The 72,089-nt window shown below is 43.0% G+C and overlaps 2 protein-coding genes across 4 annotated transcripts; both read right to left on the bottom strand.

Moving 5' to 3' along the window:
• Positions 1–26,231: 26,231 nt before the first annotated feature.
• LOC123416014 (protein IQ-domain 26-like) lies at positions 26,232–29,353 on the bottom strand. 3 transcript variants are annotated; one of them, XM_045106772.1, is made up of 4 exons: positions 28,907–29,353; positions 27,874–28,151; positions 27,204–27,377; positions 26,232–27,082 (listed from the first exon to the last, which is right to left on the bottom strand). In XM_045106772.1, the coding sequence occupies exons 2-4, from the start codon at positions 28,129–28,131 to the stop codon at positions 26,486–26,488; spliced, it is 1,029 nt and encodes a 342-aa protein (XP_044962707.1). In that variant the 5' UTR covers positions 28,132–28,151; positions 28,907–29,353; the 3' UTR covers positions 26,232–26,485. The 3 variants fall into 3 exon arrangements, with proteins under 3 accessions (XP_044962707.1, XP_044962706.1, XP_044962709.1); XM_045106771.1 differs by lacking the exon at positions 28,907–29,353 and adding an exon at positions 28,252–28,900; XM_045106774.1 differs by lacking the exon at positions 28,907–29,353 and adding an exon at positions 28,513–28,566.
• A 3,420-nt stretch (positions 29,354–32,773) lies between these two features.
• LOC123415998 lies at positions 32,774–33,645 on the bottom strand. The gene is made up of 2 exons (XM_045106770.1): positions 33,132–33,645; positions 32,774–33,045 (listed from the first exon to the last, which is right to left on the bottom strand). The coding sequence occupies exons 1-2, from the start codon at positions 33,643–33,645 to the stop codon at positions 32,831–32,833; spliced, it is 729 nt and encodes a 242-aa protein (XP_044962705.1). The 3' UTR covers positions 32,774–32,830.
• Between the last annotated feature and the right edge of the window lie 38,444 nt (positions 33,646–72,089).

Below are 72,089 nucleotides of genomic sequence, written 5' to 3'. Positions count from 1 at the left end.
GGCCATAGTGTTCCCTAATGGCATCTCTCATGGAAGCAACATATGGTGGGTAAACAAATGACTGTTGGACAATTAATAGAAAAGCGGATAGTTATGATATGTTCATGACAATGATCATGTGTATATAGGCATCACGTCCACAAGAGAATAGGCTGACTCCTACCTGCACCTACTACTATTACTCCACTTCAAGATTGCTTCTATGCTTGCCTCTCTACGTATTAAGTTCATGACAAACAAAGTAATGCTTGGAGAACGATGACATGATGAGAAAAAATAAACTTAATCGATATGAATAAACCCCATAATTTTATCGTAAGTAGCTGATGACGAGATGATGTATATACTTCTCGCACCCCGTTGGTTACCCCAAGTGGAAGGTTGAGATGTAGTCAGCAACAAGTTTTCCCTCACACGGGAACTGTAAGGTTTACCGAACCACGAGGACTCCTAGGATCAACAAGTAGGTGTCTTCCACCCTGGCGCTAGGAGAAGACGTGTACCTGCACACACAACCAATAACTTTGCTCACAACGAGTACAGAGAGGTTGTCAATCTCTCCAGCCTTGTAGTTTGCAAAGGATCAAAATACAAGCGGGAAAGTAATAGTGATTGCAACGGATAAGTAAATGAAAACGGTAAATGATGGAGGTGTAAGCAATGATGGTGATATGGACCGGAGTCACATGATGTTCACTAGTGATGTCTCTCTCCCAAAAGACGATAAACAACTATGCTTGGGTAAACAAATCACAGTTAGGAAATTGGCAGAATTATGAACGCACCGTAATGCTAATTATGCTACTTGATAGTTAGAGGTTCAATAGTAATGGGCAGTACGCCAAGACAAGTAGACCGTTTATTCATCAGCATCTACTTACTAATCATCCACCTTGAGATATCTATCCAGAACATATCTCCGGTATTAAGTTGTGAGCCCCATCCAAAGTGTAAACTCAAAGCAACAAACAACTGCATTAACGAACTATGCGTACGGTAAACAATCCTTGCAACTGTGGTCACAAGCACCGTTGTTTTCTCCCTGGTGGCAGCAGCACATTGATGTCTACTACGCAACCTTCTCCTTGTAGACGTTGTTGGGCCTCCAAGTGCAGAGGTTTGTAGGACAGTAGCAATTTTCCCTCAAGTGGGTGACCTAAGGTTTATCAATCCGTGGGAGGCGTAGGATGAAGATGGTCTCTCTCAAGCAACCCTGCAACCAAATAACAAAGAGTCTCTTGTGTCCCCAACACATCCAATACAATGGTAAATTGTATAGGTGCACTAGTTCGGCGAAGAGATGGTGATACAAGTGCAATATGGATGGTAGATATAGGTTTTTGTAATCTGAAATTACAAAAACAGCAAGGTAACTAGTAACAAAAGTGAGCACGAACGGTATTGCAATGCGTGGAAACAAGGCCTAGGGTTCAAACATTCACTAGTGAAGTTCTCTCAACAATGATAACATAATTGGATCATATAACTAGCCCTGAACATGCAACAAAGAGTCACTCCAAAGTCACTAATAGCGGAGAACAAACGAAGAGATTATTGTCGGGTACGAAACCACCACAAAGTTATTCTTTCTGATCGATCTATTCAAGAGTCCGTAGTAAAATAGCACGAAGCTATTCTTTCCGCTCAATCTTTCATAGAGTTCGTACTAGAATAACACCTTAAGATACTTATCAACCAAGACCCTAATGTCACCTAGATACTCCATTGTCACCTCAAGTATCCGTGGGTATGATTATACGATATGCATCACACAATCTCAGAATCATCTATTCAACCAACACATAGAACTTCAAAGAGTGCCCCAAAGTTTCTACGAGAGAGTCAAACGTGTGCCAACCCGTGTGCATAGGTTCCCAATGTCACGAACCCGCAAGTTGATCACCAAAACTTACATCGAGTACGCACATGAATCCACGTGTGCCAACCCATATGCATAGGTTCCCAATTGTCACAAACCCGCAAGTTGATCACAACAGATAGACACGTGCAAGACATACATCAAGTGTTCTCAAAGACTCAATCCGATAAGATAACTTCAAAGGGGAAACTCAATTCATTACAAGAAGGGAGAGGGGGAAGAACATCATAAGATCCAACTATAGTAGCAAAGCCCACGGTACATCGAGATCAAGACATCTCAAGAACACGAGAGAGAGAGATCAAACACATAGCTACTGGTATATACCCTCAGCCCCGAGGGAGAACTACTCCCTCCTCGTCATAGAGATCGTCGGGATGATGAAGATGGCCACCGGAAATGGATTCCCCCTCCGTCAGGGTGCCGGAACGGGCTCCAGATTGGTTTTTGGTGGCTACAGAGGCTTGCGGCAGCGGAACTCCCGATCTAGGTTTCTTTCTGCGGGTTTCTGAATTTATAGGAATTTATGGCGGTGGAATTGCGTCAGTTGGGCCAACGAGGAGGTCACAAGCCTGCACGGTGCGGCCTGGGGGGTGGCCGCGGCGTCAGGGCTTGTTACTCCCTCGTGGCTCTTCTGGCCTTCTTCCAAAGCTTCGGGGGTCTCTTTTGGTCCAAAAAAAATCATCGTAAAGTTTCATTCCATTTGGACTCCGTCTGAAAAAGGGTCAAAAACACGAAAAAAACAGAAACTGGCACTTGGCACTGAGTTAATAGGTTAGTCCCAAAAAACATATAAAATAGCATATTCATGCATATAAAACATCCAAAGTTGACAAGATAATATCATGGAACTATCAAAAATTATAGATACGTTGGAAACGTATCAAGCATCCCCAAGCTTAACTCCTGCTCGTCCTCGTGTAGGGAAGTGATAAAGAATGAATTTTTGATGTTGCATGCTACCTAGCATAATTGTACTTTGTAACTTCTCTCACGTGACATGAATGTTCAGATCCGTTAGATTCAAAACAATAGTTTTCTATTGATGTGGAGACAATAATACTTCAATCAAACTAGCAAGGTAATCATGAACTTTCAAAATAACAAGGCCAAAAGAAAGTTATCCCTACAAAATCATATAGTCTGGCTATGCTCTATCATCCTTGCACAACAAATTTAAATCATGCACAACCTCGGTATTGGCCAAGTAATTGTTTTCACACCTTTACTTTCTCAAACTTTTTCAACTCTCACGCAATACATGAGCGTGAGCCATGGTTATAGCACTATAGGTGGAATGGAGTGGTGGAGGTTGTGAGACAAGAAAAAGGAGAAGATGGTCACATTGACTAGGCATATCCATGAGCTATGGAGATGCTTATCAATAGATATCAATGTGAATGAGTAGGGATTGCCATGCAAGAGATGCACTAGAGCTATGAGTATGTGAAAGCTCTTAAGGAAAACTAGTGGGTGTGCATCCAACTTGCTTGCTCATGAAGACCTAGGTCAATTTTGAGGAAGCCCATCATAGGAATATACAAGCCAAGTTATATAATGAAGATTTACCACTAGCTATATGGTGGTGACAAAACGAGAGACTCTCAATCATGAAGATCATGGTGCTTAATATGAAGCACAAGTGTGGAAAGGAGATAGTAGCATTGTCCCTTCTCTCTTTTTCTCTCATTTTTTTGGTGGGCTCTTTGACCTCCTTTTTTTTGGTGGGCATCTTTGGCCTTTTTTTCACATGGGACAATGCTCCATCAATGATGATCATCACACTTACAACTCAAAACTTAGAGAAATGATGACTATATGAAATGCCTTCGGTAGTGTACCGTGACAATGATCTAGCATGGCGTAGACATGAATGGAAACATCATGCTAGCTATCTTATGATCATGCAATGGCAATGTAGAAGTGGTGGCACATGTCATGGTGGTAGTTGCATGGCAATATATCTCGGAATGGCTTTGAAAATGCCATAGTAGGTAGGTATGGTGGTTGTTTTGAGGGAGGCTATATGGTAGGTTTATGCACCGACGAAAGTTGCACGGTACTAAAGAAGATAGTGATGGTGGAAGGTGAAAGTGCATCTAAACCATGGACTCAACATTAGTCAAGAAGAACTCATATACTTGTTGCAAAAGTTTTATTAGTAATCAAAACAAAGCATTCAACGCATACTCCTAGGGGAAGGGTTGGTAGGGATAAACCATCGCGCGATCCCGACCGCTACACAAAGGATGACAATCAATAAACTAATCATGCTCAAACTTCATCACATAGCGGTTCACCATACGTGCATGCTACGGATATCACTAACTTCAACACAAGTATCTCTAGATTCACAACACCATACTAACATAACTTAAATATTACCACAACCACATCTCAAAACTAATTGAGAGGAATCAAGCTTCTCTTTCTACTCAATGCACATGAAGATGGAAGTTTTCGTAACCCTTTGGATAACTACCACTTTTGGGACTACTTTCATAGCATAAGCCAACTACCAAGCCACGCACCACTGTGATCTAAAAGATATAAGTGAAGCACATAGAGCAAAATCAACTAGCTCTAAAGATATAAGTGAAGCACAAGAGCAAAAGTATCTAGCTCAAAAGATATAAGTGAAGCACAATGAGCATTCTAGCAAAATCACGATGAGTGCATGTCTCTCTCTCTCAAAAAGGTGTGCAGCAAGGATTATCGTGACACAACAAAAATAAAAGACTCCTACGATACAATACGCTCCAAGCAAAACACATATCATGTGGTGAATAAAAATATAGCTCCAAGTAACATTACCAATGGATTGAAGACGAAAGAGGGGATGCCTTCCCGGGGCATCCCCAAGCTTAGGCTTTTTCGGCATCCTTGAATCAACTTGGCGTGCCTTGGGAATCCCCAAGCTTGAGCTCTTTCCACTCTTTATCTCTTTGTCCATAAGAACTTCACCCAGAACTTGAAAACTTCACAACACAAAACTCAAACAGAAACTCGTGATATCATTAGTATAAGAAAGGAAATCACCACTTCCTTAGGTACTGTAGCAAACTTAAATTCTACTTATGTTGGTGTTGGGTTGCTGTATTTTCACTTTTCCATGGCTAGTACCCTCCAATACTATCCATAGTTTCATCAAAATAAACAACCAACTCAACAAAAACAGAATCTGTTAACAGCAGACCAGTGTGTAGCAATCTGTATACTTCGCATACTTCTGGTACTTAAACAAATCTGAATAATTACGACAGTCTGAAGAAATTTCATAGAAATCATTATAAAAAAGAATCAACTCAAAAGCTCTTACAGAATAAAAATGAAAATTCATTTCGTGAGCAGAAAGTTTCTGTCTTTTTCCAGCATGATCAAAGAATCATCACCAAGACTAATCATAACGGTTTTGCTTGGCACAAACACAAAAAGAAACACAAAAGACACAATCATAACAGAATTATGATGGTGTGAGGAAAACAAAACAGGAAGCAAAAAACAAAGAAAAATTTATTCATTGGGTTGCCTCCCAACAAGCGCTATCGTTTAACGCCCTTAGCCAGGCATTGATTTCAATGATGCTCACATAAAAGGTAAGGATTGAAACACAACGAGAGCATCATGGAGCAAATGGCTAGCACATTTAAGTCTAACCCACTTCCTATGCATAGGGATTTTGTGATCAAACAATTTATTGGAGCAAGAGTCAACTAGCATAGGAAGGCAAAACAAGCATAGCTTCAAAAATTTCAACATATGGAGAGGAAGCTTGATACTATTGCAATAAGTAGAAGCATATGATCCTCTCTCATAGTAATTTTCAGTAGGATCATGAATGAATTCAACAATATAACCAGCACCTAAGGCTTTCTTTTCATGATCTACAAGCATAGGAATTTTACTACTCTCCACATAAGGAAATATATTCTCAAGAATAGTAGTGGGAGTATCGTAAAAGACTTGAGCACTACAGATTGTGTCCACAATGAAAAAGCAAGGTTTAGCAAAGGGGTTCTCGAGAGTATGACAATTTTTATCATCCCTCTTCTTTAAAGCATAAGTATCCTCACAATAATCATCATAGATAGGGGGCATGCTTTCATCAAAATAATTTTGATCATTCAAAGTGGAAGAACTAAAAAGATCATTCACTAGTATAGGTGCACTAGTTCGGCGAAGAGATGGTGATACAAGTGCAATATGGATGGTAGATATAGGTTTTTGTAATCTGAAATTACAAAAACAGCAAGGTAACTAGTAACAAAAGTGAGCACGAACGGTATTGCAATGCGTGGAAACAAGGCCTAGGGTTCAAACATTCACTAGTGAAGTTCTCTCAACAATGATAACATAATTGGATCATATAACTAGCCCTGAACATGCAACAAAGAGTCACTCCAAAGTCACTAATAGCGGAGAACAAACGAAGAGATTATTGTCGGGTACGAAACCACCACAAAGTTATTCTTTCTGATCGATCTATTCAAGAGTCCGTAGTAAAATAAAACGAAGCTATTCTTTCCGTTCAATCTTTCATAGAGTTGGTACTAGAATAACACCTTAAGATACTTATCAACCAAGACCCTAATGTCACCTAGATACTCCATTGTCACCTCAAGTATCCGTGGGTATGATTATATGATATGCATCACACAATCTCAGAATCGTCTATTCAACCAACACATAGAACTTCAAAGAGTGCCCCAAAGATTCTACCAGAGAGTCAAAACGTGTGCCAACCCCTATGCATAGGTTCCCAATGTCACGAACCCGCAAGTTGATCACCAAAACATACATCGAGTACTCACATGAATCCACGTGTGCCAACCCATATGCATAGGTTCCCAATTGTCACAAACCCGCAAGTTGATCACAGCAGATAGACACTTGCAAGACATACATCAAGTGTTCTCAAAGACTCAATCCGATAAGATAACTTCAAAGGGGAAACTCAATTCATTACAAGAAGGGAGAGTGGGAAGAACATCATAAGATCCAACTATAGCAGCAAAGCCCACGGTACATCGAGATCAAGACATCTCAAGAACACGAGAGAGAGAGATCAAACACATAGCTACTGGTACATACCCTCAGCCCCGAGGGAGAACTACTCCCTCCTCGTCATGGAGACCGCCGGGATGATGAAGATGGCCACCGGAGATGGATTGCCCCTCCGGCAGGGTGCCGGTACGGGCTCCAGATTGGTTTTTGGTGGCTACAGAGGCTTGCGGCGGCGGAACTCCCGATCTAGGTTTCTTTCTGGGGGTTTCTGAATTTATAAGAATTTATGGCGGTGGAATTGCATCGGTTGGGCCAACGAGGAGGTCACAAGCCTGCACGGTGCGGCCCGGGGGGGGGGGGGGGTGGCCGCGGCGTCAGGGCTTGTGACTCCCTCGTGGCTCTTCTGGCCTTCTTCCAAAGCTTCGGGGGTCTCTTTTGGTCCAAAAAAATCATCGTGAAGTTTCATTCCATTTGGACTCCGTCTGAAAAACACGAAAAAAACAGAAACTGGCACTTGGCACTGAGTTAATAGGTTAGTCCCAAAAAAGATATAAAATAGCATATTCATGCATATAAAACATCCAAAGTTGACAAGATAATAGCATGGAACCATCAAAAACTATAGATACGTTGGATACGTATCACACATCCCCTAGTCTCATGTTTCTGTCACTCAAGCTAGACATCGAGGGGCATGAACCCACAATCTTGCATAACGCTCCCTCTTGGAGTTACAATCTACTACTCAGCCAAAGCAATAAATAGCAACGGAGAACATGCATGAATCACTAAGGAACATAATATAAAAGGATAATCAAATATATAACTCCTAAAAATCTGAACATAATCTCATAATCCATCGGATCCCAACAAACCAAGCATAGCAATAGCAAGAGAATTACATAGATGCCTTGATCATGTAAGGCAGCTCACAAGGACTAACTATTGAAGTACAAGATTGGAGAGAAGACATCACATAGCTACTGGTCATGGACTCATGGTCGAAGGAGGACTACTCACGGCACGTCCGGGAAGCGTCCATGGCGGTGGAGAAGCTCCCGAAGGTCAATACTCCCTCCAGCAGGGTGCCGGGAAGAGGTCTCTTGACGCTCCCGATCTCGGAAGCGCTGCGGCGGCAGAACAATGGAGAAATTCACGATTCTGGAAGTTGTCGAAGGGTTTCCTCTCGGGACTCTAAATATAGGCCAAATGAGGGCACCACAGGAGGTGAGACCCACCCACGCGGCCTCCTGGCGCGACCTATGGCCTGGCCGTGCCAGCAGGTCGCCTGGGCAGCCCCTGGCCCCCCTCTGGCCCATCTTCGGTGATCTGGAAGCTTTTGTTTTGCTGATTTTTTTTATGTATTTTTCCTGGAATTTTTCGGGCTTCGGAAAATTGGGTAAAAGCCCCTGCAAAATAGACATCAGCAGACAGAAACTGGCACTGGGTGCATTGAGTTAGTAGGTTAGTCCAAATATGTGTAAAATGATATAAAAGTGTAGCAAAACATATAACAATGTCACCCAAAAGATCATGGAACAAGCAGAAATTATAGATACGTTTGGGTCGTATCAGTAGCAACAACACAAAGGCGTGTCTTGTCCCCTTCTAGAACTGGGATATAGAAACCCGTCTGGTTGAACCCACAACAACACACCCCTCTCACTGAATAACTATCAATCTACTTGGCCAAAGCAATTCAATGGAAAAAAGAGATTTACGAACCTATGATGATCATGCAATTAAGAATCATAATAATCAGAGGTGACTCAAATACTTTTCATTAATAATCTTAACATAAACCCACAATTCATCGGATTCCAACAAACGCATCATACAAAAGTATTACATCAGATGGATCAAAGAGAAGATGCGACGATCATTGTATTGAAGATCATAAGAGAGAGAGAGAGATAGCCATCTAGGTACTAACTACGAACCCGCATGTCTATGGTGAACTACTCGCACATCATCTCTAGGGTAGCAAGGTTTATGAAGAGGCCCTCTATGATCGATACCCCTTGAGCAGGGTGCCAGAACGGAGCTCCAGATGAGATCTCCGCGGAACCCACACTTGCTGGGGAAAGTGTTTTACTATATGATTTAGGGTTTTTGGAATATATGTGAATTTATAGGCCGGAGAATGGAGGTAGGAGGGCCACCAGGGAGGGACAAGTTATCAGGGCACGCCGACCCCGCATGGTTGCACTAGTTGGCTTGTGCCTCCCGCGTGTGGCCTCCGGTCTTCTCCCGAGGTTTCGAGGTTTTCTTTTGGTCCAGAAAAAATCATGAAAAAGTTTCACGGCTATTGGACTTCGTTTGGTACTGTAAACCTGAAAAGTAAAAAACACACGGAAAACAACAACTGACACTAGGCAGGAGTCAATAGGATAGTGCTCAGAAATAATATAAATTGGTAAATTATTACTCAAAAAGGATCCTAGAATGGTAATATAATAGCATGGAACAAGAAAAAGTCATAGATACGTTGGAGACGTATCAAGCATCCCCAAGCTTAATTCCTACTCACCCTCGGTTAAGTAAATGATAAAAATAGAATTTTGATGTGCCATGCTACCCAATATGCTCTCTTTTGCATGTATGTTCATTGAGAAATTATGAATTAACAAACGTCAACATTGTAATATTTATGAGCACAAGCAACAAAATCATCAACATTTCAAAGTATACGATCCTAAAAGAATGTTTACCCCATTCATCTTATCACATTACCAAGGCATCGCTTCATCCTCACCACATTAATACAAATGCTAAGCACCACGGTGTCCAAGTCACGCAATTGGATCGTACTTTTTCAATGTGCATCAGCTTTTTATTCTTCACGCAATACATGAGCGTGAACCATGGACATAACATAAAGGTGGAATAGAATATGGTGGTAGATATAAAAGGGGTAAAAAGTGGAGAAGATAGCCTCACATCAACTAGGCATACTGACGGGCCATCGAGATACCCATCAGTATATGTCAATGCAAGGAGTAGGGATTACCATGCAAATGATGCACTAGAGCTATAAGTCTATGAAAGCTCAACTCAGGCTAAGTGGGGTGTGCATCCAACTTGCTTGCTCATGAAGATCTCGGGCATTTGAGGAAGCCCGTCATCGGATATACAAGTCAAGTTTGTAATAATGAAAAACTGATTCCCACTAGCATATGAAAATGACATAACATGAGACTTTGAGGCTCAAGTGTAGTAAAGGATAGTAGCAAAGTCCCTTCTCTCTTTTTCTCTCATTTTTTTTATTATTATGGTGGGCTCATTTGTCCTCCCCTATTTTTATTTTCTCACTAGGACAATGCCCTAATAATGATGATCATCAAACTTTTATTTACATACAATTCAATGAAAACTCGATATGAAGAACTATGATGCAATATGACTCAATATGAATGCCTCTGGTAGTGTACCAGGATGTGTACTGATCTAGCGTGACATGTATCAGCAATATGATGGCTTTGCCACAAATGCTATGTCAGCTCTATATGATCATGCAAAGCAATATGATGATGAATGAACTAGTCATATGATGTAATGGTGGAATTTGCATGGCAATATATCTCAGAATGGCTATGGAAATGCCATAATAGATAGGTATGGTGGTTTTTTTGAGGAAAATATAGGACGGGTTATGTGTGACAGAGCGTATCATGCCACGAGGTTTGGATGCACCGGCGAAAGTTGCACCGATCCTCAAGGTGGGAATGGGCAATGCACGACACCAAAGAGGCTAGGAAAATATGAGGAGGTGAGATTGCGTATGTCCATGGTTTCCATTAGTCATGAAGAACGTGCGCCTCCGACCCAAAACAACACTAGGATTTTAACGAGGAATAGAAAAGCTCACACATCCCCACCTTGCCTTTTTAACATTCATAAAAACAAGAAATTAACACCACTTAATACCGATACTTCTAATAATCAACAATGATGCACTCACACCTTTCTCATATTACCACATCAATATCATTAACCCACAATTTCTCTTTGTGTGGTACATGATGGTTTTGACTACTAAGCACAAAATATATAAGTGAAGCACATAGAGTTTTCTAGAAAGTCATGATGAAAGTGCCTTTCTCTAAAATAGTTGTGTCCAAAAAATGATGATTGTGGGAAACTAAAAATAGAAAAGCAAGCTAAAGCAAATGACGCCCCAAACAAAACTCGTATCATGTGACGGATAAAAATGTAGCTCCAAGTGACATACCGATGGATTGAGACGAAAGAGGGGATTCCTTTCGGGGCATCCCCAAGCTTAGACACTTGAGTCTTCATAGAATATTACCTTCGAGTGCCTTGGGCATCCCAATCTTAGGCTCTTGCCGCTCCTTATTCCTTTGTCCATCGTGATAACACCCAAAACTTGAAAACTTCAATCACAAAAAAAACTCAACAAAACTTCGTGAGATCTGTTAGTATAAGCAACATATCAAATACTTTAGGTACTATTATAAATTGATTCATATTTCATTATTTCATAATAGGTTTTTATTCTAACTTCTCCATGGCTTATACCCCCCATACAATTCGTAGCATCATCAATACTAGCAAATTATGCAAGCAAAAACAGAATCTGTGTATAACAGAACATTGTGTAATAATCTGTAAAGAAACTATACTTTTGTAACTCCAAAAGTTTTGAAAAATTAGGAAGACCTGAGTAATTTGTACAACAATACTATGTAAAAGTTCATATTAAAAAGACGTTCCAGTAAAATCACAGAAATTCTGCACTGGACGTCAAAGTTTCTGTTTTTGCACCGTATCAATTCTACTTATCATACAAGTCATCCCAAAGGCTTTACTTGGCACAAACACAAATTTAAACATAAAAGCACAATCATTAGAGAGGCAATAATCATGTTATCACACCAAAACATAAGGTAAAAAGAAAAAAAATAAGATAACTATTAGGTTGCCTCCCAACAAGCGCTATTGTTTTATGCCTTAGCTAGGCATAATGCATATGATCAAGTGTTGTCATCTTTGACATCAAGCTCCTCAATAACAATCGGAGACTAGAAAATAGGATCCTTTATAAAGTTCACAAAGTTAGGATGCACACTAATCATTTTGGGATATTCGTTCCTTTTGGTAGGAGAGGTACTAATGCTCGTAGGAATATATATGAATTTAGGACTTTTACTTCGAGGGGTGGTAGCATTAGTTTTGGAGGGTGTGAAAGCGAAACCTACTTTATCAATGACTTCCTCCATTTTATCTAGCCTATTCATGCTTTGTTCTACCCTCATCTATAACATTATCCTTCTCCTTCAAATTTTTCAAAGCCATCCTACCCGTGTCCCAAATTGAGTAATATGATTATGAACTTTTTATCTAACTCCTCAATTTGTTCAATTGTAGTAATTTTATTTTCAATAGCATCAAGCCTACGCATGACATGTTCCAATGTCAAAATGGTTCCATTAACAATGGTGGGAGGTGATCCCAAAAGATTTTCAATAGCGTTATAGGCATCCAAAGTGTGACAGATTATGAAATTACCACCAGTGATGGTGTCAAGGACAAACCTATACCAAGTTGTCACGCTTGCGTAGAAATTGCGAAGCAAGGAAGTAGTGGATTGCTTATAAGTTGATTTATTTCGAATATTACAAATCCTATATCAAGCATCTTTCAAATTTTCTCCTCTCCTTCGTTTAAAATTGAACACTTCATTCTCTCAAGTAAGCAAAATAGAGGAGGAACTAGCCATAGTAACAAGCAAAGATGAATATTTTTGTATTTTTGATTTTTATGAAGCAAACTAAATATGCGTGCAAATGAAAAGAAGAATAGGTGAATTATAATTTGTGTGAAGTTACTTGATAGCCAATAGGAATATCAATCCTCAACCGTCTTCAGCGACCGCACACAAAAGAGCAAACAACTTACACCCAACGCGGGCAAGAGGATTGTCAATCCCCTTGATCTTGTTATTTGCAAGCGAGTGAGGTGTGTAGATAATTGTAAATAGAAAAATTAAATAAAAGATAAATAAAAGCATAAAGGTAAAGATAAGTTTTGTAAATATATAAGTGAATAGACCCGGGGGCACAGTGTTCCCTAATGACATCTCTCGTGAAAGCAACATACAGTGGGTAAACAAATTACTATTGGGCAATTGACAAAAAAGTTGATAGTTATGCGATGTTCACGAGAATGATCATGTGTATATAGGCATCATGTCCATAAGAAAATAGGCCGACTTTTTCCTGCACCTACTATTATTACTCCACTTCAAGAGAGCTTCTATGCTTGCCTCTGTACGTATTAAGTTCATCACAAACATAGTAATGTGACATGATGTAGACAAAGTAAACTTGACCAATATGAATAAATACCATCGTTTTATCCTTAGTAGCAACAACACAAAGACGTACCTTGTCCCCTTCAAGCACTGGGATATAGAAACCCGTCTGGTTGAACCCACTACAACACACCCCTCTCACTGAATAACTATCAATCTACTTGGCCAAAGCAATTCAATAGAAAAAAGAGATTTATGAAGCTATCATGATCATGCAATTAAGAATCATAATAATAAGAGGTAACTCAAGTACTTTTCACAAATAATATGAACATAAACCAATGATTCATCGGATCCAAACAAACGCACCATACAAAAGTATTACATCAGATGGATCAAAGTGAAGATGTGATGATCATTGTATTGAAGATCATAAGAGAGAGAGAGAGAGAGAGAGAGAGAGAGAGATCCATCTAGGTACTAACTACAGACCCGTAGGTTTGTGGTGAACTACTCACACATAGTCCTGAGTGCATAAAGGTTGATGGAGAGGCCCTCCATGATCGATCCCCTCCAACAGGGTGCCGAAACGGAGCTCCACATGAGATCACCTCGGAACACACACTTGCAGTGGCGGAAAAAGTGTTTCATGACACTCTTTAGGATTTTTGGAATATTTGTGAATTTATAGGCCAGAGAAGGGAGGTAGGTGTAGGATTGAAAGTATGTCTAGAGGGGGTGGATTAGACTACTTTACAAGATAGAACTTTTCCTTTTCCCAATTTTACTTGAGAAGCAACTACGACAGTTATAACATGTCAAGTACACGCTACACATGCAGTTCTAATATTATTGCAGCGGAAAGTAAAACATGCAAGTGTAAAGTAGAGAAGTAAGGAAGGGAGATCAAACACATAAGGTTGACACGGTGATTTTTGGCATGGTTCCGATAGGTGGGCTATCGTACGTCCATGTTAGTGGAGACTTCAACCCACGAAGGGTAGCGGCTGCGAGAGTCCATGGAGGGCTCCACCCACGGAGGGACCACAAAGAAGCGGCCTTGTCTATCCCACCACGGCTTCCGTCCATGGAGGACTAGCCTTAATCATGGTAGATCTTCACGAAGTAGGCAATCTCCTTGCCCTTACAAACATCTTGGTTCAACTCCACAACACGAAGTAGGAAGCTCCTAAGCGACACCTAACGAATCTAGGAGGCACCACCCTCCAAAAGGTAATAGATGGGGTAGATCAATGAACTCCTTGCTCGTGTGCTTCTAAAGATAGTCTCCTCGACACAAATCTCTCTCACACAGAATATGCATGGGTAGGAGAGGTTGATTTGGTGGAAAGCAGTTTGAGGAGGCTAGAGATCAAGATTCAAATGATTGAATTTGAATATCTTGGTCTCAACACATGAGTAGGTGGTTCTCTCTCAGAAAACGGATCTGGAAATGAAGTGTGTGTTCTGAGTGCTTCTCCCACGAATTAGAGGTGGGTGAAGGGGTATATAGGGAGCAGCCAAAATCCAACCGTTACACACAAAAGAGCAAACTCGGTGACACCGAAGTAGACAACTCTGTGGTACCGATTAGCACTAAAGTGGTGAACTTTTGAATCTCGGTGAGACCGATATATAGAACTCGGTGGCACCGAAAAGGTGACTAACGTCAGATGGCCAAACTCGATGGCACCGATACTCAAACTCAGAAATTCCGATTTTGTGTATCTTGGCAACAGAATGTTGGTCACACTGAACTCGATAGCACCGATGCAGTTTTGGTTGCACCAATTTGGTGGGAATGGCTAGGGTTTTGTCTTATGTTCAAACTCGGTGGGTCCGATGTGGCAATGTTGGTGACACCGATTTTGTGTATGTGGAATTTGACACAATGGATATGTGGGGAAAAATGACTGAGTGTTTTGGTGGCTAACTTTGAGCATTTGAGCAATCAGTTCATTTTACTACCTCACCCCCTTTTAATAGTATTGGCTTTCCTATGGACTCAAAAGTGATTTATCATAAGTATAAAATGAAGAGTCTTCTAGCTTGAAGCTTGAGCCAATAGTATTCCTTTCTTGCATCCAGGGGCATCTCCACATAAACCTTAAGCCATAACATCTTTTGAACTTTTCTGAAATATACTTGGAAAACACACTAGTTCAATGATGCATATGTTGTGATCAATTATCAAACCACCCTAGGGAGCAATTGTGCTTTCAGTAGGAGGGCCACCAGGGAGGGACAAGCCATTAGGGCGCTCTGACTCCCCATGGACGCGTCCTGTTGGCTTGTGGCTCCCTCGTGTGGCCTCCGGTTTTCTCCCGAGGCTTCTAGGTTTTTTTGGTCGAGACAAAAATCATAAAATAGTTTCGGGGCAATTGGACTTCGCTTGGTACTGTAAACCTGAAAAGTAAAAAACACAGAGAAAACAACAACTCGTACTAGGCATCGGGTCAATAGGTTAGTGCTTGAACAGAATATAAAATGGTAAATTATTACTCAAAAAGTATCCTAGAATGATAATATAATAACATGGAACAATAAAAAATTATAGATACATTGGACGTGTATCAATGTTTGGCGTATGATTTAAAATGATGAAAATAAATAAATTCATAAGCAATCCCCCAACATCTTGCTTCGTAATTTCTATGTGGCTATTACTACTTGGTATAGATTTATACTTAACACTATTACCGGTGGTAATTTCTTAATGAGTCACACTTTGGATTCTTTTAAAGTCATGATGATTTAGTTGGATCACCACCTATTATCATTAATGAAACTATTTTGACCTTGGAGCTTGTTATGCAAAGGCTTGATGTTATTGAAAATAAAATGGCTGCCAATGAACAAATTAAGGAGTTGGATAAAAAGCTTCATAATCATATCACACAATTTTGGTTGAAGGTAGGAATTACTTTGAAAGCATTAAAGGAGAAAGGTACAACTATTAATGAGCGAGTAGAGCAAGGTTTGAATACAATTGATAAAATGGAGGAAGTAATTGATAAAGTGGGTTCCACTTTCACTCCCTCCAAAAATAATGTTAGTACCTCTCAAAAGAAAAATCCCAAGGTTATATATGTCCCCAAGAACACTAGTATCACTCCTACCAAAAGAATCGAGGATCTTAAAATGATTAGTGTGCATCCCAATTTTCTAAATTTGATAAGATACCCTATTTTCAAGCAACCTTTTCCCCTAAGAATCATGGTTGTATTATTGAGTAACTTGACAAGAAAGATGACAATACTTGAAACTATGCATTATGCCTAGCTAGGGGTGTAAAACAATAGCGCTGGTTGGAAGGCAACCCAATAGTTATCTTATTTTTCTTGTTCTACTTTTTGTTTGTATGATATAACATGATTGTTGCAATTGTAATGATTGAGTTTTTATGTTTAAATTAGTGCTTTTTCTAAGAAAAACATTTGGGATAATTTGGATGATTAGTAGAATTGATATGGTGCAAAAAAGAAACTTTTTCGTCTAGTGCAGGATATGTGCGATTTTACTCGAACGTATTTTTAATCTAAAATATCTACATAATATTTCTACAAAAATTCCTCACGTTGTATTAATTTTTCAGAATTGCCGGAGTTACATAAGTAGGGTATATTTGCTCATCACTACAGATTGTTCTGTTTTAGATAGCTTTTTTTGCTTGCATAGTTTGCTTGTTTTGATGATGGTATGGATTATACATGGGGGTGGGGTGGGATTATAAGCCATGCAGAAGTTAGAATACAGTACATTATGCAATAATAAAATATAAATCAATTTATAATAGTACCTAATGTTTATGGTTGTGTGCTTAAGTTTTCATGTTTTGGGTGTTATCATGATGGATGAAGGAATCAGGAGCGGCAAAAAAACTAATCTTGGGCATGCCGAAGTAACCCAAAGTCGAATTCAAGGAAGACTCAAGCATCTAAGCTTGGGTATGCCCTAGAAGGCATTCCCTCTTTTGTCTCAATCTATCGGTGTGTCACTTGGAGCTATATTTTTATTCATCACATGATATGAGTTTTGCTTGGAGTGTCGTGTAGTATAGTTTACTTTTGTTTTAGTTCTCCACAATCATTGTTTGATAGACACATGTTCACCATGATTTGTATACTACTCTATGTGCTCCACTTATATCTGTTCAACTAAGAAGTTGCTCTAGTGCTTCACTTATATCTTTTAGAGCATGGTGGCATATAGATTTGATAGAAATAATTGCACTCTCATTCTTCACTTAAATTTGTTTGAGAGTTAATAAATAGTGAAGGTAATTTGCATGGGTTATAAGACTACCCCAAAAAATAATAGGTATTCAAAGAGTGCATAATCAAAAATACATGTAGCACATAAAAGAGAAATTGTGGGTTAATGATATTTACGTGGTAATATAAAAGAGTGTGAGTCAATGGTTGTTCGTTAGTAAAAATATCGATAGTTAAAGGATGTTAATTTGCCGTTCATCTAAATAGGTTATGGCATCGTGATGATGTGTGAGCATTCTTATTCCTCGTTGAAATCATGTGCTAATTAGGTCGGGGGAGCGCGATGGTTAACTCCTACAAACCCCCTCCCTAGGGGCATGCGAGTAGTACTTTGCTTCGAGAGAGCTAATAAAACCTTGGTATAAGTATGTGAGTTCTTTATGACTAGTGTGAATCCATTGATGTACGCACTCTCACCACCACAATTTGTTATCATGTTTGGTATCGTGCATTGCCCATTCTCATCTCAAGGATCGGTGCAAACTTCGTCGGTGCATCCAAACCCCATGACATGATACGCTCTGTTGCACATAAGCCACCTTATATCTTCCTCAAAACAGCCACCATACCTACCTATCATGACATTTCCATAGCTAGTCCGAGATATATTGACATGCAACTTCCACCGTTACATCATATGACTACACTAGTACATCGACGTGTAATACAAATGGTTTTTAACCCCTTTCCACCACGTAGTTTTAAACCATCGTCTTGCCTGTGTGGGTGATAGGGGCGGGGATCCATCTCACATGACATGGAAAAATCATCGGTGATGGTGACCTGTGAATGCAAACATTTTGCAAAACTAAGTGTATGGGATATCCACACCTATTAGAAATGAGAGTTATCAGACAACCACTTGAGATATGTCATATTTCCCATACGACCCATCTTTGCTACTCTTGTGAGATCGCATTACCATCTTGTGCACCGTTTACGACATGCACCGCATCACAAACAATTCTTAACTATAACCAGTGTATGATAATGATACTATCACACACATTTTGTCCTACGACATCGTTTGAGATATACCAAGATTTCCGAATGATCGTACTATCGTAATCGTGTAGGATGCTGATAACCCACAAGTTTAGGGGATGGCGACAGTCTTCACGGGTAGTATTTCACCCTAATTTATTGATTCGACCCAAAGGGAGCCAAAGAATATTTAGAGGCCTTGACAATTGAGTTGTGAATTCAACCGCACGTGTGATATCTCTCTACAACAAAATATTTAGTAGCACAAAAAATAATAGTGGTAGCAGTGATAGTGATAGCAGCAGTTTTAGTAACAACAATAACAGTAGCAATTGAATAGGAGGTGTGACAGTAATAGAAACAGTAGTAACTTAGGAAGATTCACTATTTGTAAAGCATATTCACATGGATCAGCGATGAAAAGATATGGATGACATCAATCATGCAACATTTACACATTAGAGCGACACATAACTAGCTCCAATTCATCAATATAATGTAGGCATGTATTCTGTATATAGTCATACGTGCTTGCGATAAGAACTTACATGACATCTTTTGTCCTACCCTCCCGGTGGTGGGCATCATGGAATTGTTGATGGAGAAGGGTTGATTATGACGATGACGTCGAATCCTCCTCTTTGCAGCCCCAAACGGACTCCAGATCAGCCCTCCCGAGGAAGAATAGGAGGTGGCGCCAACTCTGTCTCGTAAAACATGATGGAATCTTCTCCCTTATATTTTCATTGAGAATAGGAATTCATAGGACTGGAATTAGGGTCACTAGAGACACATGGGCCCCATAAGGCACGAGGGCGCGGCTAGGGGGGTGGTTGTGCCCTATTGCCTTGTGGCCCACATGCAACCCTTCTTTGGTGGCTCTTCACTCAAAAAATCCTTATTTATTCTAGAAATAATTTACAAAAAGTTTTGTCCAATTTTGAGAACTTTTATTTTTGCACAAAAATAACACCAATGTAGTCTTGCTGAATATAGCGTCACTCCGGGTTAGTTCCATTCAAATCATGCAAATCAGAGTCCAAAACGATAGCAAAAGTGTTTGTAAAAGTAGATATGTTGGAGACATATCAACTCCACCAAGCATAACTCATTGCTTGTCCTCAAGCAATTCAGTTGATAAACTCAAAATGATAAAGAAAACTTTTGCAAACTCTTTTGTTCTTGTTTCTTTATATATGCTTAGCTAGTGTTCAAGTTTTCAGTATAAATCATAAGTAACCACATCAATGATAACAATTAAGCATCACATTCAATCATGGAAATACATAACCAACTAGCAAGAAATAATAAGATATCTCACATACCAACAATTTGTTAAAAGAATCATAACACAATATGGTGACATGGTATCTTGCTAGCCCTTTCTGAGACCGCAGAACATAAATGAAGAGCACCTTTGAGGTTCAAGCAACGATTAAACATTATAATCGAGAGTAGAAAAGATCCAGTTCATGCACACATCCAACATTAACTAGACCCATTGCATAAGGATGATAATAGTGCTATCTGGTCTAGTGCTTTTAGTAAAAGGGTGATGACTCAACATAAAAGTAAATAGATGGGCCCTTCGCATAGGGAAGCATTGATTTACAAAGGTGCGAGAGCTCAAGTTTTAAAGAAGGATTGAAAATATAGTTTTTGAGTGGTGTTCTTTACTATCAACATTATGACAAAGGTTTTAGTATCATCCATGCTAAACTCATTGTTGGTGGTTCCCAAACAGAATTGTAAAGTTTACTCCTATCCACCATTCATACACAACCATGGCTAGCTGAATTCACGGGTGCCCCCCAACATATCAACTTTCCTAAGTTGTTTTGTTTTAATCTAATTCTGATTATGCAGGACCGGGCATCCTTTTTACCAATCTCTATCATGCAATGATGGTGAATAAACGCCCATCTTGAGAATAACTTACTTAGCATGGAAGATACCGATTGCCCCGTCGCTCCATGAGCGGCACGAGTGCACAAAACAGATTTTTTTTGAATGTTTAGAGGTGGTATATTTAGTTTGTCTTGAGAATGTCATCACCAACTACCAAGTAACTCGACACAAATTTTCATTCACTTGTTCCTTTTTTATTTGCTGATATATTTAGCTCATTAAAGATAAAAATACAAAAAAAATATCTTCACTTGCTCCTTGTCTTGTAGTTAGTCATGGGTAGTTCTTCCTTTGTTCGTGGTACCCCCAATAATAATGTTGTCAATTTTAAGCCAACGGGAGGAGAAAGTTTGAAAGATGCATGGTATAGGATTTGCTACGGTAAAAGTAAAGCAACTAATAAGCTATCCACTACTACCTTGCTCCATATTTTTTTACGTCGGTGTGACAACTTGGTATAGGTTTGTCCTTGACACTATCACCGGTGGGAATTTCTTATTGTGTCACACTTTGGACGCCTATAATGCCATTGAAAATCTTGTTAGAACACCACCCAATCATTAATGAAGCCAATTTAACCTTCGAACATATTATGCAAAGAATTGATGCTATCGAAAGGAAAATGGATACTCACGAACCCATTGAGGAGTTAGCTAAAAAATTGCATAATCATATCACTCAACTTGGGTCAAATGTAGGAATGACTTTGAAAACCTTAAAGGAGATGGGCATTATTATTGATAAGAGGGTAGAACAAGGTTTGAGTAGAATTGATACAATGGAGAAGGTGATTGACAAAGTAGGTTACACCTTTACACCATCTACAACTAATGCTAGTACTTCCCGAGACAAAAACCCCAAGATCATATACATTCCTAAGAGCATTAGTACACCTCCCACCAAAAGAAATGAAGATCTCAAAACGATTAGTGTTCACCCCAACTTCATAGACATAATAAAGGATCACATTCTCAGGCCTCCTCTTGTTCCTACTATCAGTGGTTGTATTATTAAGGGGCTTGATTTCAAAGATGATAACACTTGAAACTATGTAATATACCTAGCTAGGGGCGTAAAACAATAACGCTTGTTGGGAGGTAACCCAATAGTTATCTTTAATTTTTGCTTTTTATTTTTCTGTTAGTTTGTGACAAAATGATTATTGCTTTTGTAATGATTTTTTTATGTTTTAGTTAGCGTTTGTGCCAAGTAAAGCCTTTGGGATGATTTGCACGATGAGTAGAGTCGATATGGTGCAAAATAGAAATTTTGATCTCCAGTGCAGAATTTCTCTAATTTTACTGGAACAACTTTTTAATTTGAATTTTTTACACAGTATTTCTATACAAATTCCTTAAGTCGTCCTAATTTTCAGAATTTTTGGAGTTAAAGAAGTACATGATCATTACAGATTACTACAGACTATTCTGTTTCAGTCAGATTCTGTTTTTGCATGTGTAGTTTGCTTGTTTTGATGATGCTTAGAATTTATATATAGGCACCATATTGCCCCTCATATTTTGTGGAATTTTCAAAGAGTTATTTGAAATATTTTCGTGCAAGAGGGGCATTCTAGATTTTGAAAATATTAATAAGAGAATTATTTTGAGACTACATAATTATGAAAATAATTTCTACTAATATATAAGATAAGTAAAATAATTGGGAGGAAAATTAAAAAAACATAATATTTTCCAAAAATATCTATATGAAGGGAACGATTTTGAAAACGAAAAGGTTCTCAAATTAATAAAAGGCCTATGATAACTAAAAATAAGTCTGAATTTTATTAAATTAAACATGACTGGAAATCTTGGGGTGTTACAGCAGCATCAGCAGTAGGAGGAGGAGGACAATGATCTGGATGATACTGTCGGGATTCCAAAGAAGAACGGTAGATCAGAAAGGTGCAACATGCGGGCGGACGAGCTGTTGTGAGGCATGATTTACCACTAACCTCGATCCGATCCATGACACGAAGCAAAATAACATAATTTTTTGGATCAACAATCACGCTTGGTTCCATGAAAACAAACATTTCGCCTCTACTCCGACCCGGTCATCCCCAAGTGTGAATCAAAGTCCCCAGCCATCGATAGCACACCATCCAAGAGGTTGTGTCGAAGTGTTGCGAGCACTTGAAGTATCTCATCGCGGCGGATAATAAGGACGCGACGGAGGTGCGGGCGCAGGCTGCCTAAGAGGCAGCGATCTCACCTTGATCAGGGAGGAAGGGCCGGGAATGCCGGTTCGGCAGGACGGAAATTGCATAGAGTGCGAGATTGATGTTTTTTTGGATTTGGGCATGTAAAAACTAAACATACTTGCCTTTTTTATTGTGATTGAACATGTGATCCTGCGTTGGTTTGATCCGACTCGTTCTGTGGATCGGACTATATTTGAATTTTAAATTAACCTTTACTGACAAACATATACAAAATATCATTGAATGGCTGTCTCTCGCGTTGGTGTTCATGGACTTATCTCCCCTATAAGCTCGGCGCCGGAGATGCCCTAAGTTTTCCTTTGTGCAATGCCCACCAAACAACGCTATTCGGCGCAGGTATCCCCATCTCAGGCAAGCTACGATGCTGGGCAACTGGCGCGGCCTGAACCGTATCCCGTCGGTCACATTTAACTACCGCAGAGATTCTGAGGACGAAAAGGACGTGGATCGGTCGTCCAGAATTGCGCCGGCATTGATGAGTCTCGCCAAATTTCTCTACTGGTACCTCAGCATCAACAGGCAGCAACCAGTACATGATGAAGCCATCTAGTACTATTCTAGTACCGCCTGCCTCTTGCCCATTTCATAATCTTTGCCTGCCGACTGATGCTTCGCATCGGAAGCACGGCAACGCCAACATTTAAGCTACGAATCCATAAAGCGGTGCGGTTGAGTGGCGCTGCAACCGCAGTGCTCTACTAGTGCGTGCTGTACCACGCAACCACAAGAAACCTTTGTCTTCACTGCAACGATCCGCGGCCGCCGGTACTCGTCCGTAGCATCTCATTAGGCCAACTCCAATGCATGATCTTTAAGAGCAACTTCAACCGTTCAACTCAAATGCACAGTAATTTTATTCGTTTTTTTCCATTTGCATCATCCGCCGGCTTTATGTCCACTCGTTTTATGATTTGGGTCGGCGGCGCGCTCGACGCGCCGATCCATATTTATCCACGTGATTGTATTCATATTTATCCTCGTGGCCGGCTAACCGACAGTTTTTTAACAAATACAAACATTTTACGTATTTTTCACAACCGTAATAAAATATAGCAAAGTTTTAAAAGCCCAATAAAAATTAAATTGTCTAAACGATACGTCTATTGGTTGTCAATATGATCGCACATATGCTCAACCAAATCATCTTGCAACTGAATATGAGTTTCTTAATCACGTGTTTCATGATGAAGTTGGATTAACTGTGTAAACGATCCTGCTTCTCTGCCATGCTGAGGCACCACATTGTCACCCTGAAATCAAACCCTTGATCGTGAAGACGTTCCGAACGCTCATCCTCTATGATCATATTGTGCATGATCACACAAACAGTCATCACATCCTACAACGTCCGCTACCTATTAAGGTGGTCATGGACCAGCACGGCAAGCAGCATCTCCTCATCGTAGGAGTCGCACGAAACATTATGAAAAAAGAACTCGTCGGCACAATGCATTTGTACCTTGAGGCAAACTGTCGAACAGCTTGCAGGCGTGGACGACAAAGCTGACCGGCGACGGTAGATTGGGGTCGGGGAAGCTGCGGTGGCCCGACGGCGATGCGACTGGCGGCATGGGTAGACGCTCGGGAGGTAAGGGAGGTGACACCGGAACTAGGCGGCGGCGACGACAGGCTGGGGCGAGGCGAGGGCTAGCTGTTGACGCTGTCGGTAGGGGTGGAGAACGACCAATGTACCATCGAGTGGCGGGCCAGGAGATATAATATGCGCGCGTCGTCCGCATCCAATTTGTGTTTGCGCCGACCCAAATCAGGCAGAAAATTGGGTAAGGAATGGGTCCGCACACGTACGAAAAGTGCACGCGCGTCCGTTTGGGTCGACGCGTTGGACCGACTTTTCTGTTCACGCGGACCCAACGGATGACGACAGACGGAATGGGTCGCCACGTTGGAGTTGCTATAACAGACTGTTATTTTGTCCCCTTTCTATCCGTTAGGATGATAATGGAATTGCGTTCGTATGAATTTATGGATGCGGTGACGGTACGGTCAACATGTGAACGCATTTCAACCGCATCTCATCAGCACATATCTTTTGCAAAACATTTTTTATTACTTTCATCATTGATTTTTTTGATACATTAGTACATCACCAAATTTCAACTAGAATAACAAAACCAAAGAAAAAAGAACTATAAGACATTTTAGAAAATATTCAACTTCTATAACTATTTCTGTAAATTGAATTAGTGCCTTTTCGATACATTCGTTGTTGATCTACGAAATCTTGATCTTGAATAATTCTTTCTTCTTTGAGTCTAAAAAAATAGACGTTGCTTCATCACATCTAGTCTCACCTCTAGCCTCTACTCTAGCAAGAAGTGCATGAACATCTATTAAATAACGCATTATCAGTAGATTGATGTATTCTTTTTCGCAAAACAAAAAATTGCATCCAGCCTACACGATAAATACTTGAGTATAAGCAAAACGAGTCAAATCCGAAAGCACAGCCGAAGCTAAACTAGCACATACCCATCATTTTTATACTTGATAAATACTCATCTGGGATGTTTCGACGTTGTAGATACGCGGCGTACGACCTTCAATGGATAGTCGCCGCACTTTATAAACATCATCAATGCGCCGGCGAGCATATGGGTCAGCACTGAGCCCGAACGATGGTTGTTGGTGTATTTATCGATGAACCGGCAGTGGGGTAGATCCGAGCGGCTAGAGACGAAGTCGGTACCTGCATGCGCCCCAAGGGCGTTGCAGGGCCGTGGGGATCAATACCCATCCAGTCCATGATACAATGCGGACTCCGGCAACCGTTGTGAGCTAAAATCTAGCTGGATCCGCTTCTAATCCATCCGTTGAAATGTGTTGAAATCTGGCGACCGAGGTTGGACAGGTCACAGGTCAGGGCGTCGAGGAAAGGTATTGCAAGCAGGGGAAGGGTGGGGCATACCGGTCATGGCGAACAGCGCATGGCCGAGAAAAATGGCTGCTACGGCCAGGCCAAGAGGAGAGTTAGGCGGGGGTGTTGCTTAGAGCATGGTTAATAGTATAGCCAACTGCTGGCTATAAGGAGTCTTATAGCCCATCTTCTAGCTAGCTTGTACAATAGTCAGCTATAAAAGAGTAATATTTTTATCATATATGGCCCACCTTTCATTCTCACAAAACACCTAGGAGCACGTGCTAGAGCTGACTCATCACGAAGAGCCCGCTTCCCTTCTTTCTCCTCTTCTCTCTCATTCAACTCAGCAAAAATATAATATTTTAATTCTTATAGCGTGCTGACTGTATCTTATTGTACTTGTTCTTAGGAAGGATATTAAAAAAGCTACGTACATGTGTCTTCAACGGGCGGGTCATGTTATTGAAAATGGGCACGTGTCATACGTCGCACATGTGTCCGTTCAGCAGTAAGCATGACTTAAAATTGAACAGAAAATGGATTAAAACGGATTAAAAACAGACATTACTTCGTTTGCTCACGCTTGTTAGGCGGCCGTTTCTGTTCGTTTATCCCAAACAGACGAGGCTGGAGCATCCATGCCCCTCTGTTTTTTTAGTGGAGTAGACGTCGGTGTCATGTAGTAGTACTTCCGGGTCTGCAGCCGGCCTCTTTTTTCCCAAATGGTTCCAGTAATCAGCATTGAATCTCGGCAGAACAGAGCAGAGAATGGTTTTGCGGATTCATGAGCTTTCGTTGCCTCGTTTTTCCCCAAATGGTTTCGGGGGAGCAGAACGGATTTTATTCCCTTCTCTTTGCCATGCTCCGGCGAGCTACAATGGCGGTTACCCCATCATCCATGATGATGTTGGATGATGACGACGACGACGACGACCATACTTTGTGCCATGAACTACCAAGCATTTCGATGTTAATCCTAAAGACTGCTGCTACTACTGATATGTACCCATGATGATGTTAAAGGCTCCTTCCCCTAATCAAGTGGGCGACCGGACGATCACCAGAGCTGGTCGAGGTAGTAGTCTCTGGTGACCTCGTCGCTCATCTCGGAGTAGTCCTCCACGCGGCTGGTGGCCTCCGAGCTCTTGAAGCTGAAGCTGTCCTGCGACTGCGGCGCCGCCTTCCTCGACCCGGCGCGCGGCAGGCCCGGCGCAGCGGCGCCATTGTGGCCGTGCCGCTGCCTCGGCGCGCTCTGGCACCGCCCCCTCGCCACGGAGGAGGCCGTGTCCGCCATGTACCGCGGGCTGCTCGACTCCCGCCCGCCCCCGCCGCCGCACGACGGCCGGCCTTTCGCCGGCGAGCCGCTGGGCACGACGGCCGGGAGGCGGGGCGTGTTCTGGGTCGTCTTGGGCTGCCGCGGCTCCAGCTCCCGCAGCTGCAGGCGCGACGGCGGCTTGCACAAGTAGGCGAGCGGCGACGACGGCGGCGGCGCCTGCGGGTCGGCCGCGTACCGGCCAGCGATCCGGGACGACCGGCAACGCAGCTGGCACGTGTCCATCTCCACGATCCGAGGGCTGCGGTCGAACCCGGCGTCCCCGGCACCCCCCTCCGACAGCCGCCGGCGGTGCGCCACCGGCAGCGACGCCTTCCGCTCCTACGCAACAACAACAACAAAAAAACGTCCGATTCATCAGCTTCATCCGACCGAATGTGACCCAAGCCAACCGAAGAAGAAGCATGCATGCATGCACGCACGGTGAAAATGGAATCCTCACCTGCTCGATGGACCTCCGGGACGAGAGGTTCTTGAGGGCGTGCGAGGAGGCCTGCAGCCTCATGAGCGCCTGCAGCCGGTGCAGCGTCGTGGCCGCCTGCTTCCTCACCAGGTAGCCGCGCACCAGGGCTTGCAGCTTCACCAGCGATTTCAGAGCGCGGAGAGCCTTCCTGGCCTGCGGTCGCGGTACAAATTTCAAATCCTTATTACACTTTACTCCATCAGAGAGCAGTTCTTTAGTACTAGAATCATAGGTTTAATAATAAGTGTGATGGATGACGACTACACCGACTAGGCTTGTGTCACGACGTGCAGAGCCGTGGGAATAAACATATCCTAAGCAGCAGTAGCAAGCAGCAGCAGATTAAACAATGAGCAGTTGCTAACGACTCGGCCAAAGGAAAAGACAGCAGCCATCGCAACGGCACGTAATCCTACAGTGAAGTCAAATCTCCTGCCCAATGCAAATGCAGAGGAATCTACCAATATCCCCTTCACCTATTCATCCACCCACCCTTGGCTGCTTAATTATAACTGTAACAAGTGTAGTACAAATGAAATGAAATGCTAGAAAGTCGCCTAGTAAATCTTCAAACGTTCATCGCAAAATTCAGTCTCATCTTTTTGTTTGAGAGAAGCAATGAAATGAAGCATGGACAGCGTGGTCGTACCAGGTAGCCTCTGAAGGCCTTCTGGATCAAGACGGCCGCGCCCGCCTCGCCGCAGCCGCACGGCCTCGACTGGGAGAGCTCGCCGGCGACGACGGCGGTGACGGAAGGCCTCCGGCTGGCGTCGGCGACGCTGCTCCTCGCCTTGGCGAAGCTCCACCTCCTCCTCTCGATCGGCGGCGCCGCGGTGCTCTGGTCCTTGCTCCCTTCCTTCTTGCCGCCGGTGAGCACCTTCTTGAGCCACCTCATGGCGCGCCCCATGGCGTGACGACCAGCCCTACCTGCGCGAAGAACAGGCACGTCAGGATTCAGCAAGGAAACCACAGAAAGGAACCACGAACTGCAAGAAGAGAGGAAAAGAAAGGATGCCATGGCGTCGACCTGCCTGCGGGGACGAGAAAGCCAAAAGGCCTCGCTCAACCCCAGAAAACGGCACTCCTTTTGGTTTCTGGCGCCGGCGAAACGAAACCTTTAGAGAGGCGCGCGGCGAGGAAACATGGGAGCAGAGGAGGAAAGCGAACTAGGACGAAGCAGAAAAGAGCCAGCGGCGTAGCGCCAAAGAGAGCGGCAGCAGCGGAGTTGGTTGGTGGGTGGAGGTCGCAGTTGGACTTGGATCAGTGAAAGGAAGAAGCCGATGCTCACCTACGTGAAGCCCGGAAGAGGAAACCTTTTCCCCGGACGATCTTTTCAGGCAAACCCACCCACCCCACCCCAACGAACCAACAGTGGAAAAACAGCGGCAGCGAAGGAAGAGAGAGGCGCAGCGGCGGGGAAGGTAGGAGGAGGAGAAAGGAACGGACGCGTGTTTGCGTTCTCAGTTTCACACTCACCTCGCCTGCCTGCCTGTGACCTGAGGTAGGGGCGTAAAAAGATTCCCCCGGCCTGTCTACGATGAGGCCGAGCGCAAGGCAACAAAGCAAGGGCACGCACACGACGCCACGAGCAAAACGAGACGCGAGAGGAAACGAACGGGGGCGACGATGGACGCGGGAGGATGGAAGAAAAACTGGAGCCGGCAATCATGGTGGCATCTCACCTCGCCTCGCCTCAAAAACCTCGTCCGCCGCTGCGGCGCGGGTCGTCGCCGTCGTCGTCCCGGCTGGGGCGCGGCCCCCCTCTCGCTGCGGGCTGGCGCGGCTTTTGGAGGGGCGGGTGTGGCCAAGAGGTGACGCCAAGATCCCGATCCTGCGAATGATTATATTTCCGGCGGGGCTTGGCTGGTGATAGGACGGGCGGGTGCACGGGACGAGACGAGATCGTGGAGCCGTATCGCCTGGTGCCCGGCGCCCTGCGCTGGTACCGAGAGGGCTTTAGCTGGTTCCCCGGTTCCCACTTCCCTCTCTCTCGGGGGTGTGACGCCGGTGGTGCTCTCTCTCGCCGGTACGCTGCCGGCGGTACTGCTCGTGGTACGTGCACCGATCCGGTCAAATTTATGTTTTGGGCTGCTTCCTTCCTTTCACTGTCGCCTTGGCTCGTCCGGAGCTATATATGGCTCTGTTCAAAGGGGGGCACGGGGGTTGTATACGCGCGTGGACCATCGTCGGCTATGGATTACTCCTCTCTACTGGAGTATTAACCAACACGATCCGTGCAGCGAAACCATAAACGCGTCTCCATCGCCAGACACTAAAACGCAAGTAAATATCCCGGACGAACGAACGGTGCACACACTTTTAGGCCTTGTTTGTTTACAGAGACTAGACTAAAAAAAATATTTTTAGTCTCTATATAGGCCCTGTTTGTTTCAGAAGTCCTAGGATTTTTTTAAGTCCCAACTAAAAAGTCTCTAGTCCCTACCCGTTTGTTTCTAAAAGTCCCTAGTCCCTACCCTTCCATAGAGACTTCTTCCTTTAATCTCAAATACCCCATCTTAGTCCCTAAAAGTCCATCCTGTTTGTTTAACATGGGACTAAAACGGACTTTTTTTAGTCCCTACATCAAAAAGTCCCTGAAAACAAACACCCCCATAATCAAACAAGAGGGACTTTTTTTAAGGGACTAAAAACACTTTACTGGAGAGATTATTTTTTTAATCGGACTTAAAAAAGTTTAGTTCCTTGAAAACAAACACCACCTTAGACATCCAATGGGCTTGTTTGTACCAGTTTTGATAACACTCGAGCCACGTGTGGATTGTTTCACTACCAAAGCTCTTTCGCATTGATATAATTCCTTATTTGCTTCTTACAGCTTTGGTTATATTCGAATCACATGCGGATTCACCTCACTAGCAAAGCTGATTCGAAGTTATGTATTTCCTTGTTTGTTTCAGTTTTCATAGAATCCAAATCGCATTGATATAATTTCTTGTTTGTTTCAGCTTTCATAGGATTCCAATCACGTAAGGATTCTTTCCAATGGCAAAGCAGATTCGCATTGATATAATTCCTTGTTTGTTTCAGCTTTCAAATCACGAGTGGATTCACTGCAGTGGCAAAGCTTATTCGCATTGATACAAATCCATGTTTGTTTCAGCTTTCATAGGATTCGAATCACCTACGGATTCGCCCGAGTGGCAAAGCTATTTTTGGATTTATATAATTCCTTGTTTGTTTCAGCTTTCAAATCACCAGTGGATTCACTGCAGTGGCAAAGCTTATTCGCATTGATACAAACCCTTGTTTGTTTCAGCTTTCATAGGATTCGAATCACCTACGGATTCGCCCGAGTGGCAAAGCTATTTTTGGATTTATATAATTCCTTGTTTGTTTCAGCTTTCAAATCACTAGTGGATTCACTGCAATGGCAAAGCTTATTCGCATTGATACAAACCCTTGTTTGTTTCAGCTTTCATAGGATTCGAATCACCTACGGATTCGCTCGAGTGGCAAAGCTATTTTTGCATTTATATAATTCCTTGTTTGTTTCAGCTTTCAAATCACTCGTGGATTCACTGCAGTGGCAAAGCTTATTCGCATTGATACAAATCCTTGTTTGTTTCAGCTTTCATAGGATTCCAATCATGTAAGAATTCGTTCCAATGGCAAAGCTGATTCACATTGATATAATTCCTTGTTTATTTCATCTTTCATAGGATTCAAATCACCTACGGATTCGCTCCACTGGCAAAGCTGATTCTCATTAGTATAATTCCTTGTTTGTTTCAGTTTTCATAGAATTCCAATCACCTACGGATTCGCTCCACTGGCAAAGCTGATTCTCATTAGTATAATTCCTTGTTTGTTTCAGTTTTCATAGAATTCCAATCACCTACGGATTCGCTGGAGTGGCAAAGCTTATTCGCATTGATATTAATCCTTATTTGTTTCAGTTTTCATAGGATTCAAATCACCCGCGGATTCACTGTAATGGCAAAACTTATTCGCATAGATATTATTCCTTATTTGTTTCAGATTTCATAGGATTTGAATCACCTGTAGATTCGCTGCAATGGCAAAGCTTATTCATACTAGCAAAAGAGCCCGTGCGTTGCAACGGGAGAATGCAACGGCTGAGAATCATGCTCGAAGGCATAGATATTCTAGTGGAAGCAATTGACAAAATCAAAGTTTTAAATTGTTACGGCTTCTCCACAAGCTTTTGCTTCTGTGTTTGCTGCATCAGCCTCACGATGCCATGGTCACTATCTCGCGATATGGGAAAATCTGGAGGGAGAGGCAATTAAAAAACAATTTGGTTCTTGCTTTCCAATTAAGATCTGAATGAAGACGTTGTGGTGTCACGAGACGGCCCTCTTAATTTCCATGACGACACAAAACTGAATGTAAGTAATATTGCTCTAGGAAAATCTACACAAGAGTACACCAAGAGCTGAAGCGACATTTTCTTCATGTAGTATGTAGGAGAAGAAGTTGAAGTCCAGTGGCTTGCTGGTGGGAAGGAGAGTCGTACAAGATGTCAGCATCAAAGAACAGAACTCTCGGGAGGCGGATTGGAAGCTTGTGGTGGTGTTGGTCGACATCCTCCACCATGGATCTTGCAGGTGGGACGTCGGGGAGCACACTCCCTCCTTCCTCTGTCCACCACATGCCCACCATATGGACGGTGGCGGTGCCGGGTCACGGGCAGCCGGATCTGAGGCGGGGTAGGAGCAGGTCCATGCCTCGATTCGGCGGTGGCTCGTCTGTCACGCCCTAGTGCCTGACATCGTCGCGTTTTGTTCCGTGGCTGGTTAGATCCGCGAGGCCACGGTGGAGTGTTCTGGAGTGCGAGGGTTGGCCGCCGCTTGAGGCGGTAGGTGGCGGGGTCTGGGCAGAAGCATGGGGGGGGGGAGATGTGGAGCGCACGACGGGGGAAGGATGGTGGACAGGGTGGAGAAGAGGAGGAACGGCCAGGAGAAAGAGGAGGCGTGGCGGCGCCGACCGGGAGGAAGGGGATGTGGTGGGTGGCGAGGAATCCATTGTAGCCGGGCTAGGCGACGGCCCTGAGTGGCTTCGCACGGGAGGAGATGGTAGTAGCAGGATCTAGGAGCTCTGCCTTCGGCCTACCCGCCCCCCTGTAAGCACACAACGCCCACTGTCCTCCCCGTCGTGAAGCAACACGCTCGCCGACGAGCCCAGCAGAAGTTATTCCCCCTTCCACCTTCTCTGCCACCGGAGAATAGGGGTGGGCATAAAAATCGAGAACCGAAGACCGGAGCCGAAATAACTGGGACCGAAGCCGAAAAAACCGAGGACCGACGCTTCGGTTGTTCATTCGGTTAGTGATTGGCAGAAACCAAAATTACATCGGTGAGTCCGGTCGTTGTAACCTAATGACCGAAGTGCCGAACTACACTGTATTAGTTAAGTAAGCCCAATGGCCCATCCACGTTGATAGACTCTGCAACAACGGACAAAGCCTTTTTTCATTCTTTATTCCCAGCACACATCTAAAGAAACACATACCCCAGCGCCGTCGCCTCCATTTTCTCTCCTCACTCAATCTCAGGAGCATTGTGCGCATAAATCTTTGACAAATATCATAACACAGTCTCACGGCAACGATAAACTGCACCATGCTAAGCATGAATTAAATTATGCAAGAAAAGAAATGAAGTTTGCGATTTCACCTTGTGGCCTTCAGCAGCTAGGTTCTCCTCCACTGCTGATGCCTCTGGTGAGGCAGCCATACTCTCGTGTGCCTGCACACCTTCAGCTCCATAGCCTCCAACTGCAGCTGCTGTGTAGTAGTCTGATGCCATGATCTTGTCCAGCTTAGCCCTCACCGCAGCATCTACAGCCAAAAGGCACAGGTTTCAGTCAGCAATCACTTCCAACCAAACCAAGCAACAAATCTACTACTACATCAACATCACTCACAAGTAACAGAGGAGCCAGGGTGGATGGGCTCGTCGGCACGGGCGAGCCATAAGCGGGCATGGTGCGCACAGGCCTGGAGCGCGTCGCGGTGGGAGACGTCGACCGCGGAAGCAGGGCAAGCCGCGACGAGGGCGGCCACAGCGGATACGACGTCGAGGTCGCCCTCCACGAGCAGGTCCACGGCGTCGTCCCCGACGCAGTCGTAGGTGATGCAGCTGCTCCGCTCGTGCTCGCGCGCGGCCATGGTGGCGATGAAGTCGCTCTGCGGCTTGACGTTGAAGAGGGCGCCGAAGTAGACGAGCGCGAGGAGGTCCTGGACGGACGAATCGGAGCCCGAGGCGGACGAGGCGGGGGCAGGGGGGACGGAGGCGGAGACCTCCTCGGCGACGGCGACGACGAGCGGGGCGTGGAGGCGCTCGAGCTCGTCGATGACGGCGGCGAGGGTGGGCTTGGAGCGCATCACGTCCTTCTGCTCCTGGCTGAGCGTCCTGCCGGCGGCGACGGCCTCCTCCATCTGCGCGATGCCTACTGGAGAAGATAGAACAAAGGAGTGCGGGTGGGATTCTCGCAAAACGCAGGGGTTAATTTGCAAAACTGAAACGTTTTCTCAGATACCACTTAAAGAGGGACCGCGGGTTGAATAGCCGAAAACAGAAGGACTTTTTTGCAAAACAGCCGCGACGTACGGCACAAGCGATCCGTGGTTTATTATTAGAGGAGATTGATATAATCCCTTCTTTGTTTTAGTTTTCAAAGGATTTGAATCACGTGAGGCTTTGCTGGAGTGGCAAGCTGATCCGCATTGATATAGTCCCTTATTTTTTCCAGGTTTCATAGGATTTGAACCACATGTGGATTCACTGCAATGGCAAAGCTTATTCCCATTGATATGCTTACTTGTTTGTTTAAGCTTTCATAAGATTCGAATCACCTGCAGATTCGCTGAAGTGGCAAAGCTTATTCGCACTGATATTATTCTTTATTTGTTTCGTTTTTCATGGGATTCAAATTACGTGCGGCTTTGCTTCACTGACAAACCTTATTCGCATTGGTATAATTCCTTCTTTGTTTCGTCTTTCATTGGATTCGAATCACTTGTGGATTCGCTGGAGTGACAAAGCTGATTTGCATTTATATAATTCCTTGTTTGTTTCAACTTTCATAGGATTTGAATCACTTGTGGATTCGCTACAGTGGTAAAGCTTATTCGCATTGATATAATTATTGTTGGGTTCTACGTAGGTGCATCGACTCCAATAGAAAAAAATTCTACGCACAGAACAACCAAGAACATGCTACAGAGACGGATCACACATCGTTACCACTAGACGCGTAGTGTCGTCAGCAGAAGTAGAGTTGGGCACACGAGGGAGTGATACATCTCCATCGTATCTACTTTTCCAAACTCTTTTGCCCTTGTTTTGGCCTCTAATATGCATGATTTGAATGGAACTAACCCGGACTAACGCTGTTTTCAGCAGAATTGCCATGGTGTTGTTTTTGCGCAGAAATAAAAGTTCTTGGAATGACCTGGAAATTTATGAAGAATTTTTGTGGAATATATAAAAAATACTGGCGTAAGAATCAACGGAGGAAGTGGAGCGTGGAGCCCACAAGCCCACCAGGCGCGCCCCCCTAGCCGCGCCTCGCAGGCTTGTGGGGCCCACAAAGCTCCACCGCCTCCAATCTCAGCTCTATTTAGCCCCTTTCGTCCGGAAAAAAATCAAGGAGAAGAGTTCATCGCATTTTACGATACGAAGGTGCCGCCACCTCCTGTTCTTCCTCTGTAGGGAAGATCTAGAGTCCGTTCTGGGCTTCGGAGAGAGGAGATCGTCGCCATCGTCATCACCAACCTTCCTTCATTGCCAATTCCATGATGTTCTTCACCATTCGTGAGTTATTTCATCGTAGGCTTGCTGGACGATGATGGGTTGGATGAGATCTATCATGTAATCGAGTTAGTTTTGACGGGGATTGATCCCTAGTATCCACTATGTTGTGAGATTGATGTTGCTACTACTTTGCCATGCTTAATGCTTGTCACTAGGGCCCGAGTGCCATGATTTAAGATCTGAACCTATTATGTTCTCGTCAATATATGTGAGTTCTTGATCCTATCTTGCAAGTTGTAGTCACCTACTATGTGTTAAGACCCGGCAACCCCGGAGTGACAATAGCCGGAACCACTTCCGGAGATGAGCATAGTATGAGGAGTTCATGTATTCACTAAGTGTTAATGCGTTGGTGCGGTTCTTTATTAAAAGGAGAACCTTAATATCCCATAGTTTCCATTAGGACCCCGCTGCCACGGGAGGGATGGACAATAGATGGCATGCAAGTTCTTTCCCCTAAGCACGTATGACTATATACGGAATACATGCGTACATTACATTGACGAACTGGAGCTAGTTACATATCTCTCTGTGTTATAACTGTTGCATGATGAATAGCATCTGGCATAATCATCCATCACCGATCCAATACCTATGAGTTTTTCCTACTGGTCATTGCTACGTTACTTTGTTGCTACTGCTGTCACTGCTGCTACTATTACTCTGTTGCTACTGTTGTTACTTTGCTGCTACTGCTGTCACTTCGCTGCTACTAGTTACTGTTGCTACTCTTGCTATCACACTACTCTGCTACTGATACTTTTCTGCAGATACTAAGTCTTTCAGGTGTGGTTGAATTGACAACTCAATTGCTAATACTTGAGAATATTCTTTGGCTTCCCCTTGTGTCAAATCAATAAATTTGGGTTGAATACTCTACCCTCGAAAACTGTTGCGTTCCCCTATACTTGTGGGTTATCAAGACCTTTTTCTGGCACCGTTACCGGGGAGGCACAACTATATTCTCTGAGTCACTTGGGATTTACGTCTGCTGGTCACTATGAGGAATCAAAAAGATCCAAGAACTAAAGTCTTTCCCTCAACTACGAGGACAGGTAAGGAACTGCCATCTAGCTCTGCACTTGATTCACCTTCAGTTATGAGTAAGTTTGCGACACCACCTCCTGCTAGAAATTTTGATGTGTCGCCCGTGCTTGATGATGCTACTTCTGGTGCCCATGATGCTTATGATGATGCTATGCTTGATACTGCTTTGCCACTTGGTGCATTCCTTGATGCACAAATTGCTAGAGTTGCTGCTAGATGTGATGATACTTCTGAAACTGTTGATACTATTGAAGTAAAACCTGCTATTTTGCCTGTTAGAACTAGCTCTCCTAGATATGAATTGCTTGATATGCCTGAGTGTTATGTTATGGAGGGAGAGATAGCTGAGGACTTTCTTGCGTGTAAGGATACCTATGATGTTGATAAATTACTATGCAAGTGGAAAGAAAAATCTCTGAACGCTAGGATGAAATACGACCCGAAGTTTGCTACTTCGCCTATCTTCGTGACCGATAAGGATTATGAATTCTCTGTCGGCCCTGAGTTAATCACTCTGGTCGAATCTGATCCTTTTCACGGTTATGAGTCTGAAACAGTTGTAGACCATCTTACCAAACTACACGATATAGCCACCCTATTCACTAGTGAGGAAAAGATCCGCCACTACTATATCCTTAGGTTGTTTCCTTCTCGCTAAAGGATGATGCTAAGACCTGGTTCACTTCTCTTTCTCCTGGTTGTGTGCGTAACCCCCAGGATATGATCTACTACTTCTCTGAAAAATATTTCCCTGCCCATAAGAAGCAAGCTGCCTTACACGAAATATACAACTTTGCGCAGGTTGAACAAGAGAGTCTCCCACAAGCTTGGGGGAGGCTCGTCCAGCTACTGAATGCTTTGCCTGATCACCCTCTTGAGAAGAATGAAATACTTGATATCTTCTATAATGGACTAACTGATGCTTCTAAGGACCACCTAGATAGTTGTGCCAGTTGTGTTTATAGGGAACGAACTGTAGAACAAGCTGAGATCCTATTGAATAATATCTTGTGCAATGAGAATGCTTGGACTATTCCCCAACCACCTCCAAAGCCAACTCCTAAGAAAAGAGGTATCCTATTCCCCAGTCCTGAAGATATGCAAGAAGCTAAGAAATCTATGAAAGAGAAAGGCATTAAATCTAAAGATGTCAAAAATCTACCACCTATCGAAGAGATCCATGGTCTTGATAACCCGATACACGTAGTAGAGGTAAATTCTCTTCGTAGATTCAATGAGAGTGATATTCCTTTTGATAAACCTGCTAGCTTATGCGTGGATGAATTTGATAACTTTGTTGCCAAACAACAGAGTTTCAATGATTATGTTAGCAGACAATTGGAACAGAATGATCGCATGCTTAGTCATTTAAGTGCTTGCGTGGACAGAAATGTCAATGATCTTAAGCTCCTGAGTAAACATGCCTCTATGGTTACTACTCAAGTAGAACAAGTACTTAAGGCTCAGAATGACTTGCTCAATGAGATGAATGACAATTCTGTTAGAGTCGTCACTAGAGGCTGTAGAATGACCCAGGAACCTTTGTATCCTGAGGGTCATTCTAAGAGAATTGAGCAAGATTCTCAAGGAGTTAGCACTAATGCACCTAGTCATCCTAGGAAGAAAAAGAAAGATGATAGGAACTTGCACGCTAGCAACCCTGTTACACCTGAGAATCCAAACGATGTCTTTGTCTCTGATGACGAAACACAATCTGGTGATGAACATGAGCCTAATGATAATATCAATAGTGATGTTCATGATGATGCTCAACCGAGCAATGATAAGGATGTGGAGATTAAACCTGTTGATCTTGATAACCCACAACCTAAGAATAAGAGATACGGCAAGAACGACTTTGCTGCTAGGAAGCATGGTAAAGAAAGGGGACCATGGGTTCAGAAACCCATGCCCTTTCCTCCCAAACCATCCAACAAAAAGGATGATGAGGATTTTGAGCGATTTGTTGAAATGATTAGACCTATCTTTCTGCAAATGCGTTTGACAGATATGCTCAAAATGTCTCCGTATGCTAAGTACATGAAGGATATTGTGACTAATAAGAGGAGGATACCTGAGGTTGAGATTTCCACCATGCTTCCTAATTATACCTTCAAGGGTGGAACTCCTAAGAAACTAGGTGATCCCGGAGTGCCCACTATACCTTGCTCCACTAAAGGAAACTACGTTAGAACTGCTTTATGCGACCTTGGAGCTGGTGTTAGTGTTATGCCTCTCTCTCTTTATCGTAGGCTTGAACTGGATAAGTTGAAACCCACTGAAATCTCTCTGCAAATGGCCGTCAAATCAACTCTTTTCCCTATCGACATTTGCGAGGATGTGCCTGTTGTGGTTGCTAACGTTATTATCTTAACACACTTTGTTATTCTGGATATTCCCGAGGACGATGCCATGGCGGTCATCCTTGGAAGACCCTTTTTAAACACTGCAGGGGCTGTTATTGATTGCAACAAAGGCAATGTCACTTTCCATGTCAACGGTAATGAGCATACGGTGCACTTTCCAAAGAAACAATATCGAGTACATTGCATCAATGCTATCGAAAAAACTTCATCGATTCTTATTGGGAGCTTTGAATGCCCTATTCCTCCTGTTAAAATGAAGTATGATTTGCTTGTTGGGGATATCCACATCCCCATTGAGGTAACCTAGTGGTTATTCGGAAATTCTCCGTCTTCTTTTGCGATTCGATAAAGTTTGTCAAGGAGACTTGATCAATCTCATTGACGGATTTCTTTCGATGACCATGAGATGGATGAATCGAGGAGTCACAAACCTCTGTTCCAAGCTTTCACCTTTGGTTGCTTGGAAGAAAAATTATAGATTTAGTTTAGTTTTCCCTATTTTCTGTCTTAGCGTCCCGTAGAAAAGTACCCCGAAAATAAAATTTCTCCGAACGCCCTGAAAATCAAGTATGATTTTTTCTGGATTTTTTTGAAAAATACTGAGACGAAGAGCTAGTGAGGGAACTGCACGAGTGGGCCATAAGCCGTGGAGGCGGGCACCCCTGGCCGCGCCACCCAGGCTTGTGGGGCCCACGTGCACCCCTCCACTTATTCTAGCTCCCATCTGCTTGTCCTACCTCCAGAAAAAATCATTTCGCAGCTCAAACCCGTGTTCTTGCTCTTCTTGCTGGGATTTTCGATCTCCTTGTGCAAAGCACCATTCACCAAGATGTTTTGGGGAAATTACTCCTTGGTAAGTGACTCCTCCATTGGTCCAATTAGTTTTTGCTCTAGTGCCTTATACTTCGCGTATTTTTGCTGCCTTGGTGACCCTGTTCTTGAGCTTTGATTGCTAATTTTAGCTGGTCCCAAGTAGTTTTGATGCGTAATATGGCCTCTAGGCACTTGTTGGAGTAGTTGCTATGAGTTTTCTTGGGCCTTGTCCACTTTTCCTTAGAGTCACTAAAATTTCAGAAATTTTCACAGATAGAAAAGGGAAAAGATGAGGAGGTTCTTTAGAGGCTCTTCAAGCCGTGACCTCAAGGATGATGGGAATGAGAAGAAGAAACCCAAGTATCCGGCCCCCGAGTTGCAGAAGTTCGAGTGTGCGAATGACCAAGCGATGTGTTCTTACGCGCCGACGGACTTTATGAGGACTTTTATCACTTTGTGGAGAACGCAGGCCTTACCACCGCCGTTGAAGATAAGTGTCCGCAATACCTCCTCATCACTAATATTTTCATGCAAAGCTTTAACTTCTATCCAAGGAAGAATCCTCCTATGGTTGAGTTCAAATTATATGATATCCCCCGACGCTTGTCACTTCAGGATTTTTGCAATGTTTGAAAATTACCTTATGTTGGGGATATTCATGAACCTCGTCCACGGGACTTGGAGGCTTTCATAGATACTATTGCTGTAGGATAAGAGAGAGGAGTGTCTTGCGCTAGAGTTGCTAGCATACATTTTCCCGTGCTTCGGTACTTCTCATCTTCTCATTATTCGTGGGAAAATGTTTGATTGGTCGTGGGAAAGATGGATCCCTTAGCTCCCCAGATCTTGCGGTCTTGCCCGAAGCCCTTTATAATGATAAAACTTATAGCTTGGGCCCTATAGTAGCTCAACGGTTGAACACAAACCGTTCTAAAGGCGTTATCTATGGAGGTATCTATGCTAGCTACCCGTCTTCCTAGACATTTTGAGATACCTATTAGACTGGACGAGGAAGAAGAGATTCTTCTTCCCGAGAGATATCTAGATTATGATAGCATGGTTCGCCATGACTTTCTTGATAGAGATATAAATAGAATGATGATTTATAACCTTGTATTTAGTCAGGGTACTCGTGAGACTATTACCTTGCCTGATCCTTCTTTGTTCAATCTTCATACATGCATGTACATTATTATGCCCTCGGACATCTACGCATATTGGGGCATAGCCCAACAACAGGTGCCCGTGCCCGAGCTACCAGTCGAGTACCAGACGCCAGTTTATCAGTGGGAGCCAGAGGAGCTCACACAGCAGTGGCATCCTCAGTCCACTCCGGAGTACCCCGGAGACGGTTATTTCCCTCCTTGGGAGTAGACCAACTTAGGCCAAAAGCCTAAGCTTGGGGGAGTACGTGTTTCTCACCGACTTTATATTCTTGCTTACGCTTTCACTTTGTTAGTCGGTGTTCACACTTTGCCACTGTATCATCCATGCTAGTTTATTTCTTCCTCTCGTTTTCTTTTCGTGTGTTTGTCTAGTTTGAGAATACCCAAAAATATTTTCTTGTTCTTCTTTTGCTTGTTGGGAGCTTTCCCGTGTAAATAGTTTTTGTTTTTCTTTGGGTCAAGGTAGAAGACCATGGTTACAATGTTTAGTGGCTCTCGCATGCATATCTGTTTATCTGTCAAAGAGCCATATTACTTTGTCTTCTCCTTTGTGTTTTCTTGCAGATTCCAGCTTAGTCCAATGCACGAGCACTCTTATTATTGTTCACATCGTTCGGTCGTGCAAGTGAAAGGCAATAATGACGATATATGATGAAGTGACTGAGCCTGGAAAAGTTGGTATGAACTCGATCTATTTTGTTTTTGTAAATATGACTAGCTCATCGTTCCTGATTCAACTTTGTTGTGAGAGAAACATGTTTGCAATGACAACTTAGAGATCATAGTTTATGATGCCATGCTTAATTAGCTAGGAGCTTATAATGGTTTGTCTTGGATGCCAACATGAATTTTGAGATGACTATGATGTAGTATGATAGGATGGTATCCTCCTTTGAATGATTCAAGTGGCTTGACTTGGCGCATGTTCACGCGTGTAGTTGAAACAAAATCAACATAGCCTCTATGATATTCATGTTCATGGTGATTTATGTCCTACTCATGCTTGCACTCAATGTTGGTTAATCTCAATGCATTTTGACGACTGTTGTCGCTCTCTAGTTGGTCGCTTCCCAGTCTTTTGCTAGCCTTCACTTGTACTAAGTGAGAATACTGCTTGTGCATCCACTTCCATAAACCCAAAGTTGTTCCATATGAGTCCACAATACATACCTATATGCGGTATCTACCTGCCGTTCCAAGTAAATTTGCATGTGCCACTCTCTAAACATTCAAGAAATAATCTGTTTTGCATGCCCGAACCGCTCATGTGGCGAAAAGGGACGATCAGCATCTTCCATGCTAGGCGTGTTATCCTCGATATGTGTTTATTCACTATCATTCACTAGAAAGGGGCCGGTAATTGGGATGCCCAGTTCCATGCTCAAATCGAAAAGATAATTGCAAACAAAACTCCCCCTGGATTGATGTTGGTATGGACGGCACCCGAGTATTCGGCTAGTCGTGGAGCGTGATTGATCGATGGTGGGGGGGGGTCAAAACTTTACTTTTATGTTTGGGAACCGCCTATAGCATGTGTAGCGTGGAAGATGGTGAAAACTCTTGGTCATTGCGTTGACAATGAAAGCATGCCACCCAAAATTATTATCTCTATTTTCAAAGCTTGAGCTGTGGCACCTCTGCAAATCAATGCTTCCCTCTGCGAAGGGCCTGTCTATTTATGCTCCTGTTGAGCCATCCTCTTCTTACAAAAGCACCAATTAGAGAGCACCTCTGTCATTTTTATGCTTTGCTTTTAACTTTGATTGAGTATGACCATGAATTACAATGTTTAGTTAGCCCTTGGTCTTTGAAGGTGCTCTGCATTTATGTTTTGCGGTCTCAGAAAGAGCTAGCGAGATACCATCTGCTCGTACTGCTTCATGATTGTTTTTATTGAAGTGTTGACGTTTGAAACTTATTATTATTTGCTCACTAGTTGATTATGCAATTGATATGAGTTTACCGTGAGACCTAGATGTTATTTGCTTATGTGGTTAGCTTGTGATTTTGCTGAAATTCTGGATATGAGTTAGACATAGTTGCAACAACAAGATCAAACAGAGTTCATAAAAGTTTTTCTTTTGTCTCTTTCAGTTTGTCAACTGAATTGCTTGAAGACAAGCAAGGTTTTAAGCTTGGGGGAGTTGATACGTCTCCATCGTATCTACTTTTCCAAACTCTTTTGCCCTTGTTTTGGACTCTAATTTGCATGATTTGAATGAAACTAACCCGGACTAACGCTATTTTCAACAGAATTGCCATGGTGTTCTTTTTGCACAGAAATAAAGTTCTCGGAATGACCTGGAAATTTACGGAGAATTTTTGTGGAATATATAAAAAATACTGGCACAAGAATTAGCGGAGGAAGTGGAGCGTGGAGCCCACAACCCACTAGACGCGGCCCCCTTGGCCGCGCCTCGCAGGCTTGTGGGGCCCACAAAGCTCCACCGCCTGCAATCTCAGCTCAATTTAGCCTCTTTCGTCCGAAAAAAATCAAGGAGAAGAGTTCATCGCGTTTTACGATACGGAGGCGCCGCCACCTCCTGTTCTTCCTCTGGAGGGCAGATCTGGAGTCCGTTCTGGGCTCCGGAGAGGGGAGATCATCGCCATCGTCATCAGCAACCTTCCTTCATCGCCAATTCCATGATGCTCTTCACAGTTCGTGAGTAATCTCATCGTAGGCTTGCTGGACGGTGATGGGTTGGATGAGATCTATCATGTAATCGAGTTAGTTTTGACGGGGATTGATCCCTAGTATCCACTATGTTCTGAGATTGATGTTGCTACTACTTTGCCATGCTTAATGCTTGTCACTAGGGCCCGAGTGCCATGATTTCAGATCTGAACCTATTATGTTCTCGTCAATATATGTGAGTTCTTGATCCTATCTTGCAAGTTGTAGTCACCTACTATGTGTTATGACCCGGCAACCCCGGAGTGACAATAGCCGGAACCACTCCCGGAGATGACCATAGTATGAGGAGTTCATGTATTCACTAAGTGTTAATGCGTTGGTCCGGTTCTTTATTAAAAGGAGAACCTTAATATCCCGTAGTTTCCATTAGGACCCCGCTGCCATGGGAGGGATGGATAATAGATGTCATGCAACTTCTTTTCCCTAAGCACGTATGACTATATATGGAATACATGCCTACATTACATTGACGAACTGGAGCTAGTTACATATCTCTCTGTGTTATAACTGTTGCATGATGAATAGCATCTGGCATAATCATCCATCACCGATCCAATGCCTACGAGTTTTTCCTACTGGTCCTTGCTATGTTACTTTGCTGCTACTGCTCTCACTGCTGCTACTGTTACTGTGTTGCTAGTGATGTTACTTTGCTGCTACTGCTGTCACTTTGCTACTACTGGTTACTGTTGCTACTGTTACTGGTTACTGTTGCTATCACACTACTCTGCTACTGATACTTTTCTGCACATACTAAGTCTTTCACGTGTGGTTGAATTGACAACTCAACTACTAAGACTTGAGAATATTGTTTGGCTTCCCCTTATGTCAAATCAATAAATTTGGGTTGAATACTCTATCCTCGAAAACTGTTGCGATCCCCTATACTTGTGGGTTATCGGGGAGACCATTGATATAATTATTTTTATGATTTTTTGGGACCAAAAGAAGACCTGGAAGCCTCGGGAGAAGTCCGGAACACAGACGAGGGAGACACAAGCCAACAGGGCGCGACTGAGGGGTCGGCGCGCCCTGATGGCTCATCCCTCTCTCGTGGCCCCTCTACCTCTGTTCTCTAGCCTATAAATTCACATATATTACAAAAAACATTAAATATAAGAGAGAAACACTTTTTGTGCTGTCGAAAGTCTCTATTCCACGGTGATCCCATCTGGAGCTCCGTTCCGGCACCCCATCGGAGGGGGATCAATCAAGGAGGGACTCTTCATCAACCTTGTTGCCCTCGTGATGATGTGTGATTAGTTCACTACAGATCTACATGCCCGTAGATAGTACCTAGATGTCTATCTCTCTTTATCTTCAATACAATGATCATCGCATCTTCGCTTTGATCTATCCGATGTAATTATTTTGTATGATGTGTTTGTTGGAATTCGATGAATTGTGGGTTTTTCTTCAGATTATTCATGAGAATTATTTGAGTCTTATCTTAGTTTTATGATTCTTATTTGCATGTTCATCATAGCTTCATAGTTCTCTATGATCTATTGAATTGCTTTGGCCAAATAGTTTTGTATTTCTTTAGTGAGAGGGGTGCGTTGTAGTGGGTTCAACCTGATGAGTTTCTATATCCCAGTGACACAAGGGGACAAGTGTGTCTTTGTGTTGTTTTCACTAAGGATAAAATGATCTGATTTATTCATATTGCTTGAGTTTGCTTTGCCTACATCATTGTCATCGTTCTCCAAACATTACTCTGTTTGTCATGAACTCAATACGTAGAGATGGAAGGATAGAAGCACTCTTAAGTGGATTAGTAGTAGTAGGTGTAGGCATGAGTCATCCTATTTGCTTATGGACGTGATGCCTATATACACATGATCATTGCCGTGAAAATGGCATAACTATCCACTTTTGTGTCAATTGCCCAACAGTAATTTGTTTACCCACCATATGTTGCTTTCATGAGAGATGACACTAGAGAATAGTATGGCCCCCGAGTCTATTCACTTATATATTCACAAAACTTATAATTTCCTCGTTGTTCTTATTTGTTTGTACTTTATTTTTGCAGTTTACAATTCTCTGCAATTATGTACACACCTCATTTTCTTGCAAATAACGAGATCAAGGGGATTGACAACCCTCTTGCCCGGGTTGGGTGCAAATTTTGCTCTTTTATGTGCATCCATTGAAGACGGTCGAGGATTGATATTCCTATTGGTTCAATAAATCTTGGTTTCTTAACCGAGGGAAATACTTACATGTATTATGGTGCAATTACTCGTTCCTCTTCACGGAAAACCCAATGCAGATCATAAGTATCACGATGCTGGAGAGGGTGGCGCACCAAGCAGTCCATCAAGGACATAAGCCTTTTGTGATGCCATGAGGATAATCCTTAGATTATGGACCCAGTGCCTATAGTTACTTCCATCATGTTTTAGCTTAGCTTTCTCTTGGAACACATTAAAATTTGAGGGAGCTACTACGCAAGCCATTGATCTACAACATAGTTTTCAAAGACAATTCCAGACTAAGTTCGTGATAATGAGTTCAGATAATCATATTACTAAAGAACTCCCTCTCAAATAAACATCCCTTAGGTTGTCTAAGTGTGACATGATCTAAATCCGCCAACCCAAGTCCGATCATCATGTGAGATGAGGTAGTTCCAATGGTGAACATCTCCATGTTAATCATATCTACTACATGACTCATGTTTAACATTTCGGTCTCCTGTGTTCTGAGGCCATGTTCATACATGCTAGGCTCGTCAAGTTTAACCCAAGTATTCTGCATGTGCAAAACTGGCTTACACCCGTTGTATGTGAAGAAGAGTCTATCACACTCAATAATCATGAGGTTCTTTGAAACGATGAACTTTCACAATGGCGCATACTTGGGGAGAACAATTTTGTCTTGAAATTAAGTGAGGGGTCAACTTGTAATGCTATTGTTGTCCTAACCAAAAGAAGATGCATATAAAGATAAACATCAATGCAAATCAAATAAGTGACATGATATGGCCATCATCATCTTGTGCTTTCGATCTCCATCTTCAAAGCACCAACATGATATCCATCGTCACCGGCATGACACCATGATTTCCATCATCATGATCTCCATCATCATGTCGCCATGTTGTTGTCGTGCCAACTATTGCTTCTACAACTATTGCTAAGTCAGCGATAAACTAAAGCAAACGGCATAAAATAAATTAAAGACAACCCTATGGCTCATGTTTGTTGTCGTAATCATCGGCATGCAAGTCGTGATAATTATGGCAAAATATTATCATCTCATACATGACATATATCATATCATGTCTTGGCCATATCACATCACATCATTCCTGCAAAAACAAATTAGACGCCCTCTACTTTGTTGTTGCATGTTGTATGTGGCTATTATGGGCAACTAGCAAGAACCGTTCTTACCTACGCAAAATCTACAACAATGATAATCAAGTTGCCTTTTAACCTTATACAAGGACAACGTTCATCGAATCCAATTCAACTAAAGTGGGAGAGACAGACACCCGCCAGCCACCTTTATGCAAACAAGTTGCATGTTAGTCGGTGGAACTGGTCTCTTGTGCGAGGACAAGTATGGTTGGTTTGAACTGCTTCATCCCACACTACCGTCAAATCAAGATAAGACAAAGGAGGTTAGCAATCTGAACATCAACGTCCACAACTTCTTTGTGTTCTACTCGTCCATATCATGTACGCATAAACCTAGCTCATGATGCCACTAATGGGGAACGTTGCATGGGAAACAAAAAAATTCCTACGCACATGCAAGATATATCCATGAAGATGCACAACTACGAGAGGGAGAGTTTGTCTACATACCCTTGTATATCGCTAAGCAGAAGCTTTAAAAATGTGGTTGATGTAATAGTACATATTCAAAATCCAATCATGATCCATCCAGATCAAACGCCGAACGGATGACACCTCCGCGTTTAGCACACGTGCACCTTGATGACATCTTGATACGTCTCCAATGTATCTATAATTTTTTATGGTTCCATGCTATTATCTTGTCAAACTTTGGATGTTTTGTATGCCTTTTATATATTTTTTGGGACTAACTTATTAACTCAGTGCCAAGTGCCAGTTCCTGTTTTTTCTGTGTTATTGACCCTTTTCAGAGGAGTATTTTAAACGGTGTCCAAACGGAATAAAACTTCCGAAAAGATTTTTTCCGGAACAGAAGATACGCATGATACTTTAGAACCAAGGCAGGGGCCACCAGGGGACCCCACAAGCCCCCTAGGCGCGGCTAGGGGGGCGCCTAGCAAGCTTATGGGCCCCCTGTGGCTCGTCTGCCCTACCTCTTCCGCCTATAAATTCAGAAAAATTCAAAAACTGCGAGAGAGATCCACGAAAATACTTTTTCGCCGCCGCAAGCTTCTGTCTCCGCAAGATCCCATCTCGGGCTCGTTCTGGTGCCCTGCCCAAGGGGGGGATTCAGATACGGAGGGCTTCTTCATCAATACCATGACCTCTCCGATGATGCATTAGTAGTTCACCATAGACCTTCGGGTCCATATCTAGTAGCTAGATGGTTTCTTCTCTCTCTTGGATCTTCAATACAAAGTTCTCCATGATCTTCATGGAGATCTATCCGATGTAATCTTCTTTGCGGTGTGTTTGTCGAGATCCGATGAATTGTGGATTTATGATCAGATTATCTATGAATCTTATTTGAGTTTCTTCTTATCTCTTATATGCATGATTTCATATCCTTGTAATTCTCTTCGAGTTGTGAGTTTTGTTTGGCCAACTTGATCTATGATTCTTGCAATGGGAGAAGTGCTTGGTTTTGGGCCCGCAGGTCTATGGTGAACTATTCGCGCATCATCAGAGAGGTCATGGTGTTGATGAAGAAGCCCTCCGTATCCGAATCCCCACTCTGGCAGGGCACCAAAACGTGCCCCAGATGGGATCTTGCGGAGACAGAAGCTTGCGGCAGCGGAAAAGTACTTTCGATGATCTCCTAATTTTTTCTCGGATTTTAGGGAATTTGTAGGCGAAAGACCTAGGGCAGAGGTGTCCCAGGGAGCCCACAAGCCTGGGAGGCGCTGGCCCCCCTGGCCGCGACTAGGGGGCTTGTGGGGTCCCTGGTGGCCCACTGCCCTGATTCTCAAGCTTCCCGATCTTCTTCTGTTTTGGTAAAAATCTTTTTGGCAGTTTCGTTCCGTTTGGACTCCGTTTAAAATCCTCCTCTCAAAGGGGTCAAAAACATGGAAAAAACAGGAACTGGCACTCGGCATAGAGTTAATAAGTTAGTCTCAAAAAAAAGATATAAAAGGCATACAAAACATTCAAAGTTTGACAAGATAATAGCATGGAACCATCAAAAATTATAGATACGTTGGAGACGTATCAAGCATCCCCAAGCTTAACTCCTGCTCGTCCTCGAGTAGGGAAGTGATAAAGACTGAATTTTTGATGTGGAATGCTACCAAGCATAGTTGTCCTTTGCAACTTATTTTGTGTGACATGAATGTTCAGATCCGTAAGATTCAAAACAGTAGTTTGCTATTGACATGAAAACAATAATACTTCAAGCAAACTAGCAAGGTAATCATGAACTTTCAAAACAACATGTCCAAGGAAAGTTTTCCCTACAAAATCATATAGTCTGGCTATGCTCCATCATCCTCACGCAACTAATGTAAATCATGCACAACCCCGGTATTCGCCAAGTAATTGTTTTCGCTCTCTTACTTTCTCCAACTTTTTATAACTATCACGCAATACATGAGCGTGAGCCATGGATATAGCACTATAGGTGGAATAGAGTGTGGTGGTGGTTGTGAGACAAAAAAGAGGAGATGGTCACATTGACTCGGCGTATCAAAGGGCTATGGAGATGCCCATTAATAGATATCAATGTGAATGAGTAGGGATTGCCATACAAAGGATGCACTAGAGCTATATGTATGTGAAAGCTCAAAAGGAGAACTAGTGGGTGTGCATCCAACTTGCTTGGTCACGAAGACCTAGGGCAATTTGAGGAAGCCCATCATTGGAATATACAAGCCAAGTTATATAATGAAGATTCCCACTAGCATATGGTGTGACGAAACGAGAGGCTCTCAAACATGAAGAACATGGTGCTATTAGGAAGCACAAGTGTGTAAAAAGATAGTAGCATTGTCCCTTCTCTCTTCTTCTCTCCTTTTTTTTATTTTTTTTATTTGGGCTCTTAGGCCTCTTTTTTTATTTTTTTTATTTGGGCTCTTTGGGCTCTTTTTTTATTTCCTCACATGGGACAATGCTCTAATAATGATGATCACCACACTTTTATTTACTCACAACTCAAAGTTTAGAAATTACTCTATAGGAAATGCCTCCGGCAGTGTACCGGGATGTGCAACGATCTAGCTTGGCGTATGATGTTGAAACATTTTGCTAGCTATCTTACGATCATGCAATGGCAATATGAGAGTGAGGGCACAAGTCATGAGACGGAACGGTGGGAGTTGCATGGCAATATATCTCGGAATGGCTATGGAAATGCCATAGTAGGTAGGTAAGGTGGATGTTTTGAGGAAGGCATATGGTGGGTTTGTGTACCGGCAAAAATTGCGCGGCACTAGAGAGGCTAGCAATGGTGGAAGGTGAAAGTGCATCTATACCATGGACTCACATTAGTCATGAAGAACTCACATAATTGTTGTGAAAGTTTTTATTAGTAATCGAAACAAAGTGCTAAACGCATACTCCTAGGGGAAGGGTTGGTAGGTGTTAACCATTGCGCGATCCCGACCTCAACACAAAGGATGACAATCAATAGATCAATTATGCTCCGAATTCCTAACATAGCGGTTCGCCATACGTGCATGCTATGGGAATCACTAACTTCAACACAAGTATTTCTAGATTCACAACACCCTACTAACATAGCTCTTAATATTACCAAATCCACATCTCAAAACTAATTGAGAGGAATCAAGGCTTCTCTTTCTACTCAATGCACATGAAGATGGAGGTTTTTGTATCCTCTTTGGGTACCTATCACCTTTGGAACTAATTTCATAGCATAAACCAACTACCAAGTCACGCACCGCCGTGCTCTAAAAGATCTAAGTGAAGCACAAAGAGTGAAATTATCTAGCTCAAAAGATATAAGTGAAGCACTATGAGCATTCTAGCAAAATCATGATGAGTGCATGTCTCTCTCTAAAGGTGTGCAGCAAGGATGATTGTGACACAAGAAAAAGAAAAGACTCCTAACATACAAGACGCTCCAAGCAAAACACATATCATGTGGTGAATAAAAATATGGCTCCAAGTAACGTTACCGATGGATTGAAGACGAAAGAGGGGATGCCTTCCCGGGGCATCCCCAAGCTTAGGCTTTTGGTGTCCTTGAATTTGGATTGGGATGCCTTGGGCATCCCCAAGCTTGAGCTCTTTCCACTCCTTATATCTTTGTCCATGAGAACATCACCCAAAACTTGAAAACTTCACAACACAAAACTTAAACAGAAACTCGTGATAACATTAGCACAAGAAAACAAACTACCACCACTTTAGGTACCATAGCAATCTTGATTTCTATTTATAGTGATGTTGGGATACTGTATTCTCACTTTTCCATGCCTAGTACCCCCCGATACTATCGATAGATTCATCAAAACAAGCAACCAACTCAACAGAAACATAATATGTCACAAACAGACTAGTCTGTAGCAATCTGTATACTTCATATACTTCTGGTACCTCCAAATTCTGAAAACGTACAAATGCCTGGGCAAAAGGCATATCAACCAGCAGCAAAAATAATAAACTTAAAATCTCTTTCTGAATAAAAATGAAAAATCATCTCGTCAGCGAAAAGTTTCTGTCTTTTTCCACCAGGATCAAACAACCATCACCAAGACTAGTCATAAAGGTTTTGCTTGGCTCAAACACAAAAAGAAACACAAAAAACACAATCATAAAAGAATTATGATGGTGTGGACGCAACAAAACAGAAAGAAAAAGAAATAAATTCATTGGGTTGCTTCCCAACAAGCGCTATTGTTTAACACCCTTACTAGGCATAAGGCGATAGAATCACGTATCGTCCTCTTTGGGTGCTCAAACCATAAGTGGCCCTCATCATGGATTCATAAGGCAATCTTATTTTCTTTCTAGGAAAGTGCTCAATGCCCTTCTTTAAAGGAAATTGAAATCTAATATTCCCTTACTTCATATCGATGATGGCAGAGATAATCCTTAGGAAAGGTCTACCAAGAATAATAGGGCATGTAGGATTGCAATCAATGTCAAGCACAATGAAATCCACGGGTACATAGTTCCTATTTTCTATAATAAGAGCATCATTGATCCTTCCCATGGGTTTCTGGACAGTAGAATCGGCAAGATGCAAATTAAGAGAACACTCCTCAATCTCATTAAAACCCAGAACATCACATAAAGACTTTGGAATCGCAGAAACACTAGCACCCAAATCACACAAAGCATTGCATTCATAGTTTTTGATTTTGATTTTGATAGTAGGTTCCCACTCATCATGAAGCTTTCTAGGGATAGAAACTTCCAATTCAAGTTTCTCTTCAAGAGATTTTATCATAGCATCGATGATATGATCGGTAAAGGCCTTGTTTTGGCTATAAGCGTGTGGAGAGTTTAGCATGGATTGCATCAAGGAAATGCATTCAATCAAGGAGCAACTATCATAATTGAATTCCTTGAAAGCAAAAGTAGTAGTTTCATTACTACTCAAGGTTTTAATATCTTCTACTCCACTTTCAATGCTTTTAGCATTAAGATAGATGGACTCCGAATCATTGGGGCGTTTTTCAACCAAAGTGGATTCATATCCAGCCCCATCATCATTACGTTTGACACAAGAAAACAAAGATTCAATGGGAGGCACACCAAGCACTTTAAGATCTTCGTGAGTCTCATCACGAGTTTCAGGTTTAGCAGCCATTTTATTGATTAAGGTAGCCTGCTTATCAGAAATCTGGCCTACCAACTTTTCAAGACGAGCAAACTGAGAATTTAGCGCAAGGAATTCTTTGGCCATATCATCAACTTCTCTACTCATAAAAGCTAGAAAAGAATTTTGCTCCTTCAGTTCTCTACGACAGTAACTGTTGTATATAAATTGAGTAGACATGAAGCCTTTAACACTAGTTTAAATCTCTTCCAACCTAGCATAGTGAGCATCAAAATCCCTTGGTTGGTCCATGCGGGTTTTAGCAGGCAGACAAGCGGGCAAAGAGCAAGCGAGAAAAAGGGCGAACGAAAATGCGAACGAAAAAGGCAAACGAAACAGGCAAATATTTGTTTGTAAATTTTTGTTTTTCAGAAGTGGGGGAGAGGAAAACGAGAGGCAAGTGGCAAACAAAGTAAATGCAAGAGATAAGTTTGCGACACTTACTGGGATGAGTTCTTGACTTGATCCTCCCCGGCAGCGGCGCCAGAAATTCTTCTGCTATGGCGACAGAAATCCTTCTGTCGTCTCTTCAGCTTGCGTTGGTTTTTCCCTTGAAGAGGAAAGGGCGACGCAGCACAGGAGCAATAAGTATTTCCCTTAGTTTGAGAACCAAGGTATCAATCCAGTAGGAGAATCGCGTCAAGTCCACAGTACCTGTGCAAACACAAAAGAGCTTGCACCCAACGCTATAAAGGGGTTGTCAATCCCTTCAAGATTGATTGCAAAGTGAGATCTGAAGGCAGAAAGTGCAAAGAAGAAAAAGAGTAAGGTTGAAAATATGGCGTGGAGTAGACCCGGGGGCCATAGTGTTCACTAGAGGCTTCTCTCAAAATAACAAATATTATGGTGGGTGAACAAATTACTGTCGAGCAATTGATAGAACCGCACAAAGTCATGACGATATCTAAGGCAATGATCATACATATAGGCATCATGTCCGAGACAAGTAGACCGATACTTTCTGCATCTACTACTATTACTCCACACATCGACCGCTATCCAGCATGCATCTAGTGTATTGAGTTCATGACGAACACAGTAACGCCTTAAGCAAGATGACATGATGTAGAGGGATAAACTCAAACCAATGATGAAAACCCCATCTTTTTACCCTTGATGGCAACAACACGATGTGTGCCTCGCTATCCCTTCTGTCATTGGGTGAGGTCACCGCACGGTATGAAACCAAAACCAAGCACTTCTCCCATTGCAAGAATCATAGATCTAGTTGGCCAAACAAAACCCACAACTCGAAGCGAATTACAAGGATATGATATCATGCATAAGAGAGATCAGAAGAAACTCAAATAAGATTCATAGATAATCTGATCATAAATCCACAATTCATCGGATCTCGACAAACACACCGCAAAAGAAGATTACATCAGATAGATCTCCATGAAGATCATGGAGAACTTTGTATTGAAGAACAAGAGAGAGAAGAAGCCATCTAGCTACTAGCTTTGGACCCGTAGGTCTATGGTGAACTACTCGCGCATCATCGGAGAGGTCATGGTGTTGATGAAGCATTCCGTATCTGAATCCCCACTCCGGCAGGGCACCAGAACGTGCCCCAGATGGGATCTTGCGGAGACAGAAGCTTGCGGCGGCGAAAAAGTACTTTCGATGATCTCCTGATTTTTTTTGGGATTTTAGGTAATTTATAGGCGAAAGACCTTGGATAGAGGTGGCCCAGGGAGCCCATAAGACTGGGAGGCGTGGGCCCCCTGGCCGTGGCTAGGGGGCTTGTGGGGTCCCTGGTGGCCCCCTGCCGTGATTCTGAAGCTCCCCGATCTTCTTCTGTTTAAAAAAAAAAATCTTTTTGGCAGTTTCGTTCTGTTTGGACTCCGTTTAAAATCCTCCTCTGAAAGAGGTCAAAAACATGGAAAAAACAGGAACTGGCACTTGGCACTGAGTTAATAAGTTAGTCTCAAAAAAAGATATAAAAGGCATACAAAACATCCAAAGTTTGACAAGATAAGAGCATGAAACCATCAAAAATTATAGATACGTTGGAGACGTATCACATACCGTGCGGTGACCTCTCCCAGTGACAGAAGGGGCAGCGAGGCACACATCGTGTTGTTGCTATCAAGGGTAAAAAGATGGGGTATTCATCATTGGTTTGAGTTTATCCCTCTACATCATGTCATCTTGCTTAAGGCATTACTCTGTTCGTCATGAACTCAATACACTAGATGCATGCTAGATAGTGATCGATGTGTGGAGTAATAGTAGTAGATGCAGAAATTATCGGTCTACTTGTCTTGGACGTGATGCCTATATGTATGATTATTGCCTTAGATATCGTCATGACATTGCGCGGTTCTATCAATTGCTCGACAGTAATTTGTTACCCACCGTATTATTTGCTATTTCGAGAGAAGCCTCTAGTGAACACTATGGCCCCTGGGTCTACTTCACACAATATTTTCAGCCTTACACTTTTACTTTGTTGCACTTTCCACCTTCATATCTCACTTTGCAATCAATCTTGAAGGGACTGACAACCCCTTTATAGCATTGGGTGCAAGCTCTTTTGTGTTTGCACAGGTACTCTTGACTTGGCGTGATTCTCCTACTGGATTGATACCTTTGTTCTCAAACTGAGGGAAATACTTACTGCTCCTTGATACGTGCATTTTGCATCATACTTTCATGTTGATATTTATTGCTTTATGGGCTGTTATATTACTTTGTGGTACCATATTTATGCCTTTTCTCTCTTATTTTGCAAGGTTTATTTGAAGAGGGAGAATTCAGGCAGCTGGAAATTCTAGACTGGAAAAGGAGCAAATCTGAGTCCTCTATTCTGCACAACACCAAAGGCCGTGAAAATTTACGTGGAATTTTTTGGGAATATATAAAAAATACTGGGCGAAAGAAGTACGAAAGGGGAGCTACCAGGCCCCCACAAGCCTGGTAGCCGCCACCCCTCGTGGCGGCTACAGGGCTTGTGGGCTCCCTGACGGCCCACTGGCCCCCTCTTTTGCTATATGAAGGGTTTCGTTCCTGAAAAAAATTCAAAAGGGAGCTTTTTCGTGGTTTCGCCGCCGCCGCAAGGCGGAACTTGAGCATATCCAATCTAGAGCTCCCGCAGGACGATCCTGCTGGGGAAACTTCCCTCCCGGAGGAAGAAATCGTCGCCATCGTCATCACCAACACTCCTCTCGTCGGAGGGGAGGCATCTGCATCAACATCTTCATCAGCACCATCTCCTCTCCAATCCCTAGTTCATCTCTTGTAACCAATCTCCGTCTCGCGACTCCGATTGGTACTTGTAAGGTTGCTAGTAGTGTTGATTACTCTTTGTAGTTGATGCTAGTTGAATTACTTGGTGGAAGAGTTTATGTTCAGATCCTTGATGCTATTCATTACACCTCTGATCATGATTATGATTATGCTTCGTGAGTAGTTACTTTTGTTCCTGAGGACATGGGATAAGTCATGTTAATATTAGTCATGTGAATTTGGTATCCGTTCGGTATTTTGATATGTTGAATGTTTTCTTTTCCTCTAGTGGTGTTATGTGAACGTCGACTACATAACACTTCACCATACTTGGGCCTAGAGGAAGGCATTGGGGAGTAGTAAGTAGATGATGGGTTGCTGGAGTGACAGAAGCTTAAACCCCAGTCTATGCGTTGCTTCGTAAGGGGCTGATTTGGATCCACTAGTTTAATGCTATCGTTAGACGTTGTCTTAATTCTTCTTTCGTAGTTGCGGATGCTTGCGAGAGGGGTTAATCATAAGTGGGATGCTTGTCCAAGTAAGGGCAGTACCCAAGCGTCGGTTCACCCACATATCAAACTATCAAAGTAACGAACGCGAATCACATGAACATGATGAAACTAGCATGACAGAAATTCCCGTGTGTCCTCGAGAGCGTTTTTCCTCCTATAAGACTTTGTTCATGCTTGTCCCTTGCTACAAAAGGGATTGAGCCACTTGCTGCATCATTGATACTACTTGTTACTAGTTACTTTTCACTTGCTACGTTTCACCTCACTACACCATCACTTGTTACCGCTACTTTCAGTGCTTGCAGTTATTACCTTGCTGAAAACTGTTTACCAGAGCCTTCTGCTCCTCGTTGGGTTCGACACTCTTACTTATCGAAAGGACTACGATTGATCCCCTATACTTGTTGGTCATCACTCCTGTGCTGCATCACCCTTTCCTCTTCAAGGGAAAAAACCAACGCAAGCTCAAGAGGCAGCAGAAGGATTTCTGGCACCGTTGCCGGGGATTTCTGGCGCTGTAGCAGAAGGATTTCTGGCGCCGTTGCCGGGGAGGATCAAGTCAAGAACTCATCCAAGTAAGTGCCGCAAACTCATCTCTTGCATTTACTTTTTTTGCCTCTCATTTTCCTCTCCCCCACTTCTGAAAAACAAAAATTACAAAAATATTTGCCTTTTTTCCTTTGCCTTTTTCATTCGCCCTTTTCTCTCGCTTGCTTTATGTTCGCTTGTGTGCTTGTTTGCTTGCTGAAGTCACCATGACTGAAAACACCAAACTTTGTGACTTCTCGAATACTAATAATAATGATTTTATTAGTACTCTGATTGCTCCCACCACTAGTGCGGACTCATACAAAATCAATGCTGCTTTGCTGAATCTTGTTATGAAAGAGCAATTCTCCGGCCTTCCTAGTGAAGATGCCGCATCCCATCTTAATACCTTCATTGAGCTTTGCGATATGCAAAAGAAGAAAGATGTGGATAATGATGTGATTAAATTGAAGCCTTTTCCGTTCTCGTTGCGAGATCGAGCAAAAACTTGGTTTTCTTCTTTGCCCAAAAATAGTATTGATTCTTGGAACAAGTGCAAAGATGCTTATATATCCAAGTATTTTCCATCGGCTAAGATTATCTTACTCCGTAATGATATCATGAATTTTAAGCAACTTGATCATGAACATGTTGCACAATCTTGGGAGAGAATGAAATTGATGATTAGAAATGGTCCCGCTCATGGATTGAGTCTTTGGATGATTATACAAATCTTCTACGCTGGCTTGAATTTCGCTTCTAGAAATATCTTGGACTTCGCCTCAGGTGGAACATTCATGGAAATCACGTTAGGAGAAGACACAAAACTTCTAGACAATATCATGACGAACTACTCTCAGTGGCACACTGAAAGGTCACCTACTAGTAAGAAGGTACACACTATAGAAGAAATTAACTTGTTGAGTGCTAAGATGGATGAGTTAATGAATTTGGTTGCTAGAAGAAGTGCTCCTTTAGATCCTAATGACATTCCCTTGTCTTCCTTGATTGAGAGTAGCAACGCTAGCTTGGACGTTAATTTTGTTGGTAGGAATAATTTTGGCAACAACGATGCTTTTAGAGGAAACTATGTTCCTAGGCCTTTTCCTAGTAACCCCTCTAATAAATTTGGCAACTCCTACAACAATACTCATGTAAATTACAATAGATTACCCTCTGATCTAGAGAGTAATATCAAAGAGTTTATCAACTCGCAAAATATTTTCAATGCGTCCATAGAGGAAAAACTACTCAAAATTGACGATTTGGCTAGGAGCGTTGATAAAATGTCTAGTGATATCGATGCTTCGAAAGTTAGATGTGCTCCTCCCAAGATCAATATGGATGAAGCTTTGAAAGCTATGCGTGTTTCCATGAGTGAGAGCAAAGAAAGAACCGCCCAAATTCGTGCTAGACATGAATGGCTTAAAAGGGCGTGTTCTCGTGATAAGAATCACGAAGATCTTAAAGTGCTTGGTGTGACTCCCATTGAATTGTTTTCTTGTGTCAAACCTAATGATGATGGGGCTGGATATGAATCCACTTTGGTTAAAAACGCCCCAATGATTCGGAGTCCATCTATCTTGATGCTAAAAGCATTGAAAGTGGAGTAGAAGATATTAAAACCTTGAGTAGTAATGAAACTACTACTTTTGATTTCAAGGAATTCAATTATGATATTTGCTCCTTGATTGAATGCATTTCCTTGATGCAATCCATGCTAAACTGTCCACACGCTTATAGCCAAAACAAGGCCTTTACCGATCATATCATCGATGCTATGATAAAATCTCTTGAAGAGAAACTTGAATTGGAAGTTTCTATCCCTAGAAAGCTTCATGATGAGTGGGAACCTACTATCAAAATCAAAATCAAAAACTATGAATGCAATGCTTTGTGTGATTTGGGTGCTAGTGTTTTCGCGATTCCAAAGTCTTTATGTGATGTTCTCGGTTTTAATGAGATTGAGGAGTGTTCTCTTAATTTGCATCTTGCGGATTCTACTGTCAAGAAACCCATGGGAAGGATCAATGATGTTCTCATTATTGCAAATAGGAACTATGTACCCGTGTATTTCATTGTGCTTGACATTGATTGCAATCCTACATGCCCTACCATTCTTGGTAGACCTTTCCTAAGGACTATCGGTGCTATCATCGATATGGAGGAAGGGAATATTAGATTTCAATTTCCTTTAAAGAAGGGCATGGAGCATTTTCCTAGAAATAAAATAAGATTGCCTTATGAATCCATGATGAGGGCTACTTATGGTTTGAGCACCAAAGACGACGATACTTGATTTTATCGCCTTATGCCTAGCTAAGGGTGTTAAACAATAGCGCTTGTTGGGAGGCAACCCAATGAATTTATCTTTTTATTTCTGTTTTGTTGTGTCCACACCATCATAATTATGTTATGATTGTGTCTTTTGTGTTTATTTTTGAGTTTGAGCCAAGCAAACCCTTTATGACTAGTCTTGGTGATGGTTGTTTGATCCTGCTAGAAAAAGACAGAAACTTTTCGCTCACGAGATTATTTTTGCATTTTTATTCATAAATTGCTTTTGAGTTGATTCTTTTTGCTGCTGGTTTATATGCCTTTTTCCGAGGTAGTCGTAATTGTTCAGAATTTTTGTGTTACCAGAAGTATACGAAGTATACAGATTGCTACAGATTGGTCTGTTTTTGACAGAAACTGTTTTTGTTGAGTTGGTTGCTTGTTTTGATGAAACTATGGATAGTATCGGGGGTACTAGCCATGGAAAAGTGAGAATACATTAATCTAACACCAATATAAATAGAAATCCCAGGCAGTCGTACCTCAAGTTTTGTGTTGTGAAGTTTTCAAGTTTGGGGTGATGTTCTCATGGACAAATGGATAAAGAGTGGAAAGAGCTCAAGCTTGGGGATGCCCAAGGCATCCCAAGCCAAATTCAAGGACACCAAAAAGCCTAAGCTTGGGGATGCCCGGGGAAGGCATCCCCTCTTTCGTCTTCAATCCATCGGTAACATTACTTGGAGCTATAGTTTTATTCACCACATGATATGTGTTTTGCTTGGAGCGTCTTGTATCGTAGGAGTCTTTTTTTGTTGTTGTGTCACAATCATCCTTGCTGCACACCTTTTGAGAGATACATGCACTCAACGTGAATTTGGTAGAATGCTCATCGTGCTTCACTTCTATCTTTTGAGCTAGATAATTTTGCTCTATGTGCTTCACTTAGATCTTTTAGAGCACGACGATGCATGACTTGGTAGTTGGTTTGTGCTATGAAAATAGTCCCAAAGGTGATAGGTACCCAAAGAGGATACAAAAAACTTCCATCTTCATGTGCATTGAGTAGAAAGAGAAGTTTGATTCCTCTCAATTAGTTTTGAGACGTGGATTTGGTAATATTAAGAGTTATGTTAGTAGGGTGTTGTGAATCTAGAAATACTTGTGTTGAAGTTAGTGATTCCCGTAACATGCACGTATGGTGAACCGCTATGTTAGGAAGTCGGAGCATAATTGATCTATTGATTGTCATCCTTTGTGTTGCAGTCGGGATCGCGCGATGGTTTACACCTACCAACCCTTCCCCTAGGAGTATGCGTTTAGCACTTTGTTTTGATTACTCATAAAAACTTTCGGAACAAGTATGTGAGTTCTTCATGACTAATGTGAGTCCATAGTATAGATGCACTTTCACCTTCCACTGTTGCTAGCCTTTCTAGTACCGTGCAATTTTCGCCGATGTACAAACCCACCATATGCCTTCCTCAAAACAACCACCATACCTACCTACTCTAGCATTTTCATAGCCATTCTGAGATATATTGCCATGCAACTCCCACCGTTCCGTCTCATGACTTGTGCCGCCACTCTCATATTGCCATTGCATGATCGTAAGATAGCTAGCGATATGTTTCAACGTCATACGCCAAGCTAGATCGTTGCACATCCCGGTACACTGCCGGAGGCATTTCCTATAGAGTCATCATCGTTCTAAGCTTTGAGCTGTGAGTAAATAAAAGTGTGATGATCGTCATTGTTAGAGCATTGTCCCATGTGATGAAATAAAAAAAAGAGGCCAAAGTTGCGCACAAAAAAAGAGAGAAAAAAAGAAGCCAAAGAGCCCAAATAAGAAAAAGAAAAAGAGAGAAGGGACAATGCTACTATATTTTTCCACACTTGTGTTTCATAATAGCACCATGTTCTTCATGATTGAGAGCCTCTTGTTTTGTCACCACCATATACTAGTGGGAATATTTATTTTAGAACTTGGCTTGTATATTTCAATGATGGGCTTCCTCAAATTGCCCTAGGTCTTCGTCAGCAAGCAAGTTGGATGCACACCCACTAGTTCTCCTTTTGAGCTTTCACATACTTATAGGTCTAGTGCATCCTTTGTATGGCGATCCCTACTCATTCACGTTGATATCTATTAATGGGCATCTCCATAGCCCTTTAATACGCCGAGTCAATGTGACCAAATCCTCCTCTTTGTCTCACAACCACCACCACACTCTATTCCACCTATAGTGCTATATCCATGGCTCACGCTCATGTATTTGCGTGAGAGTTGAAAAAGGTTTGAGAAAGTAAGAGTGCGAAAACAATTACTTGGCCAATACCAGGGTTGTGCATGATTTAAATTAGTTGTGTGAGGATGATGGAGCATAGCCAGACTATATGATTTTGTAGGGATAACTTTCTTTGGCCTTGTTATTTCGAAAGTTCATGATTACCTTGCTAGTTTGCTTGAAGTATTATTGTTTTCATGTCAATAGCAAACTATTGCTTTGAATCTTACGGATCTGAACATTCATGTCACATGAAAGAAGTTACAAAGGACAACTATGCTAGGTAGCATTCCACATCAAAAATTCAGTCTTTATCACTTCCCTACTCGAGGACAAGCAGGAGTTAAGCTTGGGGATGCTTGATACGTCTCCAACGTATCTATAATTTTTTATGGTTCCATGCTATTATCTTCTCAAACTTTGGATGTTTTGTATGCCTTTTATATCTTTTTAGGTCTAACTTATTAACTCAGTGCCAAGTGCCAGTTCCTGTTTTTTCCGTGTTTTTGACCATTTTCAGAGGAGAATTTTAATCGGTGTCCAAACGGAATAAAACTTCCGAAAAGATTTTTTCCAGAATAGAAGATACGCACGAGACTTGAGAACCAAGGCAGGGGCCACCAGGGGACCCCACAAGCCCCCTAGACGCGGCTAGGGGGGCGCCTAGCAGGCTTGTGGGCCCCCTGTGGCTCGTGTGCCCTACCTCTTACGCCTATAAATTCAGAAAAATTCCAAAACTGCGAGAGAGATCCACGAAAATACTTTTCCTCCGCCGCAAGCTTCTGTCTCTGAAAGATCCCATCTGGGCACGTTCTAGTGCCTTGCCGGAGGGGGGGGGATTCAGATACGGAGGGCTTCTTCATCAACACCATGACCTCTCCGATGATGCGTGAGTAGTTGATGTCAATTGTTCTTCCCCTTGCAACGGCACCAGAAGAATGCTGCTAGCACTCTCCAACAATCGAAACTAGAAGATTGTTGTTGACGGCCCACCAGCACGTGGGATCGTAGCAGTTTTCGAGGGTAGAGTATTCGACCCAAACTTGTTGGTAAGCCAGACAGGAGGTGAGAGAATACTCTCGAGTATTAGCAGCTGAATTTGTCAGATTCAACCACACCTGAAAGATTAGTAACTGCAAGCAAAGTAGTAACAGCAAAGTAGTATGATAACAATGGTGTCAGAAATGATCTGTTGACAAAGCAGACTATTTCTAATGATTGTATCAATGGCGCCAAGTTGCCTCGTTGACGGAAATTGTCAGTTCCCGTCAACGACCAGCGATCAAGATTGTAGCAGGTAGCAGCAGTGTAACAAGCAAAAGCAGCGGCAAGGAACAACAGTAGTGACAGCAGTAGCAAGTAGCAACAGTAGCAAGCGACAGTAGTAGCAACAGTAGCAGCAGAGCAAGACAAGTAACAACAGTAGCAATAGTAGCAGCAGAGCAAGACAAGTAACAACAGTAGTAACAGTAGCAGTAGAGCAAGAAAAGTAACAACAGCAGTAGGACAAACTCGTAGGCAATGGGTCGGTGATTTGTTTGGATGATATTCATCATACAACAGCTATAACACGGAGAGATATGTGGCTAGTGTTGGGGAACGTCGCATGGGAAACAAAAATTTTCCTACGCGCACGAAGACCTATCATGGTGATGTCCATCTACGAGAGGGGATGAGTGATCTACGTACCCTTGTAGATCGTACAGCAGAAGCGATTAGAGATCGCGGTTGATGTAGTGGAACGTCCTCACGTCCCTCGATCCGCCCCGCGAACAATCCCACGATCAGTCCCACGATCTTGTACCGAACGGACGGCACCTCCGCGTTCAGCACACGTACAGCTCGACGATGATCTCGGCCTTCTTGATCCAGCAAGAGAGACAGAGAGGTAGAAGAGTTCTCCGGCAGCGTGACGGCGCTCCGGAGGTTGGTGATGATCTTGTCTCAGCAGGGCTCCGCCCGAGTTCCGCAGAAACACGATCTAGAGGAAAAACTATGGAGATATGTGGTCGGGCAGCCGTGAGAAAGTCGTCTCAAATCTGCCCTAAAAGCCCCATATATATAGGAGGAGGGAGGGGGACCTTGCCTTGGGGTCCAAGGGAACCCCAAGGGGTCGGCCGAGCCAGGGGGGAGGACTCTCCCCCCCCCAAACCGAGTCCTACTTGGTTTGGTGGGAGGGAGTCCTTCCCCCTTCCCACCTCTCCCTTTTTTTTCCTTTCCTTTGATATTTTCTCTTCCTTGGCGCATAGGATTTGGTGGGCTGTCCCACCAGCCCACTAAGGGCTGGTGTGACCCCACAAACACCTATGGGCTTCCCCGGAGTGGGTTGCCCCCTTCCGGTGAACTCCCGGAACCCATTCGTCATTCCCGGTACATTCCCGGTAACTCCGAAAACCTTCCGGTAATCAAATGAGGTCATCCTATATATCAATCTTCGTTTCCGGACCATTCCGGAAACCCTCGTGACGTCCGTGATCTCATCCGGGACTCCGAACAACATTCGGTAACCAACCATATAACTCAAATACGCATAAAACAACGTCGAACCTTAAGTGTGCAGACCCTGCGGGTTCGAGAACTATGTAGACATGACCCGAGAGACTCCTCGGTCAATATCCAATAGCGGGACCTGGATGCCCATATTGGATCCTACATATTCTACGAAGATCTTATCGTTTGAACCTCAGTGCCAAGGATTCGTATAATCCCGTATGTCATTCCCTTTGTCCTTCGGTATGTTACTTGCCCGAGATTCGATCGTCAGTATCCGCATACCTATTTCAATCTCGTTTACCGGCAAGTCTCTTTACTCGTTCTGTAATACAAGATCCCGCAACTTACACTAAGTTACATTGCTTGCAAGGCTTGTGTGTGATGTTGTATTACCGAGTGGGCCCCGAGATACCTCTCCGTCATACGGAGTGACAAATCCCAGTCTTGATCCATACTAACTCAACTAACACCTTCGGAGATACCTGTAGAGCATCTTTATAGTCACCCAGTTACGTTGCGACGTTTGATACACACAAAGCATTCCTCCGGTGTCAGTGAGTTATATGATCTCATGGTCTTAGAAATAAATACTTGACACGCAGAAAACAGTAGCAACAAAATGACACGATCAACATGCTACGTCTATTAGTTTGGGTCTAGTCCATCACGTGATTCTCCCAATGACATGATCCAGTTATCAAGCAACAACACCTTGTTCATAATCAGAAGACACTGACTATCATCGATCAACTGGCTAGCCAACTAGAGGCATGCTAGGGACGGTGTTTTGTCTATGTATCCACACATGTAAATGAGTCTTCTTTCAATACAATTATAGCATGGATAATAAACTATTATCTTGATACAGGAATTATAATAATAACTATACATTTATTATTGCCTCTAGGGCACAATTCCAACAGTCTCCCACTTGCACTAGAGTCAATAATCTAGCCCTCACATCACCATGTGAATTACATTGTAATAAATCTAACACCCATACAGTTCTGGTGTCGATCATGTTTTGGCCGTGGAAGAGGTTTAGTCAGCGGGTCTGCTACATTCAGATCCGTGTGCACTTTGCATATATTTACGTCCTCCTCTTCGACGTAGTCGCGGATGAGGTTGAAGCGTCGTTTGATGTGTCTGGTCTTCTTGTGAAACCTTGGTTCCTTTGCTAAGGCAATGGCACCAGTGTTGTCACAGAACAAGGTTATTGGATCCAGTGCACTTGGCACCACTCCAAGATCCGTCATGAACTGCTTCATCCAGACACCCTCCTTAGCCGCCTCCGAGGCAGCCATGTACTCCGCTTCACATGTAGAATCTGCTACGACGCTTTGCTTGGAACTGCACCAGCTTACTGCACCCCCATTAAGAATAAATACGTATCCGGTTTGCGACTTTAGAGTCGTATGGATCTGTGTCAAAGCTTGCATCGACGTAACCTTTTACGGCGAGCTCTTCGTCACCTCCATACACGAGAAACATCTCCTTAGTCCTTTTCAGGTACTTTAGGATATTCTTGACCGCTGTCCAGTGATCCACTCCTGGATTACTCTGGAACCTGCCTGCCATACTTATGGCCAGGCTAACATCCGGTCTAGTGCACAGCATCGCATACATGATAGAGCCTATGGCTGAAGCATAGGGGACGGAGCGCATATGCTCTCTATCTTCATCAGTTGCTGGGCACTGAGTCTTACTCAATCTCGTACCTTGTAAAACTGGCAAGAACCCCTTCTTGGACTGTTCCATTTTGAACCTCTTCAAAACTTTATCAAGGTATGTGCTTTGTGAAAGTCCTATCAGGCGTTTTGATCTATCCCTATAGATCTTAATGCCTAGAATGTAAGCAGCTTCTCCTAGGTCCTTCATAGAGAAACTTTTATTCAAGTAACCTTTTATGCTCTCCAAAAGCTCTACGTTGTTTCCAATCAGCAATATGTCATCCACATATAATATTAGAAACGCCACAGAGCTCCCACTCACTTTCTTGTAAATACAAGATTCTCCAACCACTTGTATAAACCCAAATGCTTTGATCACCTCATCAAAGCGTTTGTTCCAACTCCGAGATGCTTGCACCAGTCCATAAATGGATCGCTGGAGCTTGCACACTTTGTCAGCATTTTTAGGATCGACAAAACCTTCGGGCTGCATCATATACAACTCTTCCTTAAGGAAACCGTTAAGGAACGCCGTTTTGACATCCATCTGCCAAATTTCATAATCGAAAAATGCAGCTATTGCTAACATGATTCTGACGGACTTAAGCATCGCTACGGGAGAGAAAGTCTCATCGTAGTCAATTCCTGGAACTTGTGAAAAACCCTTTGCCACAAGTCGAGCTTTATAAACGGTCACATTACCGTCAGCGTCCGTCTTCTTCTTAAAGATCCATTTGTTCTGAATAGCCTTGCGGCCCTCAGGTAGTATCTCCAAAGTCCATACTTTGTTCTCATACATGGATCCTATCTCGGATTTCATGGCTTCTAGCCATTTGTTGGAATCTGGGCCCACCATTGCTTCTTCATAATTTGCAGGTTCATTGTTGTCTAACAACATGATTGTCAAGACGGGATTACCGTACCACTCTGGAGCAGCGCGTGATCTCGTCGACCTGCGTGGTTCAACAGAAACTTGAACTGGAGTTTCATGATCATCATCATTAACTTCCTCCTCAACCGGTGTCGCAATCACAGGGGTTTCCCCTTGCCCTGCGCCACCATCCAGAGGGATGAGAGGTTCGACAACCTCGTCAAGTTCTATCTTCCTCCCACTCAATTCTCTCGAGAGAAACTCTTTCTCGAGAAAAGTTCCGTTCTTAGCAACAAACACTTTGCCCTCGGATTTGAGATAGAAGGTGTACCCAACTGTCTCTTTTGGGTAACCTATGAAGACGCACTTTTCCGCTTTGGGTTCCAGCTTTTCAGGCTGAAGCTTTTTGACATAAGCATCACATCCCCAAACTTTAAGAAACGACAACTTTGGTCTTTTGCCATACCACAGTTCGTATGGTGTCGTCTCAACGGATTTCGATGGTGCCCTATTTAAAGTGAATGCAGCTGTTTCTAATGCATAACCCCAGAACGATAACGGCAAATCAGTAAGAGACATCATAGATCGCACCATTTCTAATAAAGTACGATTACGACGTTCGGACACACCATTACGCTGTGGTGTTCCAGGCGGTGTTAACCGCGAAACAATTCCACATTGTCTTAAGTGAGTACCAAACTCGAAACTCAGATATTCACCCCCACGATCAGACCGTAGGAACTTGATCTTCTTGTTACGATGATTTTCTACTTCACTCTGAAATTGCTTGAACTTTTCAAATGTTTCAGACTTGTGCTTCATTAAGTAGACATAACCATATCTACTCAAATCGTCAGTGAAGGTGAGAAAATAACGATATCCGCCGCGTGCCTCCACGCTCATCGGGCCACACACATCGGTATGTATGATTTCCAATAAGTCACTTGCACGCTCCATTGTTCCGGAGAACGGAGTTTTAGTCATCTTGCCCATGAGGCATGGTTCGCACGTGTCAAGTGAATCAAAGTCAAGTGACTCCAAAAGTCCATCGGCATGGAGTTTCTTCATGCGCTTTACATCAATATGACCCAAGCGGCAGTGCCACAAAAATATGGCACTATCATTGTTTACTCTAACTCTTTTGGTCTCAATGTTATGTATATGTGTATCGCTATCGAGATTCAATATGAACAATCCTCTCACATTCGGTGCATGACCATAAAAGATGTTACTCATAGAAATAGAACAACCATTATTCTCAGACTTAAAAGAGTAACCGTCTCGCAATAAACAAGATCCAGATATAATGTTCATGCTCAACGCAGGCACTAAATAACAATGATTTAAGTTCATCACTAATCCCGATGGTAGTTGAAGTGACACGGTGCCGACGGCGATTGCATCAACCTTGGAACCGTTTCCTACGCGCATCGTCACTTCGTCTTTCGCCAGCCTCCGTCTATTCCGCAGTTCCTGTTTCGAGTTGCAAATGTGAGCAACAGAACCGGTATCGAATACCCAGGCACTACTACGAGAGCCGGTTAAGTACACATCAATAACATGTATATCAAATATACCTGATTTTTCTTTGCCCGCCTTCTTATCTGCCAGATACTTGGGGCAGTTGCGCTTCCAGTGACCCATACCCTTGCAATAGAAGCACTCTGTTTCAGGCTTAGGTCCAGCCTTGGGTTTCTTCGGCAGATTGGCAACAGGCTTGCCGCTCTTCTTCGAATTGCCCTTCTTGCCTTTGCCGTTTCTCTTGAAACTAGTGGTCTTGCTCACCATCAACACTTGATGCTCTTTACGGAGTTCAGACTCTGCGACTTTTAGCATCGCAAACAACTCGCCGGGAGACTTGTTCATCCCTTGCATGTTGTAGTTCAACACAAAGCCTTTATAGCTTGGCGGCAGTGATTGGAGGATTCTGTCAGTGATAGCTTCTTGCGGGAGTTCAATCCCTAGTTCAGCTAGACGGTTTGAGTACCCAGACATCTTGAGCACATGTTCACTGACAGACGAGCTTTCCTCCATCTTGCAGGCATAGAATTTATCGGAGGTCTCAAACCTCTCGATCCGGGCGTTCTTCTGAAAGATAAACTTCAACTCCTGGAACATCTCAAATGCTCTATGACGCTCAAAGCGACGTTGAAGTCCCGGCTCTAAGCCATACAAGACTGCACATTGAACTATTGAGTAGTCCTCCTTACGTGCTAGCCAAGCGTTCTTAACATCCTGATCAGCCGTAGCGGGTGGTTCATCTCCTAGCGCAGCATTAAGGACATAATCCTTCTTTCCAGCTTGTAAGATTAGCCTAAGATTACGAGCCCAGTCTACAAAGTTGCTTCCATCATCTTTCAACTTAGCTTTCTCTAGGAACGTATTAAAATTGAGGATGACACTTGCGTGAGCCATGATCTACAACACAAATATATTCAAAGTGGACTTTAGACTATGTTCAAGATAATTAGAGTTCAACTTAATCAAATTATATGCTAAACTCCCACTCAAAAAGTACATCTCTCTAGTCATTTGAGTGGTTCATGATCCACTTACACTATCCCAAGTCCGATCATCACGTGAGTCGAGAGTAGTTTCAGTGGTAAGCATCCCTATGCTAATCATATCAACTATATGATTCATGATCGACCTTTCAGTCTCATGTGTTCCGAGGCCATGTCTGCACATGCTAGGCTCGTCAAGCTTAACCCGAGTGTTCCGCGTGCGCAACTGTTTTGCACCCGTTGTATGTGAACGTTGAGTCTATCACACCCGATCATCACGTGGTGTCTCGAAATGACGAACTGTAGCAACGGTGCACAGTCGAGGAGAACACAATTTCGTCTTGAAATTTTAGTGAGAGATCACCTGATAATGCTACCGTCGTTCTAAGCAAAACAAGGTGCATAAAAGGATTAACATCACATGCAATTCATAAGTGACATGATATGGCCATCATTACGTGCTTCTTGATCTCCATCAGCAAAGCACCGGCACGATCTTCTTGTCACCGGCGCCACACCATGATCTCCATCATCATGATCTCCATCAACGTGTCGCCATCGGGGTTGTCGTGCTACTTATGCTATCACTACTAAAGCTACATCCTAGCAAAATAGTAAACGCATCTGCAAGCACATATGTTAGTATAAAGACAACCCTATGGCTCCTACCGGTTGTCGTACCATCGACATGCAAGTCGATATTTCTATTACAACATGATCATCTCATACATCCAATATATCACATCACATCGTTTGGCCATATCATATCACAATCGTACCCTGCAAAAACAAGTTAGACGTCCTCTAATTTTGTTGTTGCATGTTTTACGTGGTGACCAAGGGTATCTAGTAGGATCGCATCTTACTTACGCAAACACCACAACGGAAATATATGAGTTGCTATTTAACCTCATCCAAGGACCTCCTTGGTCAAATCCGATTCAACTAAAGTTGGAGAAACCGTCACTTGCCAGTCATCTTTGAGCAAAGGGGGTTACTCGTAACGATGAAACCAGTCTCTCGTAAGCGTACGAGTAATGTCGGTCCAAGCCGCTCCAATCCAACAATACCGCGGAATCAAGAAAAGACTAAGGAGGGCAGCAAAACGCACATCACCGCCCACAAAACTTTTTGTGTTCTACTCGAGAAGACATCTACGCATGAACCTAGCTCATGATGCCACTGTTGGGGAACGTCGCATGGGAAACAAAAATTTTCCTACGCGCACGAAGACCTATCATGGTGATGTCCATCTACGAGAGGGGATGAGTGATCTACGTACCCTTGTAGATCGTACAACAGAAGTGATTAGAGATCGCGGTTGATGTAGTGGAACGTCCTCACGTCCCTCGATCCGCCCCGCGAACAATCCCGCGATCAGTCCCACGATCTAGTACCGAACGGACGGCACCTCCGCGTTCAGCACACGTACAGCTCGACGATGATCTCGGCCTTCTTGATCCATCAAGAGAGACGGAGAGGTAGAAGAGTTCTCCGGCAGCGTGACGGCGCTCCGGAGGTTGGTGATGATCTTGTCTCAGCAGGGCTCCGCCCGAGCTCCGCAGAAACACGATCTAGAGGAAAAACTATGGAGATATGTGGTCGGGCAGCCGTGAGAAAGTCGTCTCAAATCTGCCCTAAAAGCCCCATATATATAGGAGGAGGGAGGGGGACCTTGCCTTGGGGTCCAAGGGAACCCCAAGGGGTCGGCCGAGCCAGGGGGGAGGACTCTCCCCCCCCAAACCGAGTCCTACTTGGTTTGGTGGGAGGGAGTCCTTCCCCCTTCCCACCTCTCCCTTTTTTTTCCTTTCCTTTGATATTTTCTCTTCCTTGGCGCATAGGATTTGGTGGGCTGTCCCACCAGCCCACTAAGGGCTGGTGTGATCCCCACAAACACCTATGGGCTTCCCCGGAGTGGGTTGCCCCCTTCCGGTGAACTCCCGGAACCCATTCGTCATTCCCGGTACATTCCCGGTAACTCCGAAAACCTTCCGGTAATCAAATGAGGTCATCCTATATATCAATCTTCGTTTCCGGACCATTCCGGAAACCCTCGTGATGTCCGTGATCTCATCCGGGACTCCGAACAACATTCGGTAACCAACCATATAACTCAAATACGCATAAAACAACGTCGAACCTTAAGTGTGCAGACCCTGCGGGTTCGAGAACTATGTAGACATGACCCGAGAGACTCCTCGGTCAATATCCAATAGCGGGACCTGGATGCCCATATTGGATCCTACATATTCTACGAAGATCTTATCGTTTGAACCTCAGTGCCAAGGATTCGTATAATCCCGTATGTCATTCCCTTTGTCCTTCGGTATGTTACTTGCCCGAGATTCGATCGTCAGTATCCGCATACGTATTTCAATCTCGTTTACCGGCAAGTCTCTTTACTCGTTCCGTAATACAAGATCCCGCAACTTACACTAAGTTACATTGCTTGCAAGGCTTGTGTGTGATGTTGTATTACCGAGTGGGCCCCGAGATACCTCTCCGTCATACGGAGTGACAAATCCCAGTCTTGATCCATACTAACTCAACTAACACCTTCGGAGATACCTGTAGAGCATCTTTATAGTCACCCAGTTACGTTGCGACGTTTGATACACACAAAGCATTCCTCCGGTGTCAGTGAGTTATATGATCTCATGGTCTTAGAAATAAATACTTGACACGCAGAAAACAGTAGCAACAAAATGACACGATCAACATGCTACGTCTATTAGTTTGGGTCTAGTCCATCACGTGATTCTCCCAATGACATGATCCAGTTATCAAGCAACAACACCTTGTTCATAATCAGAAGACACTGACTATCATCGATCAACTGGCTAGCCAACTAGAGGCATGCTAGGGACGGTGTTTTGTCTATGTATCCACACATGTAAATGAGTCTTCTTTCAATACAATTATAGCATGGATAATAAACTATTATCTTGATACAGGAATTATAATAATAACTATACATTTATTATTGCCTCTAGGGCACAATTCCAACAGCTAGCTCCCGTTTTTCAATGTGATGTAGGCATGCATTCCGTGTGTCGTCATACGTGCTTAGGGAAAAGAACTTGCATGACATCTATTGTCCATCCCTCCCGTGGCAGCGGGGTCCAAAAGGAAACTACGGGATATTAAGGTTCTCCTTTTAATAAAGAACGGGACCAACGCATTATCACTTGGTGAACACATGAACTCCTCAAACTATGGTCATCACCGGGAGTGCTTCCGGTTATTGTCACTCCGGGGTTGCCGGATCATAACACATAGTAGGTAACTACAACTTGCAAGATTGGATCTAAAACACACATATATTGGTGACAACATAATAATTTCAGATCTGAAATCATGGCACTCGGGCCCTAGTGACAAGCATTAAGCATGGCAAAGTAGTAGCAACATCAATCTCAGAACATAGTGGATACTAGGGATCAATCCCCATCAAACTAACTCGATTACATGATAGATCTCATCCTACTCATCACCGTCCAGCGAGCCTATGAATAGATTACTCACGAACGACGAAGAGCTTCATGGAACTGGAGAGGGAAGAAGGTTGTTGATGATGATGGCGACGATTTCCCCTCTCCGGAGCCCAAGACGGACTCCAGATCTGCCCTCCAGATGAAGAACAGGTGGTGCCGGCGGCTCCATATTGCAAACGCGAC

Source organism: Hordeum vulgare, chromosome 1H (assembly GCF_904849725.1).
Source record: "Hordeum vulgare subsp. vulgare chromosome 1H, MorexV3_pseudomolecules_assembly, whole genome shotgun sequence".
NCBI classification, from domain to species: domain Eukaryota; kingdom Viridiplantae; phylum Streptophyta; class Magnoliopsida; order Poales; family Poaceae; genus Hordeum; species Hordeum vulgare.
Note: the sequence above shows the minus strand (reverse complement) of the source record. Positions and strands in the feature narration are given on the sequence as shown.

Excerpts from the sequence above, each read along its gene's own strand:
- LOC123415998 (XM_045106770.1), bottom strand. The coding sequence starts at position 33,645 with ATGGAGGAGGCCGTCGCCGCCGGCAGGACGCTCAGCCAGGAGCAGAAG. Across the intron at positions 33,046-33,131 it reads CCCTGGCTCCTCTGTTACTT|ATGCTGCGGTGAGGGCTAAG; the intron begins GTGAGTGATGTT and ends TTTTGGCTGTAG.
- LOC123416014 (XM_045106772.1), bottom strand. The coding sequence starts at position 28,131 with ATGGGGCGCGCCATGAGGTGGCTCAAGAAGGTGCTCACCGGCGGCAAG. Across the intron at positions 27,378-27,873 it reads AGGCCTTCAGAGGCTACCTG|GCCAGGAAGGCTCTCCGCGC; the intron begins GTACGACCACGC and ends CCGCGACCGCAG. Across the intron at positions 27,083-27,203 it reads CCCGGAGGTCCATCGAGCAG|GAGCGGAAGGCGTCGCTGCC; the intron begins GTGAGGATTCCA and ends GTTGTTGCGTAG.